Source organism: Amblyomma maculatum, unplaced genomic scaffold, assembly GCF_055883805.1.
Source record: "Amblyomma maculatum isolate TAMU_Amacu unplaced genomic scaffold, ASM5588380v1 scaffold_13, whole genome shotgun sequence".
NCBI classification, from domain to species: Eukaryota; Metazoa; Arthropoda; class Arachnida; order Ixodida; family Ixodidae; genus Amblyomma; species Amblyomma maculatum.
Window position 1 is genome coordinate 13,395,185 of NW_028146738.1, and position 72,089 is coordinate 13,467,273.

General features: G+C 44.0%; 1 protein-coding gene and 1 long non-coding RNA gene across 6 annotated transcripts; both read right to left on the bottom strand.

Moving 5' to 3' along the window:
- Nucleotides 1-8,077: 8,077 nt before the first annotated feature.
- Nucleotides 8,078-22,122, bottom strand: LOC146172220 (uncharacterized). Of its 4 annotated transcripts, XM_084585925.1 has the most exons (6): nucleotides 21,881-22,122; nucleotides 20,323-20,411; nucleotides 19,674-19,784; nucleotides 15,881-15,967; nucleotides 9,868-10,070; nucleotides 8,078-8,233 (listed from the first exon to the last, which is right to left on the bottom strand). In XM_084585925.1, exons 3-5 carry the CDS (start codon nucleotides 19,719-19,721, stop codon nucleotides 9,870-9,872), a joined length of 336 nt encoding a protein of 111 aa, XP_084442051.1. In that variant the 5' UTR covers nucleotides 19,722-19,784; nucleotides 20,323-20,411; nucleotides 21,881-22,122; the 3' UTR covers nucleotides 8,078-8,233; nucleotides 9,868-9,869. The 4 variants fall into 4 exon arrangements, with proteins under 4 accessions (XP_084442051.1, XP_084442049.1, XP_084442052.1 ...); XM_084585923.1 differs by lacking the exon at nucleotides 19,674-19,784; XM_084585924.1 differs by lacking the exons at nucleotides 8,078-8,233; nucleotides 19,674-19,784 and adding an exon at nucleotides 8,242-9,573.
- An 8,935-nt stretch (nucleotides 22,123-31,057) lies between these two features.
- On the bottom strand, nucleotides 31,058-37,039 carry LOC146172221 (uncharacterized). Of its 2 annotated transcripts, none has more exons than XR_014702460.1 (3): nucleotides 36,848-37,039; nucleotides 33,358-33,458; nucleotides 31,058-31,939 (listed from the first exon to the last, which is right to left on the bottom strand). It is a non-coding gene; the product is annotated as an uncharacterized LOC146172221 (long non-coding RNA). The 2 variants fall into 2 exon arrangements; XR_014702461.1 differs by having other exon boundaries at nucleotides 32,651-33,458.
- Nucleotides 37,040-72,089: the final 35,050 nt, after the last annotated feature.

The following is a 72,089-nucleotide window of genomic DNA, read 5'->3' on the forward strand; positions in this document are numbered from 1 at the left end:
ATTCTTCATTCACATATGATACGCTTTCAATGCATCCAGCATAGCTGCCATGGCAAGAATATTGCATGCCATTCTGTGTATTCATTCTTGCAGTAGAACTGTGGTAGGGCTATGCCAACTTACCTGCAGCATTGGCATTGGCTGTAATATATAGTGTACAAACCAATATGGCTGGCACGTAAACCTGAACTTTATAAAACCTCAATCACTCCTAGGAAATTTTATATACAGCATCTTTTTGTGTAAGGCAACAAAAGCAACACATTAACTGAAAGCTGATCTGGCAATGGAGGCACTATTCTGCTGTCACTCCCTTTCACTTCAAGAAAACACCGCAGTAAAAAACGGAGGACAAAGTAGGAGAATTTTGCTATGAATGCTAACTTTCAAATTAAATTTATTCAAGCTTTCATCAAGATAAAAAATGTGCATACACTGCCCTCTCTATTTAGACCAAGCCAGTTACCCACGTAGCAACACAAGTCATGGCTTGTCTCGAGGGAAAGCGTGCTTCTTACGGCCTCCCCAATCGGGTCAGCTTCCACATCTCGGTAGGGTCTCCACTACCTCACCGCTCCGCTTCAGCTAGCGCAGTTCATGAGCAAGGAAAGCACGCACCCCCACTCCATGCCCCACCCGCATCACTTGCAACCTGCAGGTCCTTACATTTCAATCTTTATAGTTCATACAAACACTGCGCAGCCAGCGTTGTGAGATTTGTGATCTATGAGATATAAAATGCAGATAAATCCTGTGCACAGGCGCTCCTCTCAGTGCGACTGCATGGTCGCATGAACCTCCTGATCTACTGTCATCACAGCTTTCTGCCTCTAAATTTTGTGCAAACACAAAATTTATATGTCATGTGCAGTGTGTTAAATTACATCCTCAAAGCGTTTACTTGGCTTCTGAAGTTCAAATAATATCCTGGAATCTCAATTGATGCCGTTTTATTTAGCTAGCTAAAAAGCGGCATCAACAATCATTCCTGGCGCTTCACAGATTGAGGTTAAAGAGCAAAAATTTGTTCAGAGTTGAAATTGCGGCTGCGCAATGCAGTGAACTTTTCACTAAGTTCTGAATATGTTACATTCAGAACAATATCAATCGGCTGAAAGAGTATGTAGTCTCGCGACTGACACAACTTTTGATCGTGACATCGGGCATGAATATTTGTTCTGCAGAAGTAAGGAGAGCGGCGGTCAAGAGAAGATCATTCTCCTTTAAAGCTGACCCTTATTTAAGGAAGGAGAAAATTATATTCCCCTTTAAGAAACTGAACATTCCTTTATAGCTCTGTCCATTATTTCACTTAAGTATGATATCTGTGGTAGGACGGCATGTGTGCACATATGTGCGCGTTTTGGGGAGGGGATTGCTTCTAGCGTTGTTGCAATTATAATTAATTACACAGTGCTTCGAAAGCAGCTCGCCTGCGGGGCGAGTCTCCTCACTGAGCACCTGACCGCCCTGGAGAGCTTTTAATGCGCCAATAGCATTTCCATATGGGCATAAGTGATTTATTGAACATAAAATATCTAAATAAACACACCCGCCACGGGAGAAACCGCATTTCAAGTTCTAAACAGAAGACGCATCTCAGAGGCACTTTATTTTCTAAATTATTATTTGCTATTTCTACAGGTTATTCGAAACAGCTATTTTTTAATGAGCTATGCGCAACTCGCAAAAAATGTGGTATCCACGAAAATTAGGTCAATTTTGACAGCAATTGCCAGCATGCATATTAGAGAATATCAAGTTACGACTGTGTCAATAAAACTGAAATTTCGTGGCCGTAGTCCTAGATGTTTTTACAGGGCGATATCTAGGAGTGCGAGCTTGAAAAGTTTCGGTTTTAATTTCTCTCGGGTTCGATCCCAGCAGCGGTGGCCACATCTCAATGGAAGCAATATCGTCAAGGCATCCATCTTCTACACAACACAGTGCAAATTAAAGAACACCAAGTGATTGAAATTTCCAGGACCTCCACTGCGGCGCCTCTCATAGCCAGAGTTTTTTTGCAGCTTTAAACCACATAGACATGCCACCAAGCTAACCTTACATTAACAAGCTTACTTATAGTACTTGTCAGCCCAGAAAGAATATTTGAAAAGAATGGATCAATACACCATCTTCTGCATTTAAGAGAGCAGCATCCATCATATATGCACATCATATTTTTGAAAAAGAATGATTCGTCTTTTTGATGATGTTAACTGGCAGATTTCGTTATAAGGACTTCATTCACATGTGGAATACACTGGAGACGTGCAGCTAAAGCAACTACAGTGTTGCACATTCTACGAAACCAGTGGATGACAGCGTGAAACCAGGGAAAAACCGCCCGCTGCTGCTGCAACAGGTGCAAAGCGAACGGTGAGCTGGTGGCACAACTTACAGCGGCGGAGAGTGTAATTAAAAGAGAACCGCTCCCATTGCTTTTGCGGCGATTGAGAAGACCACAGGGAAGAGCGTCCGCTCTCCCTCGAGACCAGCCGTGCACAAGTATAGTAATTACTAAAAATAGCAAATGCACGGATTGGCATGAATTTATTCAAGGAAATGGCCAAAGTCATTAAGGAATGATATGCATCAAGTGCACAACATAACAAAAAGGGGTCTGCACTACAGTAAAAGAAGAAATGCAATTCATATTGTTCCAAGCCATTTGAAATTAGTGAACATGAGACTGGCAGATGTACCAAGACCATAGTAATGCTTAAATCTGAATGCTCAACAAATGGTAGAAAGGTGCAGACTCCGTACAGGCTCCCATAAATGGAGATGCCAGCTGGACTGAAGCCACTTTTTCTAAGAATCATGAATGCCCTGCACAACATGTTAGAAAGTCGACTGCAGTGATGCGAGTGCTATGCTAAACTGAGTCACAAAGCTTGCCTTGCCCCATGCTGCCACATTATGAAATTTGAGCAATTTGGGCCAAGCCGGCACCAAAATTTTCTTAAAAAGAAAAAAAAAGAACACCTTGGGTGCCATGTGTTGTATGATATACGCTACTGTACAAAACACCATCATCATGGCTCACACATGTGCCAGCAGTCGCAGCATAGTTAGCAACTGCTGTTAAGTTGCATCCTACTATGGTACGCTCTAATCTGCACACGCAGTTACAAAGTATACAGGCATGAGAGAGTGCCAAGTGAAGGCTCACTACAATCACCCTTTCAAATAGCATGTCCCAGCTACGCAGATTGAAAGGGCAGTTTTAGATCGACAAACACTGCAAGTAGCTGCTCAAGCCTGGACTGAATGGTTCCACCGTTTTTAAAGATGCATAGCATTCATAGTAAGATTCACAAGCAGGATGAGTATCACTTTATTGGTTAGTCTCAATTATGGGGTTTAATGTCGACTCTGGCTGTGAGAGACGCCACAGTTGAGGGGTCTGGAAATTTCAGCCACCTAGGGTTCTTTTCCGTACTACACTGAAATCGCACAGCACACGGGTGCCTTGCTTATTGCCACCACCGAAAAACGGCTTCAGCGGCCAGGATCCAATTTTGGGTCCTCTGATTCAGCAGTCAAGTGTTTTAACCACGGAGCAACCGCGCCAGGATGTCACTTTATTGAAATCTTGCTGAAAACTTTATGAAAGTGCAGAGATAAACTTATTTATATGTGATGTTACTAAAAGCAGCGAGAACTGAAAATGTCTGTAGTCATGCATTTGGGTAAATGCAATGCTAATGCAATCAAGTGCCTTTGTAATGAAGTGGTTTCGACCTCGAAAATCATTCATAATACAGGTCACTTCATTGTAAAAGTCCTGCACAGAACACTGTATCACATGAAATAGAGCACGATAAGCATGTCTTACAAAGAAAACCTTTATTTACTATCAACTGAAGAACTATTTTATGAAACAATTTGTTAATTTTCTTCTAGCTGGGCACTTCTTCCAACAGAATGTGCATCTGTAGGTGATCCTTATCATATCCAGGTTCATGGCATGCTCCATGATGAAATCCAAGAGCAACACAAAAGTAGAGCAAAAAAAAAAGCAGAGGGAAGGGAAATGCCGGCAAGTGCTCATTAAAGTGTCGTTTTGTCACCTTCGGACTGGATTGATGCAAAATGGCCGGTTAAATCCACCGGCTCCATCGGCATGTTCGCACTTGCTGTTCACAGTGAGCATGAAGATTGCTTTGCCTAGTTTTACTTTTTCTGGCTTCATGTAGTGCTAGTGTCATTCGTCAAGATTTTAGTTTTAAGGCAAAGGTCAATGACTCCAACCAACCAACGAACCAAAAACTTGGTTGGAGCCATTGACCTTTACCTTAAATTTAAAATTGAATTCCCCAAGCAAGCTCCTATATGCAGCACAGCTCAGTGGGCGGCAATCACAGCCACATTATGCGAGTTCATTGTAAAGCAGTAACAGCTGCCGACATTCCTTCATTTTGTAGCGCCATAGATATGAAAGAGGTTCAGCTGGGACATTAGAAAGCCTTAATTATACAGGTTGTTTTATTGCATAGGCGTTCATGTTATTAATTTTAATTTAAGCAAGTGTTGACACCAAATTTTGAGCTATCATTCTTTCTTGTTTCAATGATTCATGACACTACAAAATAAGCATGGAATTGAGAACTTTCTGCCAAATAACACATAATTCAATTTCTACTAGCAAGCCACCAGTTTCAGCAGTCGATCGGTGGCTATCATGCAAATGAACACGCAGCTATTACATCACTGCTTATGTATGCCTCATGTGACCCCAAATCTCAACTCTCGTCTGACAAAAAAAAAGCGGGGGGGGGCTCCAGCTTGGCCTTTGAAGGTATGACGCGACAGCATTAATGATTAATGGCTCCCATTTGCCAGCTCCTCTTATTTGTTCGAGTCCATTCAATCTGCTACTTGCCTAATCAGTAGTCTTATTTGTGCACCTATTGTCCCATGCACACTCATTAGCACAGAGTCGCAAAATATCCCATGCATATCTGCCAACTTGGCGAGATCAAAAATAGGAAGATTTTTTATTTGCGCTAAGATGGGGTGGGAGGCGGCACGTTCAGGACGAAGTGTCCAATGAGTGCTAATCAAAACACAAGCAGCAACAGCATGCATGAAAGGTGAGTCCTAGAGACCTCTGCACGCCATCACCGAGTGATCTCGCTACACCTCCGCAGCTGGTCAACGCAAACTGATCAGCGAGGCACCATTGCCGTTTTCTTTCGGTGTCATCGGCACACCGTTTTAGTTTAATGTGAAACCATTATTAGCCCCTTCATACGCGATTCTGCCCGCAACTGTTGTTGGTCGTGATGGTTCCAAACGAAGAGAGCTATCATGCCATCGACGAGCATAGCGCAGCTCAGTAACATGAGACACGCGGCTGAGCGCAATATAGGAGAATCAGATGGCATCATGTCTGGGCAAAGCTGCAGAAATAACCCTTCCCCACCAAGTGTGCTAAGAGGCCGCCCTTTAGCTGCGCACCGCTGCTAGCTGCCGCCGAAACTGCTGCCTACAAGGATGTCGCCACGAGCCCAAACCGACACAGCCTTCTTAAGCAGGCAGAAACCACTTGTCGGAAGATTTAAAGCAATGATCGTGTCATCGAAAGTCTACTGTGCAAACCGGAAGGGTTGGAAGGTATGCCATCATTTGACAGATCACCCGAAGTAGACATAGTCCCCATTTTAAATAGGCCATACGAGCATGCCGGTGTGGTCTAAGGGGTGTGCGTGCCTAACTTGGGATCAAAGGAACTTGGAAAGCTAGTTCCTCCGACCTTAAAGGTCCCCAGAAAGGGGTCACCAAGAAGGGTAAACAACGCCATAACACTGATAGTTATTGAACCACCCATCATTCTCCCGCAAAAATTTTCGATCTAGCTTCTGCAACACCAGAGATATCGGCGATTAAAAATGACCCTTCCAATTTTCCCCCTCAACTCGTACGCCGAAGGGAGCCATAAAAAAACAAAGAATACAAGCAAGTTCAAAGCTCCGCCCAGACATACGTCACTTCGACGAACTTCCGGTTGCCGCGCGCTCGCTCGCTGGCGTACTCGCTCCAACCCGTCCTCGCTTGCACACGCCTGAGGAGTTCGCCAGTTCGCGCAGCGACGGTTAGTGTAACCGCGAACCCGTGGTTATCCTATGTTACACGGCGGACCAAACCATGGTTGCACCACTAACCGCGGTTACCGCAAACCGAGCTTGACGACCTCGGTTTGCGTCGTTAACTGAGGTTATGACGGCGTCTGTTGACGGAATCTACTCGTCGGCGCCCGAGTGCGCGAAACGTACGAGCGGGTCTGCTTCACAAAGTTATTCATTTGCCCACTGTATCACGTTTAAAGATCGATGTATAGAATATGGTGCCGCCCGAGGTCTTCGATTACGGCCGACAGCGCAGCGACTGCGTACTGAAGCCTTGTCGTGCCTACAGTATCGTTTGAACGGCTTGTTGCTGAGCAGAACGCCAAAAAATACGCGGCCTTAGCTATGAAAGTACACGAGTTTGCAACGCCTGCAGCACGGGATGCCGCGAGCAGGCTGAGGTACGTTACACAATTACCGCGGGGGTGGAACGTGCGAGCGCGGCGAACGCCGGCGCCGTGCGTGACCGTCCCTAGTCGTCGCTAGGCCTATTGTTTCGCTTCGAAGCCGCGGCGGTCGACGCTTTGGAACATGATCAACGCTGTCGTAAATCGTCTACTTATGAAACTGCCTTATAGTGATTCCTATCCTGCCATAGTAAAATAATTATAGGATTAACTCTGCCGACGCATTAATTGCAGAGCTAGTACGAGCAGATCGGATCAGCCGAAATGCACCAGCGGCAGCTGGCTTGAGCAGAAACTAGCTTGTATCACGGCTATCGTTCTTACCAGCAATTTGCTGCTGGTCAGCGATCCTCACGAGGGCTTCATACTTGATATTCGGCTCAATATTCCAGACGCCAACAAATTTTAGCACGCTTTATTTCGGACATCGGTGCTAACGATCCGCCGTGTCGGTCGCGAACGGTATGCGGGAGGAGGGGCCACAGCGGCGACGTTTACGGCGGTCAAGGAGGTGCTGCCATCGTGCGGTGCTTGACCGTGCTGTTGACGCCTCGTCGGACGACACTCCGATACTCCTGAAACCACGTTATATAAATAAGATATTTGTAAATGAAGCTTCGTTCTGCCGATCCCTGCGTCGCTTCGGTTGCACTTAATGGGCAATGGCCACCTAACCGATAAGGGCGGCGAGCTGTAACAGCCCGCACAGAGTTCGAGCAGCGCACGAGCAGACGACTTTCGCAGCTACCGGAAGTGTGTCCGTGACGTCATGGCTGCAGTGGCCGCAGCGAATGGCAGCTTCTGGCTTGCTTGCCAGTCAACATGCCCGTGACGTCACGGTCCTGGGAAATAGTTCCATGCGACACCGCCAAACGACATCCTCTGTGCCCGCGAATTTCAAAAAACGCTGTTTTTAAAAATAATAAATCACTGGCTTTGTTCTAAGGAGTTATACTTTGGTTTAATGCTCAAAATAATTCGTTCTACACATTGAACGCGTTTATTAGTGTCTTCTTGGGGGCCGTTTCCGTGGACCTTTAAAGGCAAAAGCGAGAGTTGGCAGCACCTGCCAATTCAGCCGCGTCATGTCGCCTCATAACATCACACAACCCAACAACCAATCAGTGCACGACCATGTCACCGGCCAACTACCACCAGCCAGAGCCATGCCTGTGATTTTTAACTAACAATGCCAATACCAGATTTTCTGTATAACAGGGCCTTTGATGCTACTGCATTAAGATATGTTATTTACTACACTTTCGCTCGCTACAGTTACCCGTGGAAAGAGACTCCACAGTGTGGCACTGCATACTGGCACACTGGCATGCTGGGTGACACTGGCATGCTGGGTGACACTGGCATGCTGGGTGACACTGGCATGCTGGGGGACACTGGCATGCTGGGGGACACTGTGCTGGCACACTGGCAGTAGGTAGCCAGCATACAGACCACACGTGATACTAGCATGCAGGACAGAATACACCCTGCACAGAAGCGGGTGATGCCCTGTTCCCATTGACTGTAACGTAGAGCTTCGCATGATATATGCAATTTTATTTTCACACATTTCCTTCTGACGGCCCACACGACTGACTTCTGCAAACATATCATCAATGGCCTTTCGGTCAGAGATCCTTTTGGCAGTCGACATATCACTTGGGTTTTCAGTGGCCACCTTTTGTATTAGATCTAAAAAAAAGAGAAGATATGCATAAGTAACGGAAGCAAAATGGTGTTTAAGGTCATGGTATAGAAAAACTGTTGATCTGCCACTAATTTTAACATTCATTTCACAGGGGTGCAATAGAAGAAATAAGATTTGTAGCAATTTTTGGAGCAGCAAAATCCGTATTTGGAGCAGCTCACAGGAGAAAATAACCTCCGCTTTGCAGAATGAATTTAAATTTTGAAGCCATTAACCAGAGAAGAAACCTTACCTTCGGGGCAAACAAACAAAAAATATGTGAATATCGGACCGTATGGATGTGATCCAAAGGAAATCTAGCGAGGGCCACCTATTACAGGTGCTTGGCATATTTCGTTCCGGAATCTGGCGTGCACCTCTTTCTGTAAGCATTTTGTACCGCAAGGCGTGGCATCAAACAAAAAAAGAATGTTAGCCATACAACCAAGGTTAATTTTTCAAAAAAAGAAAAAGGATACAAACAGCTAAAGAATGTGCTTTTTTTTGCATCTAGCACGGTTTGACAATCTCATTCACAGATTCTTGCTTGCAAGACTCTTAAAACAATATTTTACTGTCTGCAAAATTCATAGCTTGTGTTGCTCGACGACAGCTCCAGTCGAGATTCAAAGCCATCAGCCTGCTATCAGCCTGTGCTTAAATGCGAGCGCAGTACCAAAAACAAAAATCTTCATTCAAAAGCAAAAAAAAAAAAAAAATAGCAACCCAAATGCAAAAGGGCAAATGCCAAAAGCAGATAGGAAAGCAAGTCGTATATATTCGTATAAGCAAGGCTATATATTTCGTGCACAGGGCAATTTAGATGTTCCGGCATCCATAAATGTTAATTCTGACAGTCTTGGGCTACATTGTGGTGTTATGGAATTCAAAATATGGCTGCTGCGCGTTTCCCGACATGCCGATGCCTCTCCCCTCCACCCCCCCAATTTATTATCACCAACAGAAGCCATAACTGATGCATCTCCTACACTATCTGACGGGACAGTGAGTCTTGAGTCTATCAACTAGACTGCATAAAAACATCCTTGCTGCACATGAATAGCCCAACAAAATACAGAAAACTTCCAGAAGCGACATAAAAAAAAAGCTAGATACACCCATTAAAAGCATGCAGTGCTTAAAACAAAGCATGGAAGTATTACTGCAAAATCAAAAATACTACCACGCCCCTTTTAGCAGTGCAACGCAGTAGCAATGGTGCCTCGTTACAAATGGCCTCTATGCATTAAAAGGATACTTCACCGCACGAACTGTGACCCGTGCGTTGAAGCATCCTCAAACTGCAACAGTTCAGCATACTCAAAGTGGAGGAAGCACGTGAATGCTAGAAAGGAAAATATGGGTAGGAGTTAGAACGGCATGAAGCCATCTCAAAATAAAAATAAAAAGGCCAGTGACATGCTGAAGTGTCTGAAACGTCACAACTGGCTATATCACGGTCGCAGAAAGTTGTCTCCGAGCATGGCAAATTTTTGCGGCCGTTCGGCGCATTTTGGTGCAAATTCAGCAAGTTTTGCGCACGCAGAATTATGCTGCTGTATCAAAATCGCACAATTGGCACAGCTGTTGCAGCACTGATTTCAGCAACAAGCATAAAACGAAACCTAGTCATGATTACCATCACTTTCTCAGGGGTTGCCGGCATCTCTGGAACACTGCCTGCAGTCCTTCTGCAATGCTGGCCCGTGAGGCTTCTCTCTCAACTCCACAGGTGTCCAGAAATACCATCACCATTTCCCGCTCCACTTTTGTCTCATTTTTCTTGCTTGTGATAAATTGAACTTTTCTCTCGTTGATGTACAGATTCGACCCAAAGTGAACCTGCAAGCACAAAATTGGCACACATAAAATATGTATATACAGAGGGTGGAAAAAAGAGGCACAGTCATCCATAATAAGAATTTGCAACACTAAGATGAGTTCAAAAAGTACTTCAGTGGTTATGTGGTTTAACATCACAACGTGACTCAGGCTATAAGAGACGCCACAGTGGAAGGCTCCAGAAATTTATACCACCTAGGGTTCTTCCACATGCAAGGCATCGCACAGCACAGTGGCGCCTTGCTTTTCATTTCACGAACTTTAAAAGTGCCCACTGCCGCCAGAATTCGATCCTGCATCCTTGAGTTCAGCAGTCGTTGCCCGGAATCAGATCGCGGACAGCCAATTGCAGAAGGCTTTGAGGTATTCAACTTCTGTTTTGGCCTTTTTTGCGACAAGTTTTTCTATAATCCGTTTTGGACGAAGGAAGATCCTGTAGACGATCACTTCATTTCGTCCATGCGCATACGAGGGCATCGAGTCGGTTGATTGGTAGGGTAATAAGGGAAAACAAAGGTTATAGAGTGGCTAGATATTGTTTACTTTCGAAAGGAGCTGGAGGAAGTCACTGCTTGCAATGGAAGTCTGCATCGATGTGCAGGAGCACGCCACGCACCAATGTGGTGTTTCCATTAGAAACCAGATGTGTTACATGAAATTTCATCAGTGTTATATCGTACTTCATGCTGTTAAGTGTTAGAAATGGAGTATTAGCCTAACTGTACTTCCCTAGACCAAACCGCGAGGCAGCAGTAACAGAGCAACGCTGAAAATGCGCTGCTCTGTTGCAGTCCCGTTGTTTGTGCGGTGTGCACTAGTGGCAACGGCAGGAGTTAGCGTAGTGATGGCACGACGCATCGCCAAGGATTGTCGCTTCACATGGTTACGACTTAAATGTATTAGCTCCTTTAAATGGCTTAATATTGCTTTAATAACATTCACCATCCAGCTTGGCACAGGAAAATGCTGTGCATTCTAGACACTTATCGCACTATGGCTGTATTCGCACTTTTGCAGATGTTGCATGTGTTCGTGATCAGGGTGTCCGGCCCGGCCCACCCAAGATAAATATACCTGGGCCCAGACCAAGCCCAAGGGCTTCTGAGCAGCCCCAGCCCGTGCACAGCTCTAGAACCTACCTTAACTATAAATCAGGTTTGGGGGTGCAGGTTAACTGCAAATTTTTTCCAGGGGAAGGGGGAGGCAGTGGTCACTGCACAACAATGCGCAGTCTCCCCATGTAGTCCGCCATTCCCATAGCCATCAACGCTTGTCAAACAGATAAGGAGCCAACAGAAGGCAGAGGCAAATCCACATCCATAGCATAGTCTTTATTCTCCATGCCATTGGTCGCTTTGTTCTGCCAGCAGTTGTTAGGCCTTTTGCAAGGTGCTGTTTCAACACCCTATCAACACAGTTTGCACTGATAGCCTTTGTTTTGGTGCCATGAGTGCGACTCGGCAGCAGTTTTTCACAGCGAAAAACAAGCTAAAGGTTACGAACCAGTTTTTTTTTTACCCTCCCGCGCAGACTGCTAGCGCGCTCCTGCTCTCGACACTAGGCAACATCTGTCAGGCGCGCGTGACAGGGGACTGCAGGACTGTGGGTCATACGGATGCCCCGCATTGAATAAGTGTTTGTGAGCGATCATTCTTCAATGCTGTCGTTAACGCACTGTACCGCTTATGCATGGAGGTGTATGCTGTGCCTCGCTACTCATACCTGTCCCTGTTCCAGAGAGTACAACAGCATTTTAAAGCGCACTGTTCTTTTTTTGAAGCAATATACGAAGGTAGTCGACCATGCAGGTTGCAAACTGTAAATCGCCGTTTATGCGCAGTGGCGGCGTTTTTTTCTGAGACTGCCCTTCGCATAATTCACACGTTTCGCTTTTTACTTTTTTGATTCTGCGAATGAGAATGTAAAATTTCGGACTGGACTCCATGATGTGAGATGTAACCAGATCTGAGAGCTCCGCGCTGAAGGTTGCTTAGGCAAAACGCATGTTTTCGGCCACCAGTGGTTTGTCTTTGGCTTTCGTTTGCCGTTCCTTAACAGCAGTGTAAGTCTGACCATGGGCGAGTTGGTAATCCAAGAGAGTGCAGACAGCGCAAAAAAAAAAAATACTAGCACAAAGTTTTTTTTTTTTTTTATGGTGCTGTGTGCAATTTGACTGTAAGCAATACAAATTGTTATTTCCTTATCGCAGAGAAAAGTATGCGTGCAAAACATTTGAGCGCAATAGCTTTTTGCTGTCAGCATCTCCCGAGACACAACACAATTTCATTACATGCTTTGACCTGGCCCAAATGGCTAAACAGCTCTTTCACACACACTGAAAGCACTGAAATAGAATATACTTGTATTCAGCTGCTACTGTGTTCATATTTGTTCAAAACTTAAAAGAAATAGAGAAACTGTGCTGTGTCCTCTAGCGGTGGCTCTGTGGATAGGGCTCTTCACTGCGGAGCCAGAAGACATGGGTTCGATCACGGAAGCTATGGCCGCTCTTCGATGAAGATGAAGGCGCTTGTGATGTCATGTGATGTGTTGTGTGATGTCAGCGCGCGTTAAAGAACCCCAGGTATTTGCTAAATTTCCGGAGCACTTCACTACGGCGTACCTCATTGCCGATGCCACTTTTGGATGCTAAACTCCATATACCACTGATAACAGAGTTGTCATGCTCCAGCCAGCATTTCTTTGCTGCAGTTTCTTCCTTTGGCATGTACAAAAATGCTTGAAATACAGGCATTACGGTTTGATAGGCACTAGATTTTCCAGGGATAAAATGAAACGATCCTAATGTGGTGGTATGTATAAAGCACAAAAAAACTTGCCTGCTGTTAGCCTGTCGACTCAGATGCGCACACCGCGATAATTTGTTGGTGTTAATGGCACACACCACGCTAACAACAACACAACGCAATTGGTGAGGTTCGAAATGGCTGGTATGAAGGAAGAGCTCACTGGAAGTGAAATTATATGCGAGTCGTACGCAAGAGTAATGGTTTGGTTTGGTTCGTGGGGTTTAACGTCCCAAAGCGACTCAGGCTATGAGAGACGCCGCAGTGGAGTACTCCGGAAATTTAGAGCACCTAAAGGTTTTTTAACGTGCACTGACATCGCACAGCACAACGGGTGCCTTGCTTTTCGCCTCTATCGAAAAGCGGCCGTTGACGGCCGGGATACGATCTCACATCCTTGGAAACAGTATTCGAGCGCCATAACCACTGCGCCACCCCAGCGGGGTGCAAGAGCAATGCTTGCAATTGTTCAGACATTTTGTCATCAGTAAGGCACCAAAATGACAGCATTATAGCGCAGTTGCATGCTGAGCATCAAACACTGTTAACGTGAATGTAGTACTAAATCCCACTAATAACTAGTCGATTTTAACTCTACGACAATGAAAATAAACTTGCTCCAACACAATCATGCCATGAAAATATTTTTGGCAATTTTGTCTAGCTCCCGAACGCTAGCTGAACGTGGCTACTGAACAGGCACGGTCCCGCAGTCCCCAAGGAAGTGTCCACGTGGCGGCGCGCCGGCAAAAAATGGCAGCGCCCGGGAGCAGCTATAAATCTGGTCTATAGCCACTGGAAATTTGCAACAAAGCTGCAGCAAAAGAAAATGACGTCGAAGAGTTGTGCATTCGCAAGTGGAGGAAGACAAAAAAAAATCTTGAAACAATTACAAGCGTTTCGTGGCCTGAAGACTGGATTCCATTCCGTCCCCCTTTATTCACTACATAGTCAAGTGTGCCTTTTTTGGAGAAAAATTAATTTTGGGTAAAAATTAAGAATAGAGTACAGAAATGCAGGGATGTAACAGCTGAAATAGGATTTGTAACAATTTTAAGAGCAGCAAAATCTTAATTTTTGGAGTAGTAATATCCATATTTGGAGCAGCTGAACAGAAAAAAACTGCACTTAGCAGCAGCATGAAGTTTTGGAGCCATTAAACAGGGAGGAAACATTACTCTCGGCACAAAAAAATGAAAAGATGTGAACATCGACAGTATGAACGTGATCCAAAGGAAATCTAGAAAGGGCCATCTATCACCGGCACTTAGTATATTTCTTTTAAAAATCTGGCATGTACCTATTTTTGTAAGTAAGCATTTTGTATTGCAAGGCATGCTATCACACTAAGAAAAAAAAGAATGTGAGCCATAAACCCGAGGAGGTTAATTTTTCAAAGTTCCGGGACTGAATAAAAAACCAAAATCTAGAGAATATTCCTTCCTTTTTTTCTGCATCTAGTGCGGTTTGACGATCTTAATCATGGGATCTTATGCCCCACCGGGGTGGCGCAGACAACTATTCCCAAGGATGCGGGATCGAATTCCGGCCTCGGCGGCCGCTTTCCATGGGGGCAAAAAGCAAGGCGCCCGTGTGCTGTGCGATGTCAGCGCACGTTAAAGAACCCTAGGTAGTCGAAATTTCCGGCGTCCTCCACTACGGCGTCTCTCATAGCCTGAGTCGCTTTGGGACGTTGAACTCCACAAAACACAAACAAAACAAACTCATGGGATCTTATCTTGCTCGGAAGACTCGCAAAACAATGTTTTACTGTCTATGAAATCTACAGCTTGTCTCATGCAAGTGCAGCTCCGGAAGAGCTCAATTGGAAGTCTATGCCCAAAAGTGACACCAGTACAAACGCATAACAAAAAGCAATGCTGGTTCAAAAGAAAACGCAAACAAATACCAAATACAAGAAAAACAGCAACCAAAAGACAAAGGGGCTATGCCGAAAGCAGATAAGAAAGTGCGTAATAAGCAAAAAAAAAAACAATTAGCGAGAATGTCTTCGGCCTGTGACTGACTCTTCCTAGAGGTTGGCAATGACGGTTTTGCCTGAATATTTGATTAAGGGGAGCAGGGCGATGAGTCGGGATATTAAGTTAAATATTTCATGCACAGAACAGACTGCAGAAAGGGTTAACGTGAGTGTTCAAAGCCAATCAAGATTCTTAATTATGAACTTCACTTTGAAGGCAAACAGCCAGCCACCTGTCAGAAAGGCAAATCATCCTTTGACACCATTTATATCACTCCAAGTGATGAGCGGTTGCAATAAATCTGGTTGTTCCAAGTAGCTAGATTTTCATTCAAGTACATTCAAATCTCGTTACTACAAACACGTTAACATATATATGTTAGCAAACAGAGAGAGTCGGTGCAATGAAGTATGCACCCGATGAAGCATTGCACAAAGCGGAAGGTATAGAGGTTTTTAATCAGTCGTGTGCTGCACGCAGTAGAAGAAAATAACTTATTTCTTCAAAGGAAGCAGCTTTGAAGTTCGTGAAACATTTTCATTTCAGATCTGGCTTTTATGCATGTCTCTACTGCTAAGATACATCATTTTCATACCAAGATTAGATCACTCCCTTATAACCACTAATTTTTCAGTACCGTGATAATTCAAAATAATGAACCATTTTAGCCCAACATGATTCATAATATCGAGATTTGGCCATGAAAATCCAGTGCCCAGAAAAATTCAAGGCATTCCACTTTTTTTCTTGCCGAGATACATGGATGCATATTATAAACGAGTAAACAGGATACTTCTAGATAGTTTCATTTTACAAATGCCTTAAAGCCATGCATCTGTCAAAATATATGAAGTCTGTGCTAGCACCACACCATATTAAAGTGCTGTTTTAGTTTTCCAGGCCATATGTAACTGCATTAAATAGGATAAGCAGAACATGTCACATCATACAACATGCACACGTTAAATAATACTCTTGAACGATCAAAAGTCACAGCCGTCTAGCTTTGTTAGGGACTTACATTTCTTCCCGTGACTTCAAAGAGCTGAACACGAGGCGGAGAGGTGGGGAGTGGGGGGGGCGCCAACTTTCGCACGAGCCATGTTGACTGAAAGGGAAGGTGAAAAATACAGGTCAAATATGAGATACTTGTATGGACTGACATTAGGAAGTGGCGCTCCAGATACCTTTTGCAATGACAATAACATGTACGGCACCTGTTTCTAATAAAGTAGCCATGTATGAACAAAAGGACAAAAAGCAGGCAACAAGGTATTTGCATTATGTTGTGTATGTAATAGACAGTAAAGCAACACTAGTAGCAGGTCTGGGAAAATTGTATCAGCAGAGATATATCCATTGCAGGCCAAAGGCCTCTTTCATAGTCTTACAATTAACCCGGTCCTCTGCTAGCTGCATCCACTTGACCCCTGTGAACTTCTTAAATTCATCCGCTCACCCAACTTTCTGCTGCACCCTGCTATGCTTTAGTTACCTTGGAATCCAATTTGTCGCCCTAAGTGACCATCGACTATCTTCTGTTTGATAAACAAGTATGTGGCAGTTTTATCAAACATTATTTACGTAGTGTCCAAAAACATCAAACAAGAATATTTAGGGTGCCTTCTATGGACACAGTAATGAGGTTGAGCCTTGTGGAAGTAAACAGTATGTGCATATTTTCATTTCTGGGGGCTTTATCTGTGGTTATGTAGGCTGCTGCTAAAATGTCTACATACAAAAAAACCTCCAAAACAAGAGAATTAGAACAAAAATAAACTCAATAAGAATGAATATACATCATTCCAAGACTACATCCTCCCATTCCTTGAAAAAAAAAAATTAAGCAGTGCATCCTCGATTATGCCAAAATGGTAGGTGGATGCCACTGTAGGATGGCTCGAAGAGAGCTACTGAATGAATACAGTAGGTAATAAACAATGCAATCACTTATACTTAAAAGAATACAGTATACATCAAGATGAAAGTGAATGCAGGTTGTCTGGTGCCTTGTTGATGAAGGCAGCTGATGTACGATCAACGACTGTGCCAGTAACACCAACAAATTATCGTGGTTCGTTCATCGGAATCGACAAGCTAACAGCACGCAAGTTTTGTTGAGCTTTATTTATAAACAACGGAGCATTAGGATCATTTCTTTTCATCGCTGGATAATCTAGCACCTATTGAACAGCAGTGCCTTCATGTCAAGCATGATACTTTTTTTGATCCTGCACATACATTGTCATACACGCCAAAGGAAGAAACTGCAGCAAAGAAATACTAGCTGGAGCATGACAACTGTTTTTATGTGGTATATGAAGTTTAGCGTCTAAAAGTGGCATCTGCTATGAGGTACGCCGTAGTGAAGTACTCCGGAAAGTTAATGAATGCCTGGAGTTCTTTAATGTGCGCTGGCATCGCACACCACACAAGCGCCTTCAGCTTCATCTTCATCGAAGAGCTGCCATAGCTTCCGTGATCGAACCCATGTCTTTTGGCTCAGCAGTCGAGAGCCCTATCCACAGAGCCACTCGCTGGAGGACACAACACAGTTTCTCTATTTCAAGTTTTGAACAAATATTAACACAGTAGCGGCTGAATACGAATATTCTCTATTTAGACGCTTTCGGTGTATGTGAAAGATCTGTTTAGCCATTTCGGCCAGGTCATAGCATGTAATGAAATTATGTTTTTGAGTCTTAGGCAGAAATCACAAAAAGCTACTATGCTCAACCATTTTTCATGCAGACTTCTCTGTGAAACAAGGAAATAAAAATTTGAATTGCTGATAGTGGGAGTGCAGACAGCCCAAGCAAAAAAAAAAAAAAAACATCGGAAACGTAGCTCCACATTTTTTTTTTTTTTTTTTTTGCGCTGTCTGCACTTGTGGATTGCCCAACTCGCCCAAGCGTCTGTTATAATCGGACTTAAACTCGCGTTAAGGAATGGCAAATGAAAGCCAAAGACGAACCACTGGTGGCCGAAGGCCAAAAACACGCTTTGCCTAAGCAACCTTTAGCGTGAAGCTCGCCAATCCGGTTACATCTCACACCATGGAGTCTGGTCCAAAATTCGCAGAATCAAAGAAGTAAAGAAGGAAGACATATGCATTCAATGCTTGTGAAGGGCAGTCCGAGAAAAAAAATACGCCACTGCTGCGCATGAACGCTGATTTACAGTCCGCAACCTGCATGGTAGCCTACCTTCGTATATTGCGTCAAGAGGACAGTGCGTTTCAAATTGCTGTAGTATTATGTAGAACAAGGACAAATGTGAGTAGCAAGGCACAGCACACACCTACATGCGTAAGTGGTAGAGCGCGTTAACTACAGAATTTGACAACGATTGCTCACAAACACGCGTATTCAACGCGAGGCGCCTGCGTGATCTGCGGTCCCGCAGTCCCCATACATACGTCGCCTGGTGTCTAGAGCAGGAGCGCGCTGGCAGCCTGCGCGTGAGGGTAAAAAAATCTGGTCTATACCAAGCAGATATGTCTGGCCAACAATAACTGTTAGCAAGGTAGCGTCCAAGCAACAAATACAAAACCAAGATCATCACTCACATCGTCCAAACAAGACAGTCACTACTCTCGCCACAGACACAAACTTAAACAAAAAATAAACATCTACAGCTGCCATGAATTAGGTTCACATTCCCTCCCAATACATCTAAATGTGTCCGCTTTCTGAGTTTCAAAGGAAAAAAAAACACATCAAGGCAACCCTCCTTTCAATTGCTGATCACCTTGGCCAATCTGGTCAGCTGCAGTTCATTACAAAACACGACTGCTTTTGCACCAGCTTTCTTCCTCACAAACATAAAATTCTTAATTTCCTGGGTTGCCTTCTCTTTGTATAGGCCAGCCGTAGCTGCGAAGCCCCGTTGTTTGTCAGTTTGAAGAAAACGAAGGTTATTCCTCAGAAGGTATTTAAAATCATTGATTTTTTAGAGGAATAACCTTCGTCTTCTTCAAACTGACAAACAACGGGGCTTCGCAGCTCCGGCTCATCTTCCGAGAAGTCCTCAGTAAGTCTTCAAGCCCATCCAAAAAGCATTCCTCATGCACCACACATCCCTAGCAACAACTCATAAACAGCCTTCAAGAACTGAAATTTCATTTTTGCACAAGGACAAAGAGGCATCAATGAACCATGTGCTGTCTTTCTTTTGTATCTATAACGCCTCAAAAACTTCTCTGCCAATCCTATTCCGACTCTTGCCTAATAAGAAGACCTTAGGCAATTAAAAAGAATTTTATGCTTGTGAAGAAGAAATGAACTGCAGCTGACCAGATTGGGCAAGGCAATCAGCGATTCAAATAAGGGTTCCCTTCATATGTCTTGTGTTGAAACTCACAAACCGGACTCATTGTTTAGATGTATTGTGCGTGAATGTGAACCTGATTCTTGGCAGCTGCAGATGTGTGTTTTTTTTTAGTTTGTGCCTATGTGGCGGGAGTTTTAACTCTTGTTAGAAGATGTGAGTGACAGTCTTGGTCTTGTATTTGTTGCTTGGATGCTACCTTGCTAACATTTACTATTGGCCAGACATATCTGCTTGGGATAGAAGATGTGTGCGAGTGTGCTGTACTTGAGAGTAGAGGAGGAAGTTGTGGCCGAGTGTGCAAGAGGAAATTCGGGTACAGTTTTGTATTACAGTTTGTAGTGTGTGCCTGTTTCGTGTTTGTTTCTATGTGTTTGTCTAGGCTTCACTGCAATTCTGAGTATTATGCACAAACTCACCCCATAAGCTGCTACACCACCCTTTACTGACTATCAAGGAGGTGACAAATTATGAATGTAACATACCTCATCGGGAGTTTTGAAAGATTTGAATGCCTTGAGGATGTTCTGCATCTCAATGTGATTCGCCTGGCACTTCCATTTCCTTTTCTCTTTTTCGGTTGGACATTATGAGGCCTTTGAAGAAGACAAGTCGCTCACAGATTAGCGTGCAGTTGAATAGATGATCCTTCAGTTGATCAGCTCCAGCGTTCTGCTGCCACCCTCATAGTAGTCAGCCGACCTATCTATTTTCCTTTAAATAAATCTTGCTCTGTAGACATACCGGTTGTCTAAAATAGCCAGTTTGCAATGACCCCACAATGCAAAACCGTTACTCAGCAAGCACCTTTACGATTCTCAAGGAAGTGGCAGCTAATCATACTATTATAATAAAATGAACCCCAAGTGATATTGCTCATGTACTTTCACTTACTATTTAGAGGGTCACAATGTATCTAATACTGCACACATGTTAGCCTCATCTTGCAAAGCACTTTTGAATTGGTCCCTCATCCAGACAATAAGTGTTGCATGTATAGGCTACAGCTTTAAGTAATGGACTGTCCAACTGGACCACATCACAAATAAAACTGCAATTAATAAATACCCTAACTATTATGTACAGCTCTTTTGAGCACAGCTGGTCATGGCGTGATGACAGAAAAATCCTTACCTTAGCAGACTTGGTGACTTTGCCAAGAATCAGCCTTGGCACTGGGGTCCACGATATCTTAAAAGAAGCCATCAGCTCTCTGAGACCTTCTGCATGACAACACACAAAAGACATGAGAAGAGCTCGCATAGAAGCTTTTGTTAAATGCCTAAAGTGGATAGAAACTAATATGGTACGATATCCAAAATGAACACAAGTGCATGATGTATAGAATTCGTGAAACTGCTCCAACACTCTGCCCAAGTTTGCTGAGCTGTTCGTAATGGCAAAGTTATGAATTCAGGCTCTGTCATATTAGGTGCAAATATGCAATCACAAAAACTATAAGCGGTAAGGGATAAATATGTGCAGCTACATGACATAAGCCCGTGTCTTGTCTTGAAACTGTTTCCCTTCCACATGTTATTGCCAATAAGCATACAGGCAAAAATGAGTTAAAACTTCCTCCTTAAAAGGTCCTCTTGTTTGTGTACAGGCACGCTGACTGAGCTCTTCCGACATATAAAACTAACGAGGGTCGTTCTGCACCAAACGTCCCGGAGGTAGCACTCAACCTGATTTGTCCAAAAACATTCCCGATGACTCATCCCAAGGCATGTTTGAAAGCTTAAAATTGCTCCAAAACATTTTTCTGAGTTGAGCAAAATTCAAATGTTTCGAAAAAGCGAGAAACCAAGTATCACATTCAATAAACAATAAAGCATTCAAAATTTTCGAAATCTTTCCTTAAACATTGTGTAAGAAATACTCAAAGTACAAAATTTTCATTTCGTTACAACTATCAACAAGCTTTTGGGAATTAGAAAATAGCCATATTGCTTCCCTAGATGTCATTTATAACCAATGTTACATCTAGTAAATCAGTGTATATCGAAATAGAAAACAGTTTGCAGAAAGAAGTGCATGTTGAACCATGAAGACATGTTGGTGTCAGCCTGGAAGGGTTACAGTAAAAAAAAGAACGAACGTTAAGGCGCTAGGTAGAGCAGCTTATTGTCTTTCATTTCTGAATTTTTCATCGCATTAACTGTTGCTGTAAGAGAGAAAGTAATTTTTGATGTCGAGCTCACTGCTGCAAGTTGCGTCGCCTTTTAGCGCCCCTTCACCGCAGAGCACAGCTGGCATGTAATAATACACTTATCCGAAGAGAAGAGCACGCGACAGTGCGAAGTGCACACAGCTGAGGTGAGCGCTCGCGCAGAGGGTGCCTCGTTCGCATGAGGGGGGTGGGGGGAGTCTCATGAACACCTGTTCGACTAATCTTCCGATGTTTGCCTGAAATGCAGACCCTACTTAAGAACAATAACGTCCGGTAGCAGCGGTAAAAGCATTATACAGTAGGTCGTGGGTAAAAGCGTCGACGGCGCCTTGCACAGCGGTGAAAAGACAAGAGACAAAGCAACTTGCGGCGATAGAGCTCAAATAATTTCTTTTTGCGCTTTTATCCAGCAGTATCTCGATGAAAATTTCGGAAATGAAAAACAATATACTGTTCTGCGTAACCTCCTATTGCTCGTAAGCACTGCTTGAGAGCATACAGAAGTGGAGAAAGGCTTACCACTGACGTATTCCCCGCTGCCTTCGATTGCATACTGAGACGACACAAACACTTGAGACGAGGACGGATCCACCGCTGTTAGTAAACGACGCGCGCTGTGGTCAGGGAGCAGCTGATGCCAATATGACACGCAGGCAGAAGTAAAATACGGCAGATAACACAAAGATAACCCAATATACAATAGGCCGTGGGCCACACAGACCGGTGACCGTTGATACACACCAGCGCCTGTACACACACATGCGAACTGCCAAGCAGTTACATGTGAGTAGTAGTATCGTAGTATTGTATACAAAAGAGCAACAATAATTAACAATCATTTTATCAATAATATATTAAAAAGTTAACCTGTTTTTGAAACGTTTTGAAAGCCAAAAATGGAGCATAAGTTTTCTTTTATTTTCAACCAATGGGAACCAGAAGTACAATCAACAGCCGAGACGCGGGAAGTTTGAAATTATGGATTGTAGCGGCGTTCAAAATTGCAAACCAATCAGCTTACTATCTGTTACATATAACGGTGTTTACTAACGTAATCACAAAATCGCTAACACAATTACGACAATCTTAGACTTCAATCAAGCAAAAGATCAAGCAGGTTTTCGAAAATTTCATGTCCATATCATCAATCAGGTGATAGCAAAATGCTAGGAATATAATAACCAATTAAGCTACCAGCCCTTATACATAGCATTCATTGATTACGAAAAAGCATTTGACTTAGTAAAAACCTCGACAGTCATGCAGGCATTGTGAAATCAGGTTGCAGACGAGCCGTTTGTAAAAGTACTGGATTAAGATATATATGGCGGCTGCACAGTAACCATTAAGTATACACTCTGAAGGGCTGGTTGGTTCATACTAATTGAACGGGTAAAACTGCGCAAAATAGACAGGACGTAAGAAACACACAGGCACAAACAAGGCGCAGACGCAGTTTTACCCGTTCAATCAGTAACCATAGTTCTGCATAAAAAAAGTAACAAAATTCCCATATAAAAAGGTACTACGCAAGGAGACACGACCTACCCAGTACTGTTCACAGCTTACTAAGAGGAAGTATTCAGAGACTTGGAATGGGAGCAGTTGATAAGGGCGGATGTCAGTAATCTGCAATTCTCGAATCGCGGTAATCTGCAAAGTAGCTCACGGGATGAACTGCAAAGAAGGATGATGACCTACATAGGAAAAGCAGAAAGGAGGCTTCAAAATCAATATGCAGAAGACTAAGGTAATGTTCAACAGCCTCGGGAAGGTAGATTCACAATAGGTAGCGAAGCACTGGAAGTAGTAGGCAAATATATCTAAGGGAACAAAATGTAGCGCACCAAGACAAGGACAGAGAAAGAAGACACACACAGCGCTGTCCAATTGTCTTGGTGCGCTACATTTTGTTCCCTTCGATCATGTACCAACAAGCCCAAGTATCTACCCTTCTGAAATATATCTACTTAGGACAGGTAGTAACCGCATCCAGACCATGGAAGGGAAATAATTAGGAGAATAAGATTGGGATGGAGCGCATTTGGCAAATATTCGCAGATTATGACTAGCAGGTTACCGGTATCACCCAGGAAGTATACAACAGCTGCATCTTACCTTACTCACTTTTGCGGCTGAAATGTGGAGGCTAATGAAAAGGGTTCTTTAAGAGAGTTAACTCCTGAGCTAGTTGGCTGTCACACATAATTACAAGGTATCGAGTGCAATACAAATACACACAAGAAAGAGTTCAGCATGGGCGCCCATGGTGTCCTTTTTCTTGTGTGTGTGTTTGTGTTGCACAGAATACCCTGTAAAAAGGTTCTTCTTAAGTTGAGGACAACACAGGGGCTATGTAACGAAAAATGATAGGTGTAACGTTAAGAGAAAGGAAGCACGTAGAGTGGGTCAGAGAAATAACTCGAGTTAATGACGTTCTAGAGGAAGTAATGAAGAAAAGAGCATGGGCAGGGCAGGTTGTGCTAAAAGAGGATAACCGATGGTCGTTAAGGGTAACAGATTGGATTCCAAGGAAAAGAAAGCGTAGCAGGTGGCAACAGGAAGTTTGGTGGGTGGAAGTGGTTAAGGAAGTTCGCATGGGTTAAGTGGATGCAGTTAGCACATGACCGGGTAAATTGGAGGAATAGGGGAGAGGTCTTTGCCCTGCAGTGGGTATAGTCTGGCTAATTATGATGATTATGACCGATGTCCAAACTTGGGAACAGTGGTGAACGTAAAGGTTGCGTTATCCTGGGCACACAGCAGTAAATTGGCTCTGAAGGTATATTGACCGTGTCAAAGAGTGCACCTATGTACAACACATGCAGTGGTGTGCACAAACTAGGTGCGAGAATTGCTGGTTAGTTTTTTGTGAAGTGCATCCAGCTTGGCATCCTTAGAAGAGTGCAAATACAGTTTTGCTACTAAGTTGCAGAAGCTTGGTACACAGGGTGACTTTTTGTTGTGCAGCAAGCCAATGATCACAGAGACACGCCTTCTCTTTCTAACTTGTGGTCTTCTTTTTCATGTTGAAACAGAGCAATATGAAATGATATGGGACAACACGGCATGTCGCACTTATCTCTAACTTGCATACAGGTTTTGCGATGCAGTTTGTGTTTGATTTGAAATAATTTCGACCATCTAGGGTTTTTGAATATGTGTTACTAGCATTTTGCAGCACATAAAAACTCTGCTTCTTTTAAAACGTAATGTCTGTAGGTAAGATTTTATCATGGAGCTTTTAAAGCTACTGAATTTCATGACCATAAGTTTTTTGGCACTCATTAAAATGAAACAGTATAATGTTTCTAATCCATATCAGCTAATTAAATAGACTATTTTATTTGTATATCCTGATATTATTAAGGGGAAAATTTCTTTTTGTGCCAGAATGCAAATCACAAAACCATGCTGTTTACGGTTTGCACCACATTCAATTGTGTGCTTTCTGAGTTTGTTGGTTGGTTTGTGGGATTTAACGTCCCAAAGCGACTCAAGCTGTACAGGATACTGTAGTGGAAGAGTCAGAAAATTTAGACCATTTGGGGTTTTTAGCGTCACTGACATCACGCAGCCTATGGGCGCCTTGCTTTTTGCCTCTCGAAAAGGGGCCGCCGTGGCTGTGATTTGATCCTGCATCCTTGGCCACAGAAGTCGAGCACCCTAATCACTCTGAATTAAGTCCTGGACACAAGCATTCTTTCAGGAGTTGTGCAGTATGTTTTGTAAGATTTTCTTTGTTTTGAAACAAAGAAGCTGTTCATGTACAACAAACTTAGTTGGTACACCTTTTCTCTATGCAGTGCATTTGATTTATGCACAAAAAGTTTTGGTTTGAAACAGGTGCAGATTTTATTTCTTAATTGTGAAATTATCAACAGTTAAAATCCTTTATGCAGTACCTAGACAATTCAAGCTGAAACTGCATCTACAATTGGCAGCAGTTCTATTTTTTATCTTGCTAATGGCTGTTCCATTGCTGTTCTTATGCTTCTGCTTTATCCATGTGGTGCATTGCTAGAGGGAGGAGGTATTTCTGCATTATACAATATTTCCATAGGTTAGCAGTGCAGTGCTACAAATCAAACCATCTCGAATAACAAAGTCGACATGTAATTTAGGTTCGGTGTTGTCCAAGGATATTTTTTTTCTTTGCTTTGAGAAGTGAAATGGATGAATACTAATGAATGCTTGCTTTCCTACAAAATGCTACTAGAATAATTATACACTGGAGATGCTGCCTGACAGAGTAATGGTGATTAATGTTGAGTGCAGCATTTATCTACATCTGAAAGCAGTTATTCTTTGATGTTTTCAATGAAATCTGTCAATGGTTTTCTGGCTCAAACTTCTTTCTCTTTTGAACAAGAGCCTACAGAGCCCTTGTAATTATCTCATGCATATCATAGTGAAAATCAGAATAGTGGGCGTGGAATAATAATTTGCTGTTTAATTATCAGGACCTGCACATTGGAAGCAGCACTGCCAGTGCGGATATGGTTGTGCCTTGTACTGATGCACAGCTGTGAGGCTGGAGCAAAAAGGTTTACCAAGCAAAGCCCTGTTTGCGATGGTATAGAAGTATCTGGTACTAAATAGATTTATGGTGACACTTGAAAAAATAAATATGATTATGTACACGTGAACCATATATTAACACTGACCGTGAAATGACAGAATTTTTTCAGGTTCATTTCTGGTTCGCATCTGTTTGCACATGGTGACCGCTTAGAAGTGCCCGCACTCTTGGCGCTAATCTAGAACTCACGAAAGTACTCTCGTAATGAGAAATTCAGGCTCGGTAGTTATCTAGTCTTCCTCAAACATCCCTGTTACAGCGGAGCACACCTTTGCCTCGGCAGGCGCGACGGGCGGGGAATTCTCTAGACCTCAAACATGCAGATTCAACATACATTTGCTGTAGCTGTGCAGTGAATATAAAAAGGCTGTGGCTAAAGGTACGTCGGACGGACCCGATCAATGGCTTTAAAGGTACTACATCCGACGTACTCGGTGTGTTTTTCTTCGGGATCGTCGGAAAAGCCTGACAGATCCGGGAAATATATCTCACGGACCCGATCGGTGGTGTTTACGTCCGGCGGACACGATGCGTTTTTTCTCCGGGATACGTCGGAAAACCAGGACGGATCCGAGGTCCTCGGATGTGTGATTGTAGCAATGGGTGATAGACTACGTGATGGCCCGATAGGTTTGCGTGTTTTGGACCGCGGCAGAGAAGCACAAGCGCATATGTAATCGTTGAGGCTATATGGTATCGATGACGGCCAGCCTGGTTGGTTATCCTGTGGATTATCGTCTACGATGGTAGTTTTGTAGTTTCGATTCTTCAAAGTTTCCTCACTTCCATCAGTGATCAAATGCGTCACGTAACGCGTCGCTTTCTGCTGATGCTTTGCGGTGCTGCAAGTTGTATACAGACAAGCGGCGCTGAAAAAGCTGCTGGGTACCGCCTGCGTGTCTCTAGTCCACCGTGATCTAATACAAGCATCGCGTCATTTTTGTTTGCTGTATGGCTGGAGGTATAGGCGCCGGTTTGTGCTTTTCGTGAGATGCGTGATGTCCGGACCACGGTCCGGACTACGTCCTGCGAGAGTGCTGTGATGAACGTGCGCTGAGCGTATTCACCACGACCTACTGTATTTTACATTAGGTCGTGGTATTCACATAGATGGTGTTCACTTATGATCGCCGATGATCCACGTGCATGTCAGTGTTTATTCAGTGGTAAGTCCGAAAATGTCGCGTAAAGAGAGCGTCGTAAACTTATTGACGCGCGCTGTGCAACAGTCAGACCAAAATAAGTGATCGACAATTTATCAGACTGCACTACGGAGCTTAAAACTCGGAAAATGGGCTATTTCTACAAAGTACACGCCTATTGTTTTGAAGCTTGCAAAAAGCATTGAACGGCAATACTTTAACCTGGCGTTGCACAAAGTTGGGAATGCACATGATGTAGTTTTCGCATGTTGGAGTGGACAGAAAAATAAGTGCTCAGCACCCCCAAGATGCGCATTACTACAGGTGAAAATATTAGCTGCCAGGCACAGCACCTTCCTTCAGGCTTTGTGCTGTTATTGAAGGCCACTTCATCATTAATAAAGGAACAAATGTGCTTTATATGTGTTAATGACTAGTCCTGTATTGTGTTTTTTTTTTTAGCTTTTCCTTAAATTTTTTTTTCTTGCTTTGTCAAGCTAGGCAAATGCAAATGGTACACGTTTATGCTTGTCAGTCCAAAGCTGAACATGAATATCTGCCTTGCATCTGACAGCTGTAATGCTGGAGAGGTTACACGCTGCGACTTCTTAGCATTGCGTTCTTACCCCAACATCGCGATACTTTAACCCCAGTGATGGCAGCCGCACTTTGGTGGAGGCGAAATGCAAACACATCTATTTGCTGCGATATGTCAATGCAAGGTACAAAGCCCAAGCAGTTAATCTGGAACCCTCCACTGCAGTATTCTTCATATATGTCACTTTAGGATGTGACACCCTACATACCATTTGTAGGATGTGCATTTATTTAGGTTTTGTAACCTCCCATTCATGTTGTGCAACATTTGGCTAATTATGGTTCTGGAACAGTTGTTGAAGATAAAACCGAAGCAGTTCTTGGATTAATTTGCTAATAGCACTTCTTTGAAGCTTGCATCAATGCTGGACAGTTGAAATAGCAAGCAGTTGAATTACAGGAGTGATGTAAAGGATGTATTTCAGTTCTGACAAATGGAACGTAATGGTCCCCTCCATGCATGCACAGGTGCCCTTAGACAAATACATAATCCGCCGTGGGATTGTGACACATACCAAGGGTTGACAGAAGGCCGTGTGGAGCCAATGTGGCATTCTTCATGAAGGCTAAAATAAAATTGTAGAACACATGCTGTCCCATGCAGAAAAAACTGGTCGTTTTGTGTATGATTATTTGACTATGAATAGCGTCTTACTCAGACAGTGATATGATATATAATATATGGTTTAGCATCCCAAAACAACTATGGCTATAAGGGACGCAATATTTGAGGGCTCAGGTATAATTTTAACCACCTGGGGTTCTTTTACAAGCAATGGCACCACACGGTGCATGATAGCCTATTGTTTTGCCTCTACTGAAATGCCTACTGCGGCTGGAATCAAATCTGCATCCATGGGTTCAACAGCCGAGCGCTCTTAACTACTGAGCGAACAAGATGGGGTCTAGTAACAAAAAGCATGCCATTACATTTCCTCCAAGCCTGTGGAGTTCTTTACAGAACTAATGTATACATGAAAAAGGAAATAGCAAAAAACACTAGTTTTATTGCACATTATATTCACATTTCAGCAAACATTCACTAAAAGGAAATTTCTCACAATGTTTGCATGGAAACTATGAACATCTTACAAAAGCAACATGATGCACTTACGGAACTCAAATTGTTAATGGGCAAGGTTGCATCTATGCTACTACACTGCACTTCTCACAAGACCACAAGCTCCATCAACTTTGGCCAATCACTTGATCAAACTAACGGAGACAGATGTCGCACACGACAGTTGATCGTCTCGCAACACATCTCTGCATTCGTTGCATTTCAATTTCATGCCTTTCCGCTAAGATTCGACTTTTGCTAGCACTGCTAGTCACCCATATTTTGTGAAATATTTATTTATGAGATCAACCTCCTCTTAATTGATGGTCTTAGGCATTCTTGATGCTATTATTTTGGCATCCTCCATACCTAGAAGAACGAAGAAAATGACTTAAGCTTTGAGTAGACAAAAATTAGGAAGATTCCTAACCTCCACCTGTAAGGGTATGATGTGCCAGTGTTGATGACTCTTGTCTGCGGATGCCACTGTGGATTCCCATTAATGTACACCCGTGAGCAAAAGTGGTATACTCGACGCAAACCGTAACGATTCATTTTTTTCAGTATAACAAAATGTGCCACACAAAATTGCTTGGGCAAGATGGCAAGTATATCAAGGAGGATACGTAATGCATATCTCAGAAATAACTGCTTCTCTGTCGGAAAAATCTGGTGGGCAGTTTTCTTGCAGCGTGTGGAGTATACCACTTTTTCTCACAACTGTATATGCCCTTTGCTACACACTTAATCCCTAATTTCTTAATTCATGTCTCTGTTATCTCACACATACTCATTAGCATGCAGTCATAGGCTGCCGTGTTATGTGAAAGACAACTTGACGGAGACCTCTGTAAGGCTTGTGTTAACCAAACTGTACAAATATGCCTACATGGCCTAGGAGTAACCTTTCTTACTTGGAGCTGAAACGTCTCAGAACAAATTTCAAGATGTAACTTTGCAAGCTCGAGTTAGCAGCTCCTGCCATATTGTGTGGCCTCGTGGCACTTTTGGTTTGTGCACAAGGTCTGTTTGTTAATCATGCTGGTTAACATGCATGAAAAAGACATTTTTGCACAAACATTGGTGGCAAATAGTCAAGTGGTGCACTGGATGTTTTGAAATGTGTACCTTTATTTTTGCAAGGGCAGCATCATCACATAACATGATCAAGAGTTCTGTCAGTGCTTGTGGTTACATGGCACGACCACCTCAGGGAGCGATTGTTGTTACAAGACCTCTTCTAACAGTGTGCTGACACCATTTCACTGTGCGATCAATATATATATATATATATATATGCATACCTTAGATAGCTAATGGTTGTGAGTCTCATTTATTTCTATGACTTGAAAGAAGTTCCTGTCGTCAGAAGCCGTACACTTTATGAACGCTGGACAGCTGTCTTCAAAGGTGCTGAAGAGAAATAACCGGCTAACCTAGCTGCAATGCTAAATTAGAGGTTGAATATACTGCATAAAAATACCAAGAAGCTTTTACAAAGAAAATTTGAGAGTGAAATTGCAGAATGATTGGAACATTGAAATAAACAACAAACTCAACTTTGTCAAACCTATCATTGAGGAATGGAAATCATGCTGTCATCAAAAACACATCATGGAGGACATTTTAGGCCGTCTTCGCAAAAGACACACCCACACCTGACACAGAGCTTCATAGTTATGAAAGCAATAAACCATAGAAAGCAATAAAGAAAGCAATAACTAGCAATAAACCATATCTTACTTTCATATGCACCAGACGCGAGAAATTAAGAAGAAAACATTTTCTACAATTTTGCAACAGATCCCTTTCCATTCCAGTATAATCCTACGAGGAAGTGCACTACTCCAAATTCCCTGCATTTTCCGTTTCCTAAAGGAAGCAATGTTCCTAAACAAGCTGCATCCTAAAGAACATTTTAGTCATTATGCAAAAAAAAAATACATTAAACCTTGTTCTTAGCGCATGGCAGCATTAGTCGCTTATGTGCCATAAAAATCAACACAACGCTGTTAGGTATACCTTGGTTAGCTATACTATATGAGAAGCCTTTGGTCTGGTGTGGTCTATTCACATGACAGCTCTGTCATGCAGCTCTAATGTCCTAGCAATCGGAAAGTGACCTTTGGCAATTCTACAGATCTCTAAAGATGTGCGGGTGTTTGGTTTTGACTGGAGTGCTCAATTGTTTTGTCAATGTCTGCCCACTTTTTTTGTTGAAGACAACCTGGAATGAAAGTGTTAAATAGAAGAACCCCCCCCCCCCCCCCCCCCCCCGAATGGTTTATTGCTAGTTCATCTCCACTCTTTGCCTATTGGTAATTGTCCTCTTTCATAAGTATGAAGCTAGCTGTGGATGTGTCTTCTGCGAAAATGATCTAAATTGCCCTCTTGGTGTGTTTGTGATGACTGTATAATTTTTTTAAACATTTTTTGAATATTTCTGAACATTTAGCACGTTTCTGAAGGCGTTGTTTATCATTACGGGGCCCACAAAAACCAGCTGAATGTCAAACGCCGCCTAGGTTGACTTTCTAGCAAGACAGCGGTGTAGCGTGGAAAGTCGCTCTGCTGGTCCAGCGCTCGCCGCGGGCTTGAAAGGCGAACAGTAATATAAGAGCGCAACAGAAATGAGACGAAGAGAAGAGGACAACAATGGTTTCTGCCGCGCTCTTATATTACTGTTCGTCATGGTTCACCAAATCGCCCAATCAGCCGTTAATTCTTCTTTAATGGCGAGCTGTTCGAACTATCTCGACCACACCTAAAACACTGAGTTATGCATGGTCAAGGCAGAAATGATAAAACCTCCTTCGCATACTGCTGTACAGCAGTTTGCAGCCCCTCGAAAGTAGAATATTTATTGTGCAACTGCATGTTTCATTTGAGAGCGCGCGGTACGTAGTACATTCGACGCATATATATATGCATCAAAAACGCAATTGAGGAACGATAATCACAGGACAAGTGCTTGGCTACAATTCACGTTTATTTTGCACACATCAAAACTCGATATGGAAGCGCCCAACAAGCAATAAAACGAACGCGATCGAGGGCAGAATTGCGAGCTCCGCACAGCCGGTCAATGCATTGGGGGCGCGTACTCGACTACATTCATTCATATGCGCCACAGAGTAGGCCAGCCGTGGGAACATATATATGGGTGGTTGTAGCAACGATCGCTTGCGTGGCACCCTCTGCAAAATTCCAAGAGTCAGCTTCAGCAACTAAATGTGCCTACCGCGTACCGAAGTCCGGCGCGTACATATATCCTCCGCTCGTGTGAAAGCGGAGGCCATTCAATCGAGTTACGGTAACCTCGAGCATGCAGGGGTTTAAACTCCATGTACGCAAAAATAAAAATAGTGAACACCCTCTATGCACTGTTTGCACTTGAAAAAAAAGCTGCGCTTTAAGATGCGTGCTTTCAATGTCCGCGGCACTCGATAGATTCGGGGCGCGCAGTATACATACTTCAGAAAGCACTGAAGGCGCCGGCGGTCCATATATGCTGGCATCTTGTAAAGTACGAGCAAATCGAGGTACGGCCGAGTTCGAGACGGTTTACTAAGCACGAGAGATGTGCCAAACTATATCGTGTATCTCTGCTGGCCGGTGTACGCCGCATTGCTTTGCCGCCGCGACGCTTGCATGCAATGTGGTGCGAGCGGCAGCGCTGCAGTGATCGCTGCGCGCAAATGCGCATGAAAACGCCGCGATCGGCATCATATGTGAGTGCGAGACATAAAAACGGTTAAACATTACTTTGAAGGTCCTGAATTTAGTGTCATTCCGGAAGAGCGCGTAGCATATAATGCATCTACATGTCTACGTTGACGTCCGGCATTGGCTGCATGGACTTCCGCCAGACGCATATTTAGACCCATTTTAAAAACCGCTATACTTACAATAAGATGCACGGTATGAATTCTCCAGCAATTAGGCGTTAGTAAGCGCTCCCAATTTTCTCAGGGAATGTGACGGGTACTGTCCCAGTGTGCAAACTGTGTGCAGTGTGACACTGCACAGCTTGGCGCTGCACAGCGCTGGGACCAGTGAGTTTGCAGTGAACGTCCATTAGGCGCAGCGTGACACACTGCGACCCAGCGTGAAAGGTGTAGCTTGGCGCTGTGAAACGCTGGGACCAGTGAGCTTGCAGTGAATGTCCAGTAGGTGCCAGTGCGAGCCAGTGCCAAACTGCGAGCGTCAGTACCATCCAAGTGTGGCCCAGCGAATCCAAGTGCGACGCCAGTGTGGCGCAGTATTGCCAGTGTAAAAAATATACTGCTTTACACTGGAAAACACTGTCCAGTATCCCAGCGACACTGCATTTTTCGATAGGGAAGGAACTTGGAAAGCTAGTTCCTCCGACCTTAAAGGCAAAAGCGAGAGTTGGCAGCACCTGCCAATTCAGCCGCGTCATGTCGCCTCATAACATCACACAACCCAACAACCAATCAGTGCACGACCATGTCACCGGCCAACTACCACCAGCCAGAGCCATGCCTGTGATTTTTAACTAACAATGCCAATACCAGATTTTCTGTATAACAGGGCCTTTGATGCTACTGCATTAAGATATGTTATTTACTACACTTGCGCTCGCTACAGTTACCCGTGGAAAGAGACTCCACAGTCACCGAACCCAACCGGTACTCTCAAACAGGCACGGGAAACCAAGATGACCATCTGCTGACACATGTCTGAGGGAATGACCTGCAGGAAGATTAAAAAAAAAAGAAACCAGCATGAAGCCACACAATCAAAACATTAATACTGGAACAGTGTAAATGTTGAGTGCTTCATTAGGTCTTTTCACATGACACTGAATTCAAAAGAAACAAAATACAGGATACAGCGCATAACTTAAAGGAAAAATTACTTGTCATAACCTGCTGTGCGAAAGCTGAATGCAGCAAAGTAGAAGCCCTTTCAAGTAATGGACTGGGCAACAAGCACAAAAAAACAAAGCAGCTGCATTTTTATTCCAGTAATTATTTCTCACAAACTTCCTTTTTATTTCCCTCGATAAATTAAATGACCACGGTAATGCACTGCCCTTTGAAGCATCGTCCTTCTAGGCATTTACAGTTTTCATAGTTTGCCATGGATAGTTCTTTTTGTGGCTAGGATATCTGTAGTTTCATGAAACAACCTGACCAATGAATAGTCTTTGCAATTAAGAAGCTTTTTCTTAAATGTAACTTCTGCACATTCAGTATTTGTCTATACAGCAGATCCAGTAGAATGGTTATCTTCTAGTCAAGAATATGTTTCGGCAAAGTAATGCAGGAACCCTGTGAATGTGCATCAGAAAACGAGTATTCAGCCTGGCTTGCACATGAAGTCGCAACAAAAATTTTAGGTGATGCCCATTTTGATGTGATACACTTGTTTATTGAATCAACATGACCTTGAAAAGTGAGACTACAATCCACCCATAGGACCAATAAACTCTTTCAAGCAGTTGGTATGACTTTGCGGGACTGAATCTCTAGCCTACATTCGTCACACGGCTCCAAGACATAAGTCGGCATTTCGTGTAGCTATATGCACTAGCAAAGACTAGGTAGCAATTAGGATATCTAACTATTCTGCTCAGGAAGCATGCAATTTATTCATTTAAGGCAGTTAGGCCTGTCATGAAAGCAGGGCAACACTGAGCATTAACTAGCACCACATGTCTTAAAGAGATCAAATACTGAACTTTAAGTGCCCAATTTTTTTAGCAATGAAAAGCTTGCTTTCTAAGGTGGTCGATTTATTCAGTAGTTTTATAAGGTGTTCTGCAATTTTTTGCAGATTTGCGAGCAGTTGGCAGTTTAAGCAGCGTTTACACTTCGCCTTCAGAGTCCGGCTGGAATAATTAAGATGAGAATCATCGTCTCTATTCACCCTGTTTACATTTCATAATCTTTAGGTACTGAACATATGTCATGACCATATATGACCAGAGCAGCATCAGCATGGAGAAAGCAAATTCGGCCTGCTCGAAGAAGGAATTTTGGTTGGAAGCATCCCTGTACTAGTTCACTTCATCTAAAAAAATGGCTGTGGTTTAGCTCTGGTTAAACAGGGTTGAATTGTGTTAGCAATACCTTCATGGCTGCGCTTATGGTTCAGCATGTAGTGTACCTCCTTCTCTAGTCTTTTTTTTTTTTAGTCCGTGTCCGTGGTCCTGGCAGGAGCTGCCAACTTGGGTGTCTCATTTCACATGGGACGGTTATGTCAAAATCAGCCTGATAGGACCCTGGCATTCACATTACCCCTATAGGCCACTAAGGCACATTCATACGGCTTGGTTAAAGCGGGGCTTTATACGGGGGCTGGCAGGAGCTGCCAACTTAGGTCTCTCGAGGTCAAACGTGGCCCTTCCCGTGACGACGTGATGGGCTGAAACCTGGCACAGTATTGCTAAAGCAATAATAAAGCTCAGCTTCCATGGCTGTTCCAGCTGATGAAAGTATCTATTGCAGTTGGACAGGCAGCAATTTTTTCACATGTACCTATTTCCATTACGGGCACTGGCGACTCTGTAACTACACAAATTTGAATTTGAAACTTCCAGTACCTAGACTTGATCGTCCTTCAGCTATCGTTTCCTAAACTTCTGCACAAACTTCACAGGTTCTAGTAATGTCAGACAAAAAGCTTGAAAGCAGATTAGACTATTGCATTAGAAATGCCGCAAAAACCAATTCAAGGCGTAATGGACAACTAATATTCGCCACCTTGACATCGCAGTGACCACGCTCTTGCAGCGAACTTTTCCTTCAGAAATGAATACCATTTTAAGAAACAGCGACTGTTCTAAGCATTAATTGTTGGACCACCAAACACCACCCATAAAGAAGCCAACAGGACTTACAAATCACTAAAACCCCACCTCCTGCAATGAAACATTTTTGCCTGATAAACAGGATTGAAACAAATTAAAGTTAGTGGGAAAAGCACTAACTAGGTAACATTGGTCAACACTAACAGCCCTTTAAGTGGTATTTTTTGGATCCCCTCCTAAGCCATGCATGCTTGTTCTCTAACTTGTCTTGGAAGGCGTTCAATTTTGGACCACATCTGTCCGAGGACAAGTGGGATCGTTATACGGCCACGGCTGTGCTCTAACTAAACTGCCATTACATTGATAGCTGAACTGAATGATTTGCAGATTAAATAATTTCATGACTGCCCAGCCACAAATTTCAAAGATCGTGCCTATTGTACTCTCTAATGATGCCGGTGGCTGCGGCCAAATCAATTTCGTTGAGCGAACTATTGGCACTTCTACCTTGCATAGAAAAGACTACTCCTTCACATTTCACAGTTACATCACAAGCTTGTTAGGGCTAGGACTAGCCGTTTTCTTTGGTAGATAATTTGATTATGCAAATTTAGAGCAAAGAATGTGAACATCTGGCAAGAAATGTAATGCTTATGAATTATATAAATTTAATTATCAAATCTCAAAATGATGCAAATGCACTGGTATCATCATAAGGCACAAAAAAAAGCAAAAAAAAAATAAAAAAACAGCGCTGTTTTCGTAATAAGAGAGCATGATTACAAAGAACACACGAGAAAATGTGCTTGTTTTAATATGAGGCATTCGTTTGCTGAATGCTGATAATGTATTTCCTTTCATATTGGAAGTAACTGTACATGCATTAAGACTGCAGACGGCTGCTGAAATCAGGTGGTGCTTCTTCTCTTCACTTGAACAGTGATGCTTGTTTGACACAATGTCCCTACAGTGACTGAAAGGCCTCTGATAGATGCAAAATCGCGCTCCTGCCGCTCAATCTCGCTCCTTAGTCGCCCCGACAGATGCTAGGCATTGCTTTCTAGGAGAATTTTCCGTTTCTACTACTAATAGTGCTATTGAAAGGCACCAGTAATCGCGACCTTGTGCGTAGAAGGGTGGGAACGGCTGTCGCCAAAGTAGCCGCGTGAGCTTGCTTCAGTGTTCTTGGGAACGGGCATTACAAAACATCACCAAAGTTCTATCCAGTACCGTATTTCATCATTTACAGTAGCTACAATATTCAAGTAAACTCTAGTCAAAGCTGAACCGCAGCGATCTCTACGAGGCTGAAACGCTTGGAACTCACCTGAGTGCTTCCTTGAAGGCGCAACATACCGTTACCACTTTACTTATGCCAATCCTTAGTTTTCAATTAATGATGCGCAAAACATTCCGAAGCAACTTTACCTTACATTAAACCTGTGGCGAAGATGTGTACGCGGTCGAACCACTTAAAGTGGGCATGAGCTACGGACCACGGTGCTACACACACAGGACAGCGCCATGACACACAAAGTTGAGCTGATGATGATAATCACTATGGACAAGACGTTTGCTTGTTTTGAACACAACCTTTTTGAAACTTTCCAAGCATAAAATGAGCACAAATAAGTTCAACTAATTATCTTTACAGTAAAAAGCAACTAAAACTATGAATACCGGCAGCGAAAACTGTGAAGGCATTGGCAGCATTGGCATGGCATTGGCGCTCAAGCCCACCGCAGAAGGCGCGCCCTACAGTAGGTCGTCTGCTAATGCTGCCGAGCCTCCGTGCGCTCGTGACGAAAATTCTTGCCACGAGCTACGGGTTATCTTTTTGCCACTTCCAGCTATAATACACCACATGGAAGAGCCTTGCGTCCATGAAGCCCATAATACAGCCTCATCCAGATTCACCGCGTAGATTCACGGCCAGAAACTGCCACAGCGAACAGAGAAGTGAAATTTGCAGTTCACAAAATGTCAAAGAAAATGATATGCTCTCAAATTTACTAAAACAATATTCGGTATGTGTGCGCCGAAATCATAACTTATATGCAAGACTTATTCCACTCTTTGAATGATGAGCAAGTCGTGAAACTGCAATACATTTGTAAGATGTGTGACACCTGTGAAAGACGCTTAGGAAAAATAGTGTATTTTTAACCAGTGGTTTGTGATTCTAAGGATTTAAATTCGTTGCAAAAAAAAGTCCATTATCAGGTGTGGATAGTCAGACAAGTTGTCTAATTATACATGATTATCATAACGCCCTCACAAATATGCCATTCATGTTATATGCATATACTGTATGCAAAGGAAACAGCAATTAGAACTAGCAAAGGAGGTACTGTGCTCTAACTCTTCCTAGAGCTAGAAATACAACAAGAGATTCCTAGAGATACACCAATTCAGGCTATGTTCGCAAGGTTGAGGTGCAGTCATTCAAAACATTATTAGTACAGATACGCACTAATCATGTAATAATTGATGATGACTCCATGGTACGTACCATACAGGATTCATCATCAATTAATTATTCTGAGGCAACATTCAGAACATTGAAATATATAAGCCTAATGTTTCACAAGCGTACAACTGGTCGAATTTGTGACACATAACTGGTAGCAGTATTTTCAAAATCAACTGCTGATCGAGACATATGTACACCATAGAGAATTATCCCATAAAGTAAGGTCTCGAGCACCTGCTTCCTTGCGTGCCTGAAATCTCTAAATAAAGCATGCCTCAGAATGAAGTTACAGCATACCATATGCCCAAATCCACCAGTACTGTAAGCTACCTGGTACCAGCTGACCTCTAAGCATGCAGCTACTGGGCAGGCTACCGAGGCGTGTTCTGCAAGTATCAAGAGCCTTTGGCAGCTCCTTAACAGCTCAGTGTTTGCACCTGCCATGAGCTGGCATTGGAGAATAAGTGCCCTATGACTAGATTTCTTCAGCCGACAGGAACAAGTCAGGACTAGCCCCTTAATGTTCCATCTTCTTCTTCACCACTATCTCAGCATGAGGGTTGGCCATGTAGGCGTGAGCTGCAGTGACCCAGACAAAGTTCCAGTGCCAGTCCTTGAACCAAGTCTGGAATCGTGGTAGAGGTAGTGCAAAAGGCTAGGATGAAAAAGAGAAGAAAGGCAACACACAGAGATTTCCACCTTATAACAAATCTGGAAGTCTAGATATATTTGAGTGCTATCTTCATCTAGTTTATATTATAAGCAAATAGCAAAAGCTAAGCAAACTAAGGAAAGTAAGGTTCCAGACATGCTCCTCACCAACATTGTGCAATATCTGCATGCAGACTGGAATGGCATTCCAGACAATGCTGCTATAATCACTTGCTCACATCACTTCGTTGCAGACGTAAAAGCTTTCCTGTAACTGTGGATATGTATTTTTTAATTTTACTATCTCTTTTAGGGCCTTTAATGAAATGAAATCTAGTACTGCACACCAACAAAAGATGTGCAAAACTGGATATGCCAGGGTATCCCGTCATGCGGGCCAGTGAGCCTTTTTTTACATTTAAGCCTTTAATAATTTCACACCACTTTACAATAATATTGCAGCTCTCAAGACTTCGATGAAACTTTTTTGCAAGCCCTTGATGAAGAGTATCAGATTGTCGATAAGGACATGAGATGCATCCACTCAACTGCCGATGGACAGCTTTCTTCCTTCACTTTCCTGTGTGCTTTAAATTCTGGCTAAGCACTCTGAACATCAGCAATGTTGCATCGCAAGTCCTGGTCATGCAAAAGGCTACCATTGCAATGGGCACACAACACAGAAGGAAATAAAAAGTCGAGAGAATAACACGCAGCCAATCCTGACGTGTTAACGGTTCTGCACACATTCCTGCTTGTCAGCCGGTCAACGTTAGGCAAAGGCTAAACGAAGTCACTCGCTTTGCCATAGCATCTGAGGCAATGCACCTGGTGCCAAATGATACGAACCAAAGCCATTTACCGTGTGAGCACATTAAATGCATATCAAAGAGGAAATTCAGAAAAAAAACTGATGACTACCGAGAGTAAGACACCAGACACTTGCCAATCATGAATAAAGATAATCAATCTCATGGCACGACAAAGAAACCAAAGATTTGTTAATGCATGATACCACCTCAGCCTTCATATGTAATAATGCATACCTAGGAAATTTTCTATGTCCATGGATTGAAGTGGTACCTTAGCGTACATCACACTGTTCAAACAGGTCACCGTTGAGGACAATGCAAAGGGCATCTTGCATTACCAAACATTCAATTCCTTTCTTTAACCAGAACATTGCCCAGCTTGATACATAAAGGACAGGTTTCTGTTTTATTTGTGTTTTTGCTCGTTTCACATGCATTTAATCATGCTCAAGAAACATATGCACTTGGTTGATAGCAGTCTTCCTACCTTTGTGATTTGTCCTGCACTCTTGGTTCAGTATGCTTCATCATTAACTTGAGCAGCCACACACATTGATAGTGTGGCAGAGCAGGGCCCACAAATTCTCTAACTTGCACCCTTTTCGAAAATGCCCCCTTCGGTGAAACCAGACTGAATAAAACACTCGATCAGTGTGCTTCCACTTGCTCTGGCCTGCACTGCTGGAGCTGTACACCATATAACAAAAAGGCACCTGGTATACAAATGTGATGAGGCACAATGTATAGCTGCACTTGCCTTCCTGCCTGATCAAATTTTACGGCAACAATACCAACGTTATATAATATTTGACAACTTGTAACTACAGCTGCGCATTCTTGTCCCATGAGTGCCAACATGCTAGCAAAATGACGATGTATAGTAGGATTTCCACAGTACATAAGCTTTACTGACTCGTTTTCTGATAGGGGCCTCTCAAGAGTATTTTCTTCAAAAGTTTTTAAGTTAGGCTCTGCTATTTGGGTGTAGTACTCTAGATGCAGAATGTCCCTACTGAAGGTGTCCACAGTAGATCTTCCGGTGAGATACCCATAAAGCTGGCAACGAGTTGGCCTTGTTATGGGGTTTAATTATTGCCCTATAGCGACTCAAGCTATGAGGGACACGCCGCAGTGAAGGGCTTCGAATAATTTCAACCAACTGAGGTTCTTTCATGTGCACTGATATCATACATACAGGTTAGCACTGCATTCGGCCAAGATCAAACCCAGATCGCCTGACCTATAGTAGCTGAGCGCCCTATGCAACAAGCTTACCAGCATGCCTTGGGGTTCAGAACAATGGGGGATGTACAATGCCTGAAAGCACTAAAATAGAATGAGTCACTGTTGTCATTGGTGTCACACCATTTTCTTGAGCAGGCTGATCAAATTGTCACCGACACCATTACCATCCCATGGACTGTAACAGCTGTTCTGAGCAAGGCACATTGTCATTTAGGATGAATTAATGCATTCATTGGAGGGCTTCCGTACAAGAAACCGTTTCGGAAACTTCTAACCAGCATGAGTCCCCCAGTGAACAGCGATCATTTAGCCCAATTAATATGCACACAACACATGCAGTCATTATCTAGAACACACCATTTTGATTTCTATACAATATTTTCACTCAGGAGTTCCCATCATATATATGGTGAAATAAATTAATTGCTATAGTAGTAATGTTTTTGCGTTATACATAGTTACTTCAGTGCTACTACCAAGCAGCGGTACAATTAATACAGGGCACAGTGTCATTTCAGGTCGCTGTTTTTAAATGACATTACTTGCGGTAAACGGCTCCGCGTTCTCCATAGAACACTCCGCAACAATGCACTGCAGCTGATCCACAATTTGGATCGCACATATATGAATTAAATGAGGCTCCAGTGTCGCAGCAGTATTCCGTTGCACACATAGTCGCATCACGAAAGGCTGAAACAACTGCGCCTCAAAGTTTCGTGCATTTCTCGAAATTGTATGTTCATCCCGCATTATATACCAGCAGCCTTGATTACAACGCCGCGAAAGACGGTTTAACTATAATACAACACTTTAAGACTGTCTAGTGAATCGCTCGATCGAGCGATGACCCCTTGACGGCGGCTTGCCCAGAAACGGGACAATGTTTGCCACCAGAGTTATTGATTTAGAAAGGTCCTAACGCACACTAGTTGGTTATTCCCGCATGTATTTATGTTGTCAGCGTAAGAGCTAGACTGGCATTTCTCAAATCTCGCTTACACAAAAGCTCGGTTCGAGCCGAAACGGGACAATGTTTGCCACCAGAGTTATTGATTTAGAAAGGTCCTAACGCACACTAGTTGGTTATTCCCGCATGTATTTATGTTGTCAGCGTAAGAGCTAGACTGGCATTTCTCAAATCTCGCTTACACAAAAACTCGGTTCGAGCCGAAAAGCACGCGCTTTAATAACATACTCACTTTGTGAGACCCATCAACAGCTGCATGCACGCTGTTTGCGTCGTGTGTGTGTCGTTCATCGTTGCTAGCAGGCCGACGCCAAATGAACCCCATTCCTCCAGTCCGAGGCAGACGACGAACATGCGTGACGCCATATGCATTTTGGAACGCGTAGCTGTTGCCACGGCAACCGAAAACGAAGGAACTGACGTCGCGTGACGCCGACGATCACGTCAGCGTCTGCTCTCATCTGGGCTGGAAACGGAATGTCGCTTCCCGGGGGCCCGATCCTCGATATTCGCCTTCCCCTGGCGGCGCCATATTGTCTTTCTGATTGGCTCTGAAAAGAGTCACGTGCTTCAAACTTGTGGCGCGAAACCATCAGTTGAGACAAGCACTTTTAGCGGTTACGTCAAAATGACGTAGCCGTGAAAATTGATTTCAACCGGAGCTTACCTTGTTGCCTGGATGACATATACGAATGATTTTGGAGTGGAAGCGAAGGTACTGATGGTGGTTTGGAGAACACTTACGCTCGATTAACCATTGTGATGAAAATAATGGAATACTGCGATGGAGCGGATGCTCAAATTTGATTGGCTGGAGCTATGTCACGTGAAACACGTGATACGCTAGCATATTTAGATTACGTCAAATTGATGCGTCATGACGTAACTGATGTGCCGCCATTACCGAAAATGCTGACATTTGGCCGCCATAATTTCGCCGAGTGGCGAGGTACCCGAATTATGCTAATGAGACTATGGCAACAGGCAAGCTTAATTATGCAGCCATTAGCCTATCGTAGTTTCTTAGCTTGTTATTAAGAATAAAGGGATAACTTTATATGCACCTTGTATGGCTTTTTAAACGCAATAGAAAGGCAAATTATGAGCGCGTATGAAATAAAGGACGTTTGAGACAATCTCTAATGAGGGCAGAAGCGTGCGGCCGCGTGACGGCGCTAACTGCTTTCTTATTTCAAACCCATTCTTCCCATGGTAATATATCATTGGTCTGCGCGGTTATGATAACCCTAAAACAAACGCTTGGGCAAGTTGGTAATCCATTGCAAGTTGGTAATCCATTGTACAAGTTGAAGAAAATAGGAAGCCGATTTAATATCAGAGTCGCCCTTTCGGCCCCCAACAAGCTGGGGATGATTTGCAAGAAAGTTAACAACGCCGCGTTCGTTGCACAACGTTGCTCAGTTAGACACAAGAAACAATTTGTGCCCTGTCAGGAGAGTGTTGTTTATGCTATTCCGCTTTCTTGCGGTAAGCAATATATCGGGCAGACGGGACGTTGCCTCAATGAACGCCTCAAAGAACATCACTACAATGTGCACGAAGCAGTGAAAGGGCACCTTGGCATTCACTGCAGGGATTGTGATAATTGCACGCCACAATTTGAACAAACGAGAGTGATAAACAAACACCGCAATCAGTTAACCCGGGAAATTCTGGAAGCCGTTCAAATCGCGAAGATAGAGGATGATTGTGTTAGTAGCGCTTCGGTGGCTCTAACAGCGAAGGAAATGAGGTTTCTTAATGCAAGGCAATGACGCCGCTGTTGTCATCCACAGCTGGAGATTATTGTATCTTTGACTATCAGTGTCTTCACGTTTTATTGTTGTTTGTTCCATGGATATATTTTCGCGGGACAAGCAGTAAAGCGAGTTGAAAGTCAGCGCTCGTGTGTGTCTTCCTTCGTCCTCGTCTTTTTTTGCGCTGTTCACCCTCAATGGATTACCAACTTGCCCAAGCGTCTGTTTTAGCCAGTTTTATTTCTAGTACATCGGGCCCTTTTAACTGTATGTCCGTCCATCCGTGTATCCTGGTGACCTACATCGCCTTCGCTGTATGCCAAGCCAGAACCTTGTCCTTCCTCATCAGAGAAAAGCGGTTCCCGCATCCAGTTCTGCAGCTCTTCGGCGGCTTCCAGCCATCTCAGGGCCATTGCTCTAGAATCTGCAAAATCCTCAAAGCAGAATGGAACAGACAAGCTCGGTTCCACCGGAACTGTCTCCGTCTCAGAATGCAAAACGACTGGGGTCCTCGTCAAGGGAAGAAAAAATGGACGGAATTTTCCAACCTGGCCAATTCAACCGCGGACTTCTTATGGCAACAAACTCTTCAACAGATCCGTGCTTCTCAAGCCAAGGAACAAAAGACAGAAGGCGTCATCCACACCATAGGCAACGTTAATCTCCCAAAGGACGTACGACACGTCCTATCCCAAGGACCGAAGTTCGCTACCGAACCCAGGAAGTCTTCAGCTGAACTTCTAGGGATGGCCAGGCAAGTCTCCAGGTTGGCACCTGCATCGGAAGTTGACAGGTGTGTGTCCGAAGGAGTGGACGCTGTACTTCGTCACAAACCCCCAGTGAAGAGCCTACCTGTAAGAAAGACTATTTCGTACTTGAAGCAACATTCGTTAAGCCTGCTCCCGGCAGACAAGGAAGGAGGTTTTCTTGTGCTGCCTTCACAGCTTTATGTTGCGAAAGGCCGAGAAGCTATCCTCTCATGTTTCAATCCCATTAAAAATGTCACCTTGGCAAAGGCTAAAGCTAATGCAAAGAAAGTTTGTAAGAAACTTAACCTTGAAGGTCTAAGAAATTCACTCGGTAATAGTAAAGGTCTTAGTTTACAGTTATTCTTTAGCGCTAAGACCCATAAACCTAACTACCCATTTCGAGTAATTGTTTCCGAGAGAGGCACGTGGCAAAGCTCTGTGGCAACTTATTTAAAGAAAATCTTAGATTCATTAACCTTAGACGACCCTTTCCAGGTAAAGAATTCGGAGCATGTGTTAAAATCTTTTGAAGTGCATAAGAACAAAGGTCTAATGGCTTGCTCGTTTGACGTGAAAGATTTGTACTACTCGCTACCGCATGATGAGCTCCTTTCGTGCATAGAAGACTGTATTGACCGTCAAGGTGTCTTGTCGTTCCAGAACGAGACAGGCCTGTCTGTGGCAGGTTTTTTAGAATTATTACTAACATATCTGACTTCCACCTTTGCCACCTGGAATAACGAAACCTACTTGCAAAAACAAGGGGTATGCATTGGCTCATGTATTGCACCAGTGCTAAGCGATCTTCTTTTAGCGCAAAAAGGCAGAAAGTTGAGAAATCGTTTGGAAGGGTCGAAGGTTGTGCAGTGCTTCCGTTTCGTTGATGACTTTCTTGTCCTGATCAACACTAACGTTAATGACTTTGAGAGAATTATGCCCGACATTACATCTATTTTTGAAGAGTGCCTTTATCCGCTGATGTTAACCTGTGAGTTTCCTAAAGATAACACGATCAGATTTCTTGACCTCAAGCTGTCCTTTTCACCTAGTCACACATGCTGGATGTACGAACCACGGAACAGTAAACCATTACTTCCATTTGCATCATCTCACTCAAAACTAGTAAAAAGAGCTGTTGTCAAGTCCTGTTATATCAATGCACTTAAAAAGTCATGCTTCCATTCCATGAAAGACAGCTTCGAGTATCAAACCCAACGTCTAGTGAATGCCGGGTATCCCAAGCAGCTGCTTGCCACAACAGCAGAATCAATTCTTTCAGGCCTAAGGTCGAAGAAAAGGAACGAGGACGAGGCTCCACCTGCGACCGTGCAGCAAAAAGAAAAAGAAAAAGTTACTGTGGTTCCATATATTCACGGCCTTTCACACAAGTTGAAGAAAATAGGAAGCCGATTTAATATCAGAGTCGCCCTTTCGGCCCCCAACAAGCTGGGGATGATTTGCAAGAAAGTTAACAACGCCGCGTTCGTTGCACAACGTTGCTCAGTTAGACACAAGAAACAATTTGTGCCCTGTCAGGAGAGTGTTGTTTATGCTATTCCGCTTTCTTGCGGTAAGCAATATATCGGGCAGACGGGACGTTGCCTCAATGAACGCCTCAAAGAACATCACTACAATGTGCACGAAGCAGTGAAAGGGCACCTTGGCATTCACTGCAGGGATTGTGATAATTGCACGCCACAATTTGAACAAACGAGAGTGATAAACAAACACCGCAATCAGTTAACCCGGGAAATTCTGGAAGCCGTTCAAATCGCGAAGATAGAGGATGATTGTGTTAGTAGCGCTTCGGTGGCTCTAACAGCGAAGGAAATGAGGTTTCTTAATGCAAGGCAATGACGCCGCTGTTGTCATCCACAGCTGGAGATTATTGTATCTTTGACTATCAGTGTCTTCACGTTTTATTGTTGTTTGTTCCATGGATATATTTTCGCGGGACAAGCAGTAAAGCGAGTTGAAAGTCAGCGCTCGTGTGTGTCTTCCTTCGTCCTCGTCTTTTTTGCGCTGTTCACCCTCTATGATAACCCAGCAATGGCGGCGGCCATGGAGGGAGGCATGGAGGGAGGTACGCTTACATTATAGTGAACTAGAATATATTCTAATATATTCTAGAATATATTCTAGTTCACTATAGCTTACATGGTGGAAAGAAAGAACTTGTACGCTTATGAGTGGTCTTCGTGCCGTTCGTCGTCTGCAAGTAGTGATCGAGGATTTGCTGCAGCACAGCAATGCTGTCAAATTGCCTTGAAAGAAAGCTCGTCAGTACAGTCAGATCAGTCATCTGACGAGGAGTGGTAGTGTGGCGGCTTTGCAAGCTCCGAGGCGAGAATTGCCCTGCGCTCGGAGTGTTGAACTGTTGAGCTACTGGTGTTTCGGGTGTGATCGCCAGTGTTGAACGCCTCTGATGTTGGATGGTACGGAATGTATTCGTTCGGCCGAGCAACGAGCTCCCGGAATGTGTCGGGCTTCTCGATGGGCGTCGACCAGCAAGGCAACGCAGTCAATCTGCTGGAAATAGTGCAGCACGTCGAGCATCACAGAGGTAAGTGCAATAGGAAAACCTGTAAAGGTGACTGTTCATACAGCGTCATTCGCATTCAAGTTGTACGCAGGCGGGAAATGACTGAAGATTAAAGGAATACTTACAGGACGCATGCGGCGAATCCGATATTTTTAATCAGCATTTTGCGTTGCTTTTAGCTGCCTATTTCTACGACGCATTATAATTTTCTTCAACCTCTCTATTCTGCACGAACTTAAAAAAAAAAACTGAGTGTGCTTGTAGTCAAATTTAAGTTGTCAAGATTTCTTGGTTAATGGTTTCGACGACCGTGAAAGGAAAAACAAGTGAAATCACCTGATATAAGCCGTTCCTTTAATTGCAAAAAAAAAGAAAAAGTTAACCGTCACTTCACTTTATTTCCTTAAAGGCCTCTCTTGGAGTCATTGCATAAGGGGTGGGTTTACAATACAATTTCCGCCACCAAGCCGTCTTTACCTGTACGGAAATGGTTCACTTAGGTTTAGGTTTTGCACTGACCATTTTTTGCATTCATAGATTACACTTTACCGCAGCTTAGCTTGAAGCTTTGATGATTTTGAATGTTCCTGTGCCATGCGTGTTTGATATTTTATTTGCATATAATTTAGGCACTAAACATTTGCAGGTGATCGTGTGGACCTTGTGCAGCCGTTGCAGCACTTCCGATCCGAGTCATCATGTGGGCAAAAAGTCCTGGGGCCATAATCAACATCATTAACCTCTCTGCTAGGCTTGTATAATCTAGGAGGCCACGCCTTGTCCCTGGACGGCCACATAAGATGTGAAGTGCTATGCATATGGACAGCTCTTTTTGAAGATCGTTACAGCTTGTAGTGTGTGCAGATCACATGACATTGACGCCACCTGCAAATGGTAATCGCAGCAGGAACATCAACAAGTACAAGCAAGAGGACGTGCAACATTTATATTAACTCGGACAGGAACTCTTGATCACCTGCACTTGAGATTTTCACTCGCTGTCATGATTTTGATATATGCCACAAGTGATCAATGTGCACATTCCTACTGCTTCATGTTCGATAGCATACTGCTGAAAAGCCGTCCAAGTCTTAATTTTTTCTGTGGTTTTGGGATACAACCATCTCGTTGGTGTACATTTTGTTGATAGCATGTGCAAGAACCAATTTCAGCTTTCGGGTTGCGCAGTGGTCACGGCGCTCGACTACTGTTCCCAAAGACGCGGGATTGAATCCCGGCCTCGGCGGCTGCTTTTCGATGGAGGCGAAAAGCAAGGCGCCCGTGTGCTGTGCGATGTTAGTGCACGTTAGTGCGATGTTGGAATCCCAGGTGGTCGAAATTTCCGGAGCCCTCCACTACGGCATCTCTCATAGCCTGAGTCGCTTTGGGACGTTAAACCCCACAAACCAAACCAAACCTTTCCTTGGTGCTATAATTTTTTGTCTACCATCTGTAGACATACTGAGTGTATTCTTCTACAAGTGCTGTGGCCCTTGCTGAGAGCCGTCATTCTTTGTTGTATACTTTGCTTTTTTGTGTTCTGCTTAAACTCAGTGTGCATTTTATTAAGTGCTTCATGTCAATGAAACACAGGAAGGTAAAAAACGTTCTCCTTCTACCTCCAGAAGTGTCATTCTGAGTAGGACGTGCGTGCACCTTAAACTGCACCCTAACTGCGGTTCAAGGACGTCCGCCGAACCTTTTGCAGAGGGTGGTAAAGGGGGGGGGGGATTAGCGGGGGGTGTTGTGTGAGGCGGGGGCAGGGGAAGTAGATTAGCATAAAAAAAACCTATTAGCGCTCTGAACTAAGAATAACTTGAAGAACTTGAAAGAATAACTACACACAGAGCCATCCTTCTAGAAACATTGAGTTTTATTATTGGACCAAGAAGCAAAATGCCACTTCGTGAAGAGTAGTGCAGTCTTGCTACGGACGGTTCTCAACACACTTGAGCTGACGAAAGTACACAGCACAATATGCTGGGAGGACTGGGAGACCTCACTGCGGTCAGCGGACCCGGCCAGGCAGAAGATTGTCGTCAATCGGGCCGCATACGTCGTGGATCAACATTGCATGAACGTTCAGATCGCGAGCAGGGTCGTGTGGAGACCCAGGAAGCCTGCGTGCCCCGAATTCTTCGTAAAATAGAGTTTTTCATTCTCCTCCTCCTCCTCGTCCTCAACATGTGAATGCAGACAGAACGCCGCCGGGCTCGCCATTCTGCGGCATAGGCGCGTTGCTAAGCTAACCGCTCTTGCCTTTCTTCATCTGTCTCCTCGGCACGGCGCCGGCGTTTGCGCGCAGCACGTCGCTCCAGCGACTCCTTGTACAACTCCTCAGGCATGCCTAAACGGAGCGCGCCTGCGGTGCCCCGTTATCCTCTAAAGTTTTCGCAGGCTTGAGGAACGAGGGCTGGAACCTCCGCGACTAAGGACTGGCGAATATACATTGGTTATTCGCGGCCTCAGCCGCTTAGCGGACGGCTTTTTGCTGGTCAGCGGGGACGTCTCTTCGCAGCAGGGTTACCCAGGCTTCTCTACTTTTAATAGAGAGTTTTAGAATAGGAACCCCAAGCTTTGGGGCCCCCCAAGGAGCTTGGGGCGTCGAAATGCGCATGCGCAGAACGTAAGGCGCGCTTGGGGTCCTGGGTTAACGCTAGGGGCGGCCCCTATTTTTCGGAAATAGCGTTCGCCCCAAGCCGCCGTTGGGTCGCTTGGTTTACGGTAACATGGCGGCGTTCGGCCAAGCGGCGGCCGCTCGCCTCGGCACACATTCGTCGTCGCCGCTCCATGGTGTCACGCGTTCATGGAAAACGAAAGGTCAACGAAGCTTATGTTATGTCTCATGATGCCCGCACTATCAAATTTTAGCGATAAAACGCGCTATATTTTCTGATTGCTTCCGGATTTACCGAGCTGCTAGGCTTAGCGAGTTCGCCTCCTTTGGTTGCCATGGGGACCAGACGACGGAAAGCGCGGAAGTGGAAGGTTCAAATGAGGTTTCCCGGGGGGCCCGATCCTCGATATTCGCCTTCCCCTGGCGGCGCCATAATGTCTTTCTGATTGGCTCTGAAAAGTGTCACGTGCTTCAAACTTGTGGCGCGAAACCATCAGTTGAGGCAAGCACTTTTAGCGGTTACGTCAAAATGACGTAGCCGTGAAAATTGATTTCAACCGGAGCTTACCTTGTTGCCTGGATGACATATACGAATTATCTTGGAGTGGAAGCGAAGGTACTGATGGTGGTTTGGAGAACACTTACGCTCGATTAACCAATGTGATGAAAATAATGGAATACTGCGATGGAGTGGATGCTCAAATTTGATTGGCTGGAGCTATGTCACGTGAAACACGTGATACGCTAGCATATTTAGATTACGTCAAATTGACGCGTCATGACGTAACTGATGTGCCGCCATTACCGAAAATGCTGACATTTGGCCGCCATAATTTCGCCGAGTGGCGAGGTACCCGAATTATGCTAATGAGACTATGGCAACAGGCAAGCTTAATTATGCAGCCATTAGCCTACCGTAGTTTCTTAGCTTGTTATTAAGAGTAAAGGGATAACTTTATATACACCTTGTATGGCTTTTTAAACGCAATAGAAAGGCAAATTATGAGCGCGTATGAAATAAAGGACGTTTGAGACAATCTCTAATGGGGGCAGAAGCGTGCGGCCGCTTGACGGCGCTAACTGCTTTCTTATTTCAAACCCTTTCTTCCCATGGTAAGAAATCATTGGTCGGCGCGGATATGATAACCCAGCAATGGCGGCGGCCATGGAGGGAGGCATGGAGGGAGGTACGCTTACATTATAGTGAACTAGAATATATTCTAGTTCACTATAGCTTACATGGAGGAAAGAAAGAACTTGTACGCTTATGAGTGGTCTTCGTGCCGTTCGTGGTCTGCAAGTAGTGATCGAGGATTTGCTGCAGCACAGCAATGCTGTCAAATTGCCTTGAAAGATAGCTCTTCAGTACAGTCAGATCAGTCATCTGACGAGGAGTGGTAGTGTGGCGGCTTTGCAAGCTCCGAGGCGAGAATTGCCCTGCGCTCGGAGTGTTGAACTGTTGAGCTACTGGTGTTTCGGGTGTGATCGCCAGTGTTGAACGCCTCTGATGTTGGATGGTACGGAATGTATTCGTTCGGCCGAGCAACGAGCTCCCGGAATGTGTCGGGCTTCTCGATGGGCGTCGACCAGCAAGGCAACGCAGTCAATCTGCTGGAAATAGTGCAGCACGTCGAGCATCACAGAGGTAAGTGCAATAGGAAAACCTGTAAAGATGACTGTTCATACAGCGTCATTCGCATTCAAGTTGTACGCAGGCGGGAAATGACTGAAGATTAAAGGAATACTTACAGGACGCATGCGGCGAATCCGATATTTTTAATCAGCATTTTGCGTTGCTTTTAGCTGCCTATTTCTACGACGCATTATAATTTTCTTCAACCTCTCTATTCTGCACGAACTTAAAAAAAAAAAAAACTGAGTGTTCTTGTAGTCAAATTTCAGTTGTCAAGATTTCTTGGTTAATGGTTTCGACGACCGTGAAAGGAAAAACAAGTGAAATCACCTGATATAAGCCGTTCCTTTAATTGCAAAAAAAAAAGAAAAAGTTAGCCGTCACTTCACTTTATTTCCTTAAAGGCCTCTCTTGGAGTCATTACATAAGGGGTGGGTTTACAATACAATTTCCGCCACCAAGCCGTCTTTACCTGTACGGAAATGGTTCACTTAGGTTTAGGTTTTTCACTGACCATTTTTTGCATTCATATATTACACTTTACCGCAGCTTAGCTTGAAGCTTTGATGATTTTGAATGTTCCTGTGCCATGCGTGTTTGATATTTTATTTGCATATAATTTAGGCACTAAACATTTGCAGGTGATCGTGTGGACCTTGTGCAGCCGTTGCAGCACTTCCGATCCGAGTCATCATGTGGGCAAAAAGTCCTGGGGCCATAATCAACATCATTAACCTCTCTGCTAGGCTTGTATAATCTAGGAGGCCACGCCTTGTCCCTGGACGGCCACATAAGATGTGAAGTGCTATGCAGATGGACAGCTCTTTTTGAAGATCGTTACAGCTTGTAGTGTGTGCAGATCACATGACATTGACGCCACCTGCAAATGGTAATCGCAGCAGGAATATCAACAAGTACAAGGAAGAGGACGTGCAACATTTATATTAACTCGGACAGGAGCTCTTGATCACCTGCACTTGAGATTTTCACTCGCTGTCCTGATTTTGATATATGCCACAAGTGATCAATGTGCACATTCCTACTGCTTTATGTTCGATAGCATACTGCTGAAAAGCCGTCCAAGTCTTAATTTTTTCTGTGGTTTTGGGATACAACCATCTCTTTGGTGTACATTTTGTTGATAGCATGTGCAAGAACCAATTTCAGCTTTCGGGTCACGGCGCTCGACTACTGTTCCCAAAGACGCGGGATTGAATCCCGGCCTCGGCGGCTGCTTTTCGATGGAGGCGAAAAGCAAGGCGCCCGTGTGCTGTGCGATGTTAGTGCACGTTAGTGCGATGTTGGAATCCCAGGTGGTCGAAATTTCCGGAGCCCTCCACTACGGCATCTCTCATAGCCTGAGTCGCTTTGGGACATTAAACCCCACAAACCAAACCAAACCTTTCCTTGGTGCTATAATTTTTTGTCTACCATCTGTAGACATACTGAGTGTATTCTTCTACAAGTGCTGTGGCCCTTGCTGAGAGCTGTCATTCTTTGTTGTATACTTTGCTTTTTTTGTGTTCTGCTTAAACTCAGTGTGCATTTTATGAAGTGCTTCATGTCAATGAAACACAGGAAGGTAAAAAACGTTCTCCTTCTACCTCCAGAAGTGCCATTCCGAGTAGGACGTGCGTGCACCAATAGTTCACAATTCACTTTGGTGTTTGTGGCAAAGAGGCAGTCTGCGATGTACTACTTCAGTGAGAATATTTGACATACGTGCACCCTGGTGGATGTGTACGCAGTCGTGTACCATAGCAGAGTCCATTTCGTTGCACCTATCTTGTGTGCTACTAGGGTGAAACGTGAGGTGCCCAGTGTGCTTTTCCACAAACTGCAGAGTGAAGCGAGCTGTGCTTCTTTGTATTTGGCTGCCTTTATGCTTGTTTTCTATTGGTTCCTTCATATGCTGAATGTAGATGAACAGCAATCAACTAGTTTTCCCAAGGATAATTTGTGCATCTATTTGGTGGTCATTGTCTTTCATTGTTGTATGCACGAAAAATGAGGCCCCCGCCAACTTGTCAACCCATTTTGGCAATTTTAGATTCCACTTTTGCAAAATTTGCCAGTTTCATTTCGCACTGCAATTACTGATGCTTTTTAGTGATGTTAATCAAGATCCCAGATAACCTGTTTCACCTCTGTATCATTTGTGTGGCTCGGCTATCAATGAACATTTTTGTATTCTTCAGTTTTTTTACAAAGGCAACTACTGACTTTTCTGTTTTGAAACTAGGTGATATTGATGTACATGTGCACCCACTGGTAAAAGTTCTTGAACGTGGCTTCGCAGGGGAAAGAATGCATTCATTTGTGTACGAGATAAATTGCTTGACATTTCATGTTTCACTATATAACCCATAGTCACAATAATGATGCACAAGCGCAGGAATGAAATAAAAACTTTTTGATAAGATTGTCCTTGATAAATTTTTGACTGCAGCTCTACAAAATGCTTTGCTCCTTTTGTGCATTGCTACATATCTTGTTCCATAAAATATCTCCCTCCATGATAGCGTTGTGTGTAGACCTTCCATACCCCTATTATGAGGCTGCTATCTGGGCCAGTTGCTTCTTGACACATTCTTGCTGCTGCCACATGCCCTCCGGCACTCACATATGTTAAAAGAGGGTTGGTAAAGCTCACACATTCATGCTCTAAGCCACTGGAGCATGGCTTCATCACTCGAGATGTTTATCGAATGATTGCAGTTGTGTATAGCTGCTTCATTATTTTTTTTTCGGTTAGTTGCTTTTGTAGCCTTATCTTCATTGTTCTTTTTGAGCTTTAAATTGAGAATTTTAAGGAAGGGGCATAAATTTTATGCCAATCACTTTCATTTCATTTATGTAGAAGCACTTTCAAGGAAACTTTTGTTTCATCATCACTTTTCAACATTTTGTACCATTGCGCTAGTACTGAGTTGTATAACTTTTTGCTCTCATAAGTGACAGCTGCGCTAGTTTCACTTACACCTATCCTATTGTCACGTGTTTTCTATGTTATCTAGCATCCCTATGCTTTCCTATTATATCAGCTTCAGCAATCTTCTCTGCATTTATCCCTCAGAATGTGTTCCATATTTTGCACGTCTGCTATGTGTACAGCCTAATTTGAACACCACAATATATTCTTAAGATTGCATTCAAAAGACAACTTCCTGAAGGTACAATCCTATTGAACACAGTAGACGTCATACTATCCATAAGTGAGCCATTCTTTTTCATGATGTATTGAAGAATTTGTGAACAAAGCGATTTCATTTTATCTTGACCACATTCATCTGTTGTTTCTGCGGTAGAGCCTCTGCCACAGCTGCATCTATAACTTGGCTGTTGGCACTGTGGTCAAATGTCTTGCGAGTCAGCAGAGCCTAATGTAGCGTAGATGTTCAGCTATTGGCTTCTTGCTTTTTTTTTATGATGCAGCAACGTTAAAGCCTCTTTTCTGCACAAAACGCGACATTGTGAGTGGAAAATCTCGGGCACATTTCAGACAGGTAACATGGCCGAGTACTCAATGTGATGTCTCTGGGTTCACCTTTGAGGTGAATCTGTGAGGTGATAAACCTTGCAGGATCTTTGGGTAATAAGACAGGCAACAATTAGGCCATGGAAACGCATCCATACAGCTTGGTAAGAGTGGGCTTTATAGGTATCTAGACAAGTAGTCTTCCACATAATTGGATAACTTACAGGTATACGCTACTGATATGTATCATAGAATAAATACTAGGTGTTAGCAGTAGCGAAGTCGATTCACACGAACGAAAGTATGCAGACAGGAGCCATAAAAGCTGTTGTGTCATAGCGGTAAATGCTGAGCTTGCGTGTCCCCACAATTGTTTTTAGAGCATGAAGTTTTCAAGTGCTGTGCTGGTTTGCCTGATAGCCGTCACATTGAGTGACTTGCTGAAATAATACTTAAGGCTTGTCTTCCTGAGACAAACATTTCTGCTTTTTGGTAGACTGAATAAAGGGAACATTCTAGGTGTGGCAGGCATTTCTGCACAGGTAAAATCATTCTTACACACACTATAACTACCTTTGCCCTGTCCATAACAGAATCAGGGAATACTTGCTCTGTCCCAGGTGCCGACTACCATTTAAATGACGTTGAGTTCCATAATCTTTGATACTGGTAATACTGCAGAACGCATAGCATCCCTTGACTGTAGTTGCAGCCTAGTGGTTTGAGCATTTGGGGACCAATCCTCAGTGGTGTTGGGTACTCATTGGTAAAACAGTGGGTGCTTGCTTTGCTGGTGCTGGGGTTATCTTGGGCCAAACACTTGGAGAATGGGTTTTTGACCCTATCTTGTGTTCCCTTGCTTTGTATAACTAGTTTCTCTTCTTTGGTCTCCAAGGCCGTGCCACCTTTCAGATATGGCGATGAGCTGTACAAGTACAACAATACTGTAATTACTTGAATGTGTGACAGCCTTTCATTTTAGGCTGTGCATTGTAGATGTGTAGTGCTGTAAATAAATTTTGTATTGTTTTGTATATTGTAATTTTCAGTTTTCTTATAAGCAAGGCTTCATGTCAGGTGCATGTTAAAAAAAATACCAAAAAGTACCGAAAGCAAATGATACACCAATTGTTAGTCAACGACAAGCTGTTTAAAGCTACAGGGAATGTGTTACGTGAGTAGCAGGTCTCTTAAAGTGTGCATGTTTTACCAAAATAAAGGACAGAAGCTATACTGCAACCTGTTGGAAAAACCATGCATACAAGACACACTAGCTGCAAATCATACGCTCATTTAAATCACGTTTAGTTTTCCAATGATATGCAATCAGAATGTCGAAAAAGTAAATTTTATGCTTTATTCCCATATTTATGCCCGTATTCAGGTAAGGTTCATTTGAGCATGTTTTTGAGTAGGAGTGTAGAGAGAGTGGATGTTAGACATTTGCACGTTGGACATTATGCATTGCTGGAAGAGCACACAGGGGATGGCAAAGCCAATACAAATCATACAGTATTATCACCTGGCATTAATGAACCTTTGCCAAAAAATCCAGAACACCACCCTGATGTGCTGCAGGCCACATTAGCCTTGCAATTCATGCCTCTTTTTGTCTAATATTGTCCCCGTGCATGCTTCTGTTTTCTTTTTTGTTGCTGTTGCTTTTTACTTACGGTGTCCTTAAAGTCACGCTTGTTTTCCCCTTTGGCTCCCTTGCTTCACTCAGAGACAGGTTCGGGCTTTGTGTAGCATGTGCACTGGTTAATGTGTGCATAAATGCTACATTCAATGACAATTGCTTCAAGAAAATGGTTTCAATACTGCATCTAGCTCATTGTAATTAGACATCATATATCATATTCACTCTTCATGTCTGTTCTTTCACTTCCTGAGCATCAAATAGTATATGTGAAGGCATTTCTCTAGCCGACCTCATCACCCTTCTCTCCTCTGAGGAATCTTGCTGCACTGAAAGAAAGTGCCGGATGCTATTGCAAGTGCAAAACTGGTAAACAGTAGCAAAGCAACTAGGCTGTACCTGACAAATTTTGTTTATCTTGTGACATTGTGGTGTTATGTGCACCTGCATCAGACGAGCAGTGTTGCTACTTTTATAAAATGTTTTTATGCAACATGCTCAGAAACCAAGCAGAATAATACCGACAGTTTTTTTTTATTTTAACGAGGTAATTAATACATCTGCCACAACACAGTGACACTCTGCATGCGGTGAATTGTGCATACAGCGTGATATGTCTAATTCAGGGCACATTAAATGCCATCAGCGTGAAAGCTAACCTGTTGCTGCCAGTGGGCATCTGGAATACACTTTTTATTGCATTTTCATTGCTGCCAGAAAATATTATCTGCCTATTTTTGCGGCTGCATGAAAACGTCCCCACCGCGATGGCTCAGTAATGATTGTAGACGCTCGGCTCTCTGACCCGCAATATGTGCGTAGCCCAGCTACGACGATCGCATTTCGATGGAATTAACACGCTAAAGGTGGTCCGATGTCAGCGCATGCTAAGATCGCCAGTTATATGGCCTAATCGAGCTCTCCACTATATGCGTGTTTTCACTACGCCGCTCCACCGGGCCGATATCCGCACGCTACGCCACTGAAGCCGACACGTATACCCGTAGCAGACTTGCTAACATGATAGAAACGGTGGGCTGCCGCAGGCAGTTTCGTTGTCGTCGGACAGGTGCGTCTCTTCTCTAGAGGCAACTGCAGCCCAAAAATCTGGTGGGCGCTTCCAATCCTCAGTATTCGTAAACAAATTCTTTAATCCCGATACTCGCCGATTTCTCTGCGCGACTAAGTCCATAAATGAAACACGCACAGCTAGTCACATGCGGGCATCTCAAGTAAGGCATCGCACACTTGACGACCGGCTGTTTGTGGGGGTTTGCGTCGAGTACCGCCGTTCGCTCAGCCTAGCTGCTGCTGGACGTTGCGTCTGTACTATGATGCACTGTGGTCGCAACTACCGTAACTATAATAGTACAGTGAAGCCGCAACCTATACGTAAGTATCTCACTATCTCCCAAGCAAAAAAAAGTGTGTGGCAAAAGGTAGGGCCGACCTTTCTCGCTGACCAAAAAGTGGCCGGCCGACCTTCGGCACCCGAATGAGGGCCGGCGTCGGGGATTGACACTGACCTAACGTCGGCCGATTTTCGGCAATCGACTACGGCCCGACCTTTTGGCCCGACGTGATCGACCACATGCCGCACGTGGGCCTGCCCTTCTGCCAGTGTTACTGAATGGTCGGCCGCTCGTCTGCCCTAGCATTTTGCTGACGAAAGACCGTACGTCGGCCGGTTGCTTCCCGCCGCCGGTTAGTGGCCGGCATCGCCCCTCGTGCAGGTATCATGCCATGCATTTAATATATCGTGGCCCATGCATATATAACGGGGTAGCACATACAAATGCATCAAGAAAAGCAGTAGCTTTTCTGATGCCATGAAGAAACAAAAGCTGCAGTATTTGGTGAAAAATTTATTTGTCAACAGCGTTCAGAAAAAGCTCGCGATTTGCTTTTTAATAAGCGTGGATATATGACTGCGCGTGTGCCACATATGGAAGATGGGCTTCAGGCTTGGTTTCCTTCTTTTGGCAGCCTGTCGATCACTTGATGTCTGCGACTGGTAGGATCAGCGGCAGGTTCCATCTTGGTCAGCTGTATGAAGAAAAGTGTTAATTAAATATTTCCTTTTCGCCTAGACTTTTACATTGCAGGCAAATATAGGGTGAAAAGGTAGAAAAAATAATGTCTGCTCACTGCCACCAACTGCACTATCACATCAATATATTTTATGCGCTTGACTTCATGCGACCCTACTGAAAACGCATTAGCGCAAAGCCGCAATAGGTAATCAGGATCCGTGAATCCGCGAGAAAGGCGCGATCACTTTGTTTTGCTGGAGTCATGATGTTGCAATTTGCAACCGTAGCGCACTCAAACCTTATCCTCCCGAAGCGCGTTCTTGCATGCTAATGCTGCAATTTAATAATTCTAGCAAAGCCAAGTGTCCCCGCTTGTCATAGAGCGCGTATGAGGGATTCCAACGCGGCAGAACAAACAGTTTCCGCGATATTTACATGAAACCTACAATAAGTTTATTCCGTAGAATACAGCTTAATTTTCTCAAACTAGATGGAACTTTTACAGCAAAAGCGACCGGATATTTAACGATAAGTCATCTGATTTATTTTCGTTATTTAACAACCGAGCATTATTTTAAAAATTGTCTCATCAGCCAAGACGGCTATTTAGACAGCCCAACTCTTAGAAGCTTATAGAACCCGTTCTAAATTTTTAAAGCTTGAAACAAGTTAGCTGAACACCTCATGAGCATGTAAGCACCAGGAAATAATCCGCACGATGAAAATACAACTGCTTGCCCAGAAAGCAAGCGCACAGAGCAAAATCAATGTGAAACAGCTCAGATATGTGTGCATCACATATATAATATATAATTCCAAAATCCACAAAATGAACGCACTGGCTCACTTACGTTGCCAGCATGCCGCATCACTCAATCATCAATTTTCACGTATATACATCATTACAGCAGCAAAAAAAATAATAATAAACACGGCATAAATCTTGTACTCAGTCCTGGCACGAGCTTGCTTGGCAGTAGCGATGATGCTAGTACAGCTTCTGATCGCTCCTATGGCGAGGGGTGCTGCAATATTTATATCAGTGATAGCATTTGACATTTAACTGGGTTGCATGCGTCCCATAGATGTGAGTCGGATAATCGAATTTTCCGAACAAAATCAGCGCTAATACCTGTCCGGCAAGTGCAACGCCATGAAGAAGCGAAAGACCAGCGTTTTAGTGTAGAGGAGACCAAGGACTTCGGGCTTCGGCGAAACGAGCTTCCACTGTCGAAGCCAGTTTCCAGATCACCTGATATCGCCTCCCTGCACGATCAGCGCAAGGCGCGCACACCAATTACAAAATATGCATTTACAGTAACAAGATGCGCATAAGTCTCAACACAATACATAATTAGTTGCAGTACATTATCGTATAGAAGAAAATCAGCGATAATTTGACTTACCTGGTCGGTATACATGTCAGTGCATGCACTTCGATGTGAAGAAGTGAAAGACGGGCGTTTTGGGGCAGAGGAGATCGGACCTCGGACTGCAGCGAAAAGAGCTAATTCCACCGCCGCAACATCGTTTCCAAGTCGGCTCAGCACGTCTTCCTTCGCAATCGGAGCGAAATGCGCACACATCGATTATAAAAAAAAAAAATGTACGTAGTAATAAGATGCGCATATATATACGCGCTCCAGAAACAGTTGCAGTATATTGTCGTATCGAACAAAATATGTGCTAATTGGACTTACCTGATCGGTATAGTGAGTGTCCCTCCATATTAAAAGGCGAGCATTTTGGGACAGGAGATACCCAAGGACCCAGACTGCAGCAAAATGAGCCGCAGCCAGCCGCAGCCTTGTTTCCAAACGGCTCAGCAAGTCTTCCTGCGCGACCAGCGCCCACACCAATTATATATATATATATATATATATATATATATATATATATATATATATATATATATATATATATATATATATATATATAGTTGGAAGAGCACCGGACGCGTTATTCGGAGGTCGTGGGTTCGGATCCCACCATTGGCACGTTGTTTTTTTTCTTCTACTTTGTGTCTAATTATCTTTCCCCTAAACAGATTACATTACTAATTTCTGTGATTATCCAAGTAAAACATTAGAAAAAAGAAATAAAGAAAACGCTTTCCTTGGCCTCGCCAACTGTTGGCTTCTTTCATTCATATATATATATGTGTGTGTGTGTGTGTGTGTGTGTGTGTGTGTGTGTGTGTGTGTGTGTGTGTGTGTGTGTGTGTGTGTGTGTGTGTGTGTGTGTGTGTGTGTGTGTGTGTGTGTGTGTGTGTGTGTGTGTGTGTGTGTGTGTGTGTGTGTGTGTGTGTGTGTGTGTGTGTGTGTGTGTGTGTGTGTGTGCGTGTGTGTGTGTGTGTGTGTGTGTGTGTGTGTGTGTGTGTGTGTGTGTGTGTGTGTGTGTGTGTGTGTGTGTGTGTGTGTGTGTGTGTGTGTGTGTGTGTGTGTGTGTGTGTGTGTGTGTGTGTGTGTGTGTGTGTGTGTGTGTGTGTGTGTGTGTGTGTGTGTGTGTGTGTGTGTGTGTGTGTGTGTGTGTGTGAAGAAAGATGCAAGGAGTATATAACAAGACGAACATATGCTCCAAAACAATACATTATTATGTTCAGTATAATATCGAATCTAGCAAAAAGTTCCTCTGATCAAGACCGAAAGATCATGTACTTACGCATGTTTTGGTGAACTTCGGCACGAAGAATCTGAACAGAGCGGCTGCAATCATCAGCTGCATATATGGGCTGTTCTTTTCAAACGCTGACTGCTGCAGGAGGTTGAGACAGATTGAATTTGCGCGAAATAAAAGCGGACGATAAAATTAGGCAGTAGGGATCGCGCCCGCACGGAGGCTGGCCGTCGACTGAGTGGTGCCGCGCATCTTAGCTCGCGCGGGATGTGTTTTCCCGCCTTTTGGCCACGTGACCTCAAGAAGGGAGGAGGGAGGGGGAGGGGGAGAGAAGCTGCAAAAGCAGGGAGAATCTCCCTGTGTGCGGTGCATGCAATTCTTTTTTTTTCGCCGCTATTTCTCTCTGCTTCGGCATTCCTGTCGCCCCCCGCGGTAGGGTGCCTCGATGCCTTTCGCCTCCCCGTGGTTCTTTCCGCTTTGCGGCAGGGAGAAGAGATGGACCGATGGGGGGCAGCGGGTCCCGAGAAGCAGTTTTCTTTCTTTCTCACGCCCCCTCCCCCCCCCCCTCCCTCGTCGTTCAAGAAGCGTCGAGGTAGTTTCTTTTCTTTTCCTTTTTCTACGGCTTCTGTCGAGCCCCCGTCTTGATACCAGCGGCTGTAGTTCTTTGCATGAAAAAAATATGGCTTGGAGTGAATGTATGTAATGTTCTTTTAACCGAATATCTTCCACATAAATTAAGTGTGGGGCAGTAGAACACCTGCAGCTTCATTTAGCCAAAATAGCAAGACCTGGCTACGTATATAGTGTTCGGCAACTTTATCGCAACCGTCTTGGAAACTTTTCCAAGACGGTTAAGTTGCAGAACACTGTATATTATGAGTGCTTTTGCAGAGATTACATAGTCCATGCGGATTTATACTTCCCAAAGCAGTACGTGGGTTATTTAGAGTCCCTCGGGCTGTCATATTAATCGCAAACGACATTTCCGTTTTCGCGTTTGGTTTATATATGCAGACTTCCACTCTAGAGAGTCCAGAAGCTTGTGAGATTCTATTTTCTGCGGGTCCCTTTAGTTTTTCATTCTAGCGCATGCGAAAGAACGGTGGTGCAACCAGGCATTGTGGAATGTAGTGAAATACAGCAGCCAATTTCTTAGCAAAGTCAGTTCGAGTCCACCTGCTCCATCTTACCTACTTAACCTTCTGCTCACCGATACCTGTGTCGAATATCAATATAAGCATTCATCATTCTTATGAAGTGTCAGTTCACGCACCCCAAGGCATGCAGGCATAAATACTGCTCTTATGCCATGAAATTGCACCCCAATGCTTATTTATGGTGTTCAAAGTTCACACTATCAGTTGTGAGCCGTGTGATAGCAAGCTGAATTCATATACCACTATACACTTTCAAGCCAGTAGTTTCCTGTCGGGAGTACTGGTTTCAAGATTCCCCTTACTCCATTACGCCTCGCTATGTGCGTTTTGGTTGTTCTTTTTTTTTTGTAGTGCAAATATCATGATGCCTGACCTGCAAAAAGTGCAGAAAGACCTCCATCTTTGTACTGCTCTAATTGGGAAACTGTATGGTTAACAGATAATATGAAATTACATTTCAGATATTGTTTCAACATTTTTTTTTATTCTGTATCATAAAGCTGCCCAGTCTGTTTCACTAACCTTATTAATCATACAGACCAGACGTTCATGGCTTCAGGTCATTTCTACAGTGATCATTCCATTTAACAGAACAAAAATGTAGAGGTTTCGCTCAATTTTTTATTTGCTCAGAACTAAATCTTGACAACGATTGGGAAATTGTGGTTAACCGATAAATGTAAAATTTAATTTCTCATTGTGTCAACATATTTTTTCATTCTGTATCATTAAACTGCCCACTCTGTTTTACTATCTTTATTATAGACCTTTTTGGCATCCTCATGTCACTTCAACAGTGATCTTCCTATTTTAAAAAAAAAAAAAAGATGTTTTTTTTTTGTTACCATATTAAATCTTAGTAACAATCCCCCGTGTATATTGCAATCTATGGCTATACAGACGCCAAGAACATCAACAACAATCCCATCGGCGCTCGGTTGTAATAAGAGCTCTCATAACACAATTAATTCCAACAAAGCGCATCAGACGACCTACCATCGCAAACCACAAACTGATGGCGAAACTTCTCCGTGTATAGGTAGAATCGTTTCGCGCACGCAAACAGAAAGGTCGCGTCGCACCCACGACAGATCTGAAGCAAAACACACACGAAACACAATCAGTCATTGATACGTAACAGGAACACGTACGCTCGGATCACTTAAAGGGACACTGTCCAGGGAAGGCCCTTTTAAGAAAAGGAGCCCAGTGTTTCGATCAGGTACCGGAGATAGTCTGTGCAAAATTCTACAGCGACACGCGCGCCGCAAAGCATCGAAAATACAATTCAAAGCTCCCTCATGCTCTCCTTTGAGAAGCCAGCTTCACCGCTTCCTGCGCTGGCCCGACGGGCCCCGATAATGACGTACGTACCGGGAACGACGTCCATTGGTCCGTCTCGCTGACTGACGGGAGAAGGGTGGGTGTCTACCGCTCGCAGCACGCTTTTCCCTCGCCACGGCCAGACTGAATCCAGCGGCGCGCGCTCCCTCGACCGTTCTTTTTTTTTTTCGCGCTCGCGGAGAGCCACGCCCCACCTCCCGCCAAACGCGGAGGAGGAAGGGGAATTTGTATTGCGGAGGCTAGACGACCTCGGGCAGGAGAGTGAAAAACCTTTGCGAGGGAACGGAAGGAGAGAGGCAGGATAGAATCGGGTGATTGCGGTGGCTGTAACTGCGTTATTAGTAACTCTTTTCACAAACATTTTGCGGCCTTGCGTTCCAGGGGCGAAGTCTCACAGTCACCGGTGAAGAAAATATTTTCGACCGGAGGGTGGACAGTGGGCCTTTAAGAGAACGATGCACAGCTTCATTTCAGCGTTCAGAAAACAAGAAGTGCGCACTGACCTTTCACTCGTAGCATATATACACGCGGGCGGTTTCACCAGCTTGACAAAAAAGCAGTCGTTCCGAACGTGATCACTTTCCCTACACTCGCATTTATCACTGCTATGATACTCACGACGCTCATTGTGAAAAGCTTCTTGCTACTGTTCGTGAAGAACCTCGCTGGGAATTAGGAACATTTGCAATAGGGCTGCAAAATATCCAAAAAAAAAACATGTCGAGGCTCCGCCGCACCTTGCGTAGGTTTGAAGGCCACTTTTCAGCTCGGACACTATCCTTGGCACCTTGACAAAGAAATAACTCGGTCGAAGTATTAATAATGGAGAAAAAGATATGTTGAACAGTGCACGCTTCTGCGTGTCACAACAATTCACGCTCCTGCGAGTCTCACGCAGCAGTTATCAGACACAAAATAGTGTTCAATTTCAGTATATGTAAGAAAAAAATATGTTGAACAGTGCACGCTTCTGCGTGTCACAACAATTCACGCTTCTGCGAGCGTCACGTCACTCATTAGACACAACGTACTGTTCAATTTCAGTATATGTACTTGCGTACAGCTACCCATCTTGCGTCCTCGTATATATACGTCAGACCCTACGCCTAGCACATGAGCATAGTGAGCTGTGCTTGAAATTCCGCAATTACATTTGAATCGCATATATTTCCTTATTTTTATTAGGACACTTGCAGATTCGTTAGCTCTTTGCGTATTCATTTTAATGAACTTTCTTATTTTCTTGCACGGTTTGTTCAAAAAGCGCATTAGAATTGCAAGAAATGATACTGGCATCACCACAATACTTGGTCAATGATCTGCCCCCTCGAGGAGGTTATTGCAACTAGCAACCTTCGCGCGTAAATTCAAAATTACTTAATACACAATGTTAAAACGACGACCACTGGAGGATTCTCCAGCCTGTGCTTCGTTGTTTTACGCGCTGCTTTCAAGGGGGTGAGAAAATCGTGCCTATAGTGAACTAAAATTGCGGTTCACTATGGCGTCGTCACTACTGGATCTGAATTGTGCTGTCTCGTGCACCTTAAACTGCACCCTAACTGCGGTTCAAGGGCGTCCGCCGAACCTTTTGCAGAAGGTGGTAAAGGGGGGGGGGGAATAGCGGGGGGTGTTGTGTGAGGTGGGGGGAGGGGAAGTAGATTAGCATAAAAAAAACGCTCTTAGCGCTCTGAACTAAGAATAACTTGAAGAACTTGAAAGAATAACTACACACACAGCCATCCTTCTAGAAACATTGAGTTTTATTATTGGACCAAGAAGCAAAATGCCACTTCGTGAAGAGTAGTGCAGTCTTGCTACGGACGGTTCTCAACACACTTGAGCTGACGAAAGTACACAGCACAATATGCTGGGAGGACTGGGAGACCTCACTGCGGTCAGCGGACCCGGCCAGGCAGAAGATTGTCGTCAATCGGGCCGCATACGTCATGGATCAGCATTGCATGAACGTTCAGATCGCGAGCAGGGTCGTGTGGAGACCCAGGAAGCCTGCGTGCCCCGAATTCTTCGTAAAATAGAGTTTTTCATTCTCCTCCTCCTCCTCGTCCCCAACATGTGAATGCAGACAGTCGGTCATCACTGAACTTGTAGAACGCCGCCGGGCTCGCCATTCTGCGGCATAGGCGCGTTGCTAAGCTAACCGCTCTTGCCTTTCTTCATCTGTCTCCTCGGCACGGCGTCGGCGTTTGCGCGCAGCACGTCGCTCCAGCGACTCCTTGTACAACTCCTCAGACATGCCTAAACGGAGCGCGCCTGCGGTGCCCCGTTATCCTCTAAAGTTTTCGCAGGCTTGAGGAACGAGGGCTGGAACCTCCGCGACTAAGGACTGGCGAATATACATTGGTTATTCGCGGCCTCAGCCGCTTAGCGGACGGCTTTTTGCTGGTCAGCGGTGACGTCGCTTCGCAGCAGGGTTACCCAGGCTTCTCTACTTTTAATAGAGAGTTTTAGAATAGGAGCCCCAAGCTTTGGGGCCCCCCCAAGGAGCTTGGGGCGTCGAAATGCGCATGCGCAGAACGTAAGGCGCGCTTGGGGTCTTGGGTTAACGCTAGGGGTGGCCCCTATTTTTCGGAAATAGCGTTCGCCCCAAGCCGCCGTTGGGTCGCTTGGTTTACGGTAACATGGCGGCGTTCGGCCAAGCGGCGGCCGCTCGCCTCGGCACACATTCGTCGTCGCCGCTCCATGGTGTCACGCGTTCATGGAAAACGAAAGGTCAACGAACCTTATGTTATGTCTCATGATGCCCGCACTATCAAATTTTACCGATAAAACGCGCTATATTTTCTGATTGCTTCCGGATTTACCGAGCTGCTAGACTTAGCGAGTTCGCCTCCTTTGGTTGCCATGGGGACCAGACGACGGACAGCGCGGAAGTGGAAGGTTCAAATGAGGTTTCCCGGGGGGCCCGATCCTCGATTTTCGCCTTCCCCTGGCGGCGCCATATTGTCTTTCTGATTGGCTCTGAAAAGTGTCACGTGCTTCAAACTTGTGGCGCGAAACCATCAGTTGAGGCAAGCACTTTTAGCGGTTACGTCAAAATGACGTAGCCGTGAAAATTGATTTCAACCGGAGCTTACCTTGTTGCCTGGATGACATGTACGAATTATTTTGGAGTGGAAGCGAAGGTACTGATGGTGGTTTGGAGAACACTTACGCTCGATTAACCAATGTGATGAAAATAATGGAATACTGCGATGGATTGGATGCTCAAATTTGATTGGCTGGAGCTATGTCACGTGAAACACGTGATATGGCCGAGTACTCAATGTGATGTCTCTGGGTTCACCTTTGAGGTGAATCTGTGAGGTGATAAACCTTGCAGGATCTTTGGGTAATAAGACAGGCAACAATTAGGCCATGGAAACGCATCCATACAGCTTGGTAAGAGTGGGCTTTATAGGTATCTAGACAAGTAGTCTTCCACATAATTGGATAACTTACAGGTATACGCTGCTGATATGTATCATAGAATAAATACTAGGTGTTAGCAGTAGTGAAGTCGATTCACACGAACGAGAGTATGCAGACAGGAGCCATAAAAGCTGTTGTGTCATAGCGGTAAATGCTGAGCTTGCGTGTCCCCAAAATTGTTTTTAGAGCATGAAGTTTTCAAGTGCTGTGCTGGTTTGCCTGATAGCCGTCACATTGAGTGACTTGCTGAAATAATACTTAAGGCTTGTCTTCCTGAGACAAACATTTCTGCTTTTTGGTAGACTGCATAAAGGGAACATTCTAGGTGTGGCAGGCATTTCTGCACAGGTAAAATCATTCTTACACACACTATAACTACCTTTGCCCTGTCCATAACAGAATCAGGGAATACTTGCTCTGTCCCAGGTGCCGACTACCATTTAAATGACGTTGAGTTCCATAATCTTTGATACTGGTAATACTGCAGAACGCATAGCATCCCTTGACTGTAGTTGCAGCCTAGTGGTTTGAGCATTTGGGGACCAATCCTCAGTGGTGTTGGGTACTCATTGGTAAAACAGTGGGTGCTTGCTTTGCTGGTGCTGGGGTTATCTTGGGCCAAACACTTGGAGAATGGGTTTTGACCCTATCTTGTGTTCCCTTGCTTTGTATAACTAGTTTCTCTTCTTTGGTCTCCAAGGCCGTGCCACCTTTCAGATATGGCGATGAGCTGTACAAGTACAACAATACTGTAATTACTTGAATGTGTGACAGCCTTTCATTTTAGGCTGTGCATTGTAGATGTGTAGTGCTGTAAATAAATTTTGTATTGTTTTGTATATTGTAATTTTCAGTTTTCTTATAAGCAAGGCTTCATGTCAGGTGCATGTTAAAAAAAAATACCAAAAAGTACCGAAAGCAAATGATACACCAATTGTTAGTCAACGACAAGCTGTTTAAAGCTACAGGGAATGTGTTACGTGAGTAGCAGGTCTCTTAAAGTGTGCATGTTTTACCAAAATAAAGGACAGAAGCTATACTGCAACCTGTTGGAAAAACCATGCATACAAGACACACTAGCTGCAAATCATACGCTCATTTAAATCACGTTTAGTTTTCCAATGATATGCAATCAGAATGTCGAAAAAGTAAATTTCATGCTTTATTCCCATATTTATGCCCGTATTCAGGTAAGGTCCATTTGAGCATGTTTTTGAGTAGGAGTGTAGAGAGAGTGGATGTTAGACATTTGCACGTTGGACATTATGCATTGCTGGAAGAGCACACAGGGGATGGCAAAGCCAATACAAACCATACAGTATTATCACCTGGCATTAATGAACCTTTGCCAAAAAATCCAGAACACCACCCTGATGTGCTGCAGGCCACATCAGCCTTGCAATTCATGCCTCTTTTTGTCTAATATTGTCCCCGTGCATGCTTCTGTTTTCTTTTTTGTTGCTGTTACTTTTTACTTACGGTGTCCTTAAAGTCAGGCTTGTTTTCCCCTTTGGCTCCCTTGCTTCACTCAGAGACAGGTTCGGGCTTTGTGTAGCATGTGCACTGGTTAATGTGTGCATAAATGCTACATTCAATGACAATTGCTTCAAGAAAATGGTTTCAATACTGCATCTAGCTCATTGTAATTAGACATCATATATCATATTCACTCTTCATGTCTGTTCTTTCACTTCCTGAGCATCAAATAGTATATGTGAAGGCATTTCTCTAGCCGACCTCATCACCCTTCTCTCCTCTGAGGAATCTTGCTGCACTGAAAGAAAGTGCCGGATGCTATTGCAAGTGCAAAACTGGTAAACAGTAGCAAAGGAACTAGGCTGTACCTGACAAATTTTGTTTATCTTGTGACATTGTGGTGTTATGTGCGCCTGCATCAGACGAGCAGTGTTGCTACTTTTATAAAATGTTTTTATGCAACATGCTCAGTAACCAAGCAGAATAATACCGACAGTTTTTTTTTTTATTTTAACGAGGTAATTAATACATCTGCCACAACACAGTGACACTCTGCATGCGGTGAAATGTGCATACAGCGTGATATGTCTAATTCAGGGCACATTAAATGCCATCAGCGTGAAAGCTAACCTGTTGCTGCCAGTGGGCATCTGGAATACACTTTTTATTGCATTTTCATTGCTGCCAGAAAATATTATCTGCTTATTTTTGCGGCTGCGTGAAAACGTCCCCACCGCGATGGCTCAGTTATGATTATAGACTCTCGGCTCTCTGACCCGCAATATGTGCGTAGCCCAGCTACGACGATCGCATTTCGATGGAATTAACACGCTAAAGGTGGTCCGATGTCAGCGCATGCTAAGATCGCCAGTTATATGGCCTAATCGAGCTCTCCACTATATGAGTGTTTTCACTACGCCGCTCCACCGGGCCGATATCCGCACGCTACGCCACTGAAGCCGACACGTATACCCGTAGCAGACTTGCTAACATGATAGAAACGGTGGGCTGCCGCAGGCAGTTTCGTTGTCGTCGGACAGGTGCGTCTCTTCTCTAGAGGCAACTGCAGCCCAAAAATCTGGTGGGCGCTTCCAATCCTCAGTATTCGTAAACAAATTCTTTAATCCCGATACTCGCCGATTTCTCTGCGCGACTAAGTCCATAAATGAAACACGCACAGCTAGCCACATGCGGGCATCTCAAGTAAGGCATCGCTCACACTTGACGACCGGCTGTTTGTGGGGGTTTGCGTCAAGTACCGCCGTTCGCTCAGCCTAGCTGCTGCTGGACGTTGCGTCTGTACTATGATGCACTGTGGTCGCAACTACCGTAACTATAATAGTACAGTGAAGCCGCAACCTATACGTAAGTATCTCACTATCTCCCAAGCAAAAAAAAGTGTGTGGCAAAAGGTAGGGCCGACCTTTCTCGCTGACCAAAAAGTGGCCGGCCGACCTTCGGCACCCGAATGAGGGCCGGCGTCGGGGATTGACACTGACCTATAACGTCGGCCGATTTTCGGCAATCGACTACGGCCCGACCTTTTGGCCCGACGTGATCGACCACATGCCGCACGTGGGCCTGCCCTTCTGCCAGCGTTACTGAATGGTCGGCCGCTCGTCTGCCCTAGCATTTTGCTGACGAAAGACCGTACGTCGGCCGGTTGCTTCCCGCCGCCGGTTAGTGGCCGGCATCGCCCCTCGTGCAGGTATCATGCCATGCATTTAATATATCGTGGCCCATGCATATATAACGGGGTAGCACATACAAATGCATCAAGAAAAGCAGTAGCTTTTCTGATGCCATGAAGAAACAAAAGCTGCAGTATTTGGTGAAAAATTTATTTGTCAACAGCGTTCAGAAAAAGCTCGCGATTTGCTTTTTAATAAGCGTGGATATATGACTGCGCGTGTGCCACATATGGAAGATGGGCTTCAGGCTTGGTTTCCTTCTTTTGGCAGCCTGTCGATCACTTGATGTCTGCGACTGGTCGGATCTGCGGCAGGTTCCATCTTGGTCAGCTGTATGAAGAAAAGTGTTTTAATTAAATATTTCCTTTTCGCCTAGACTTTTACATTGCAGGCAAATATAGGGTGAAAAGGTAGAAAAAATAATGTCTGCTCACTGCCACCAACTGCACTATCACATCAATATATTTTATGCGCTTGACTTCATGCGACCCTACTGAAAACGCATTAGCGCAAAGCCGCAATAGGTAATCAGGATCCGTGAATCCGCGAGAAAGGCGCGATCACTTTGTTTTGCTGGAGTCATGATGTTGCAATTTGCAACCGTAGCGCACTCAAACCTTATCCTCCCGAAGCGCGTTCTTGCATGCTAATGCTGCAATTTAATAATTCTAGCAAAGCCAAGTGTCCCCGCTTGTCATAGAGCGCGTATGAGGGATTCCAACGCGGCAGAACAAACAGTTTCCGCGATATTTACATGAAACCTACAATAAGTTTATTCCGTAGAATACAGCTTAATTTTCTCAAACTAGATGGAACTTTTACAGCAAAAGCGACCGGATATTTAACGATAAGTCATCTGATTTATTTTCGTTATTTAACAACCGAGCATTATTTTAAAAATTGTCTCATCAGCCAAAACGGCTATTTAGACAGCCCAACTCTTAGAAGCTTATAGAACCCGTTCTAAATTTTTAAAGCTTGAAACAAGTTAGCTGAACACCTCATGAGCATGTAAGCACCAGGAAATAATCCGCACGATGAAAATACAACTGCTTGCCCAGAAAGCAAGCGCACAGAGCAAAATCAATGTGAAACGGCTCAGATATGTGTGCATCACATATATAATATATAATTCCAAAATCCACAAAATGAACGCACTGGCTCACTTACGTTGCCAGCATGCCGCATTACTCAATCATCAATTTTCACGTATATACATCATTACAGCAGCAAAAAAAAAAATAATAATAAACACGGCATAAATCTTGTACTCAGTCCTGGCACGAGCTTGCTTGGCAGTAGCGATGATGCTAGTACAGCTTCTGATCGCTCCTATGGCGAGGGGTGCTGCAATATTTATATCAGTGATAGCATTTGACATTTAACTAGGTTGCATGCGTCCCATCGATGTGAGTCGGATAATCGAATTTTCCGAACAAAATCAGCGCTAATACCTGTCCGGCAAGTGCAACGCCATGAAGAAGCGAAAGACCAGCGTTTTAGTGTAGAGGAGACCAAGGACTTCGGGCTTCGGCGAAACGAGCTTCCACTGTCGAAGCCAGTTTCCAGATCAACTGATATCGCCTCCCTGCACGATCAGCGCAAGGCGCGCACCAATTACAAAATATGCATTTACAGTAACAAGACGCGCATAAGTCTCAAAACAATACATAATTAGTTGCAGTACATTATCGTATAGAAGAAAATCAGCGATAATTTGACTTACCTGGTCGGTATACATGTCAGTGCATGCACTTCGATGTGAAGAAGTGAAAGACGGGCGTTTTGGGGCAGAGGAGATCGGACCTCGGACTGCAGCTAAAGGAGCTAATTCCACCGCCGCAACATCGTTTCCAAGTCGGCTCAGCACGTCTTCCTTCGCAATCGGAGCGAAATGCGAACACATCGATTATAAAAAAAAATGTACGTAGTAATAAGATGCGCATATATATACGCGCTCCAGAAACAGTTGCAGTATATTGTCGTATCGAACAAAATATGTGCTAATTAGACTTACCTGATCGGTATAGTGAGTGTCCCTCCATATTAAAAGGCGAGCATTTTGGGACAGGAGATACCCAAGGACCCAGACTGCAGCAAAATGAGCCGCAGCCAGCCGCAGCCTTGTTTCCAAACGGCTCAGCAAGTCTTCCCGCGCGACCAGCGCCCACACCAATTATATATATATATATATATATATATATATATATATATATATATATATATATATATATATATATATATATATATATATATA

Excerpts from the sequence above, each read along its gene's own strand:
- LOC146172220 (XM_084585923.1), bottom strand. The coding sequence starts at position 20,394 with ATGGCTTCTTTTAAGATATCGTGGACCCCAGTGCCAAGGCTGATTCTT. Across the intron at positions 15,968-20,322 it reads AAGTCACCAAGTCTGCTAAG|TCAACATGGCTCGTGCGAAA; the intron begins GTAAGGATTTTT and ends CTTCCCTTTCAG. Across the intron at positions 10,071-15,880 it reads TTGAAGTCACGGGAAGAAAT|GTTCACTTTGGGTCGAATCT; the intron begins GTAAGTCCCTAA and ends TTGTGCTTGCAG.